General features: G+C 38.7%; 7 protein-coding genes, 1 long non-coding RNA gene and 1 other non-coding gene across 9 annotated transcripts; 4 read left to right on the top strand and 5 right to left on the bottom strand.

Annotated features, from left to right (window-relative positions):
- Nucleotides 1-16,367: 16,367 nt before the first annotated feature.
- Nucleotides 16,368-17,350, bottom strand: LOC112167209 (chitinase 2). The gene has a single exon (XM_024304184.2). The coding sequence runs from the start codon at nucleotides 17,295-17,297 to the stop codon at nucleotides 16,386-16,388; it is 912 nt and encodes a 303-aa protein (XP_024159952.1). The 5' UTR covers nucleotides 17,298-17,350; the 3' UTR covers nucleotides 16,368-16,385.
- Nucleotides 17,351-19,137: 1,787 nt separating this feature from the next.
- Nucleotides 19,138-20,799, top strand: LOC112163899 (putative pentatricopeptide repeat-containing protein At1g12700, mitochondrial). The gene is made up of 4 exons (XM_024300162.2): nucleotides 19,138-19,366; nucleotides 19,419-19,784; nucleotides 19,908-20,195; nucleotides 20,744-20,799. The coding sequence occupies exons 1-4, from the start codon at nucleotides 19,138-19,140 to the stop codon at nucleotides 20,797-20,799; spliced, it is 939 nt and encodes a 312-aa protein (XP_024155930.2).
- A 429-nt stretch (nucleotides 20,800-21,228) lies between these two features.
- On the bottom strand, nucleotides 21,229-22,916 carry LOC112202577 (chitinase 2). The gene has a single exon (XM_024343576.2). It carries the CDS (start codon nucleotides 22,750-22,752, stop codon nucleotides 21,841-21,843), a length of 912 nt encoding a protein of 303 aa, XP_024199344.1. The 5' UTR covers nucleotides 22,753-22,916; the 3' UTR covers nucleotides 21,229-21,840.
- Nucleotides 22,917-38,271: 15,355 nt separating this feature from the next.
- On the bottom strand, nucleotides 38,272-39,463 carry LOC112202575 (chitinase 2). The gene has a single exon (XM_024343575.2). It carries the CDS (start codon nucleotides 39,300-39,302, stop codon nucleotides 38,382-38,384), a length of 921 nt encoding a protein of 306 aa, XP_024199343.1. The 5' UTR covers nucleotides 39,303-39,463; the 3' UTR covers nucleotides 38,272-38,381.
- A 341-nt stretch (nucleotides 39,464-39,804) lies between these two features.
- TRNAM-CAU lies at nucleotides 39,805-39,876 on the top strand. Its single transcript has one exon. It is a non-coding gene; the product is annotated as a tRNA-Met (tRNA).
- Nucleotides 39,877-45,890: 6,014 nt separating this feature from the next.
- On the top strand, nucleotides 45,891-52,219 carry LOC112165595 (kinesin-like protein KIN-5D). Its single transcript, XM_024302168.2, has 23 exons — nucleotides 45,891-46,145; nucleotides 46,303-46,577; nucleotides 46,699-46,828; nucleotides 47,053-47,208; nucleotides 47,303-47,779; nucleotides 47,916-48,013; nucleotides 48,110-48,266; nucleotides 48,361-48,430; nucleotides 48,524-48,600; nucleotides 48,687-48,740; nucleotides 48,829-48,909; nucleotides 48,990-49,101; nucleotides 49,385-49,471; nucleotides 49,547-49,722; nucleotides 49,828-49,989; nucleotides 50,068-50,175; nucleotides 50,285-50,443; nucleotides 50,572-50,655; nucleotides 50,770-50,975; nucleotides 51,075-51,176; nucleotides 51,260-51,369; nucleotides 51,464-51,615; nucleotides 51,706-52,219. The coding sequence occupies exons 2-23, from the start codon at nucleotides 46,402-46,404 to the stop codon at nucleotides 51,928-51,930; spliced, it is 3,159 nt and encodes a 1,052-aa protein (XP_024157936.1). The 5' UTR covers nucleotides 45,891-46,145; nucleotides 46,303-46,401; the 3' UTR covers nucleotides 51,931-52,219.
- Nucleotides 52,220-53,087: 868 nt separating this feature from the next.
- LOC112165594 (DNA topoisomerase 6 subunit A) lies at nucleotides 53,088-53,972 on the bottom strand. The gene has a single exon (XM_040505940.1). The coding sequence runs from the start codon at nucleotides 53,970-53,972 to the stop codon at nucleotides 53,088-53,090; it is 885 nt and encodes a 294-aa protein (XP_040361874.1).
- A 3,225-nt stretch (nucleotides 53,973-57,197) lies between these two features.
- On the bottom strand, nucleotides 57,198-60,208 carry LOC121048830. Its single transcript, XR_005799648.1, has 2 exons — nucleotides 60,041-60,208; nucleotides 57,198-57,943 (listed from the first exon to the last, which is right to left on the bottom strand). It is a non-coding gene; the product is annotated as an uncharacterized LOC121048830 (long non-coding RNA).
- Nucleotides 60,209-60,425: 217 nt separating this feature from the next.
- Nucleotides 60,426-62,526, top strand: LOC112165593 (nucleosome assembly protein 1;3). Its single transcript, XM_024302165.2, has 11 exons — nucleotides 60,426-60,454; nucleotides 60,573-60,607; nucleotides 60,795-60,833; nucleotides 60,911-60,991; nucleotides 61,118-61,192; nucleotides 61,289-61,363; nucleotides 61,446-61,633; nucleotides 61,717-61,876; nucleotides 61,977-62,020; nucleotides 62,173-62,268; nucleotides 62,382-62,526. The coding sequence occupies exons 1-10, from the start codon at nucleotides 60,436-60,438 to the stop codon at nucleotides 62,255-62,257; spliced, it is 801 nt and encodes a 266-aa protein (XP_024157933.2). The 5' UTR covers nucleotides 60,426-60,435; the 3' UTR covers nucleotides 62,258-62,268; nucleotides 62,382-62,526.
- Nucleotides 62,527-64,023: the final 1,497 nt, after the last annotated feature.

Below are 64,023 nucleotides of genomic sequence, written 5' to 3'. Positions count from 1 at the left end.
TAAGCTCTATCTTTCCAATAACTTTCTTGCATCCTAAGAGCATCTAAGACAGAAGACTTCACTACAATCTCATCCTCAAACTTTTGATCAGTCATGCCATGGGCCGCAATATCTTGTTGTATGCTGAGTAAAATTATCACAAGCAGCAACGACTTTTTGATGGACATTATCGAAGACCACTTTGTTTCCAATCACGCAAATAGCGTTTTAGAGCCTTTAATTTTTGCAAGCTAGGGAAATTTTGAAGAACAGTACATGAACTTAAGGTCATTCTGAATTAAGGTGGCCAACGTTTATATAACCCAACATAAATACATGGTCTTTGAAACCCGACCCACCTTCCATACATGCCGTCACTAACACCATTAACTCTATATTTTTATTCATTTTTTAAAAGATGTTTTAGTATTTTTTGCTCTCTCTCTCTCTCACAGAGTCACAAGTAATTTGAATTTTGTATTTTCAAGCATCCACATATAGTTTCGGAGAATCTATTGCTGCTCTATCATTGTATTTGGTCTATCATCTCAATTTCTCAAATGTACGTGTTGAGTTTAAGCATATTAAGAGCTAGCTTTGATGTAATGGAAACTGGCTTCCATTGTGAGGCATTATCAATTTATTGGACATCTTGATCTTAACTTGTCAAGGGGCTGCACATTAGTCTTCGAAAATACATATTCATCTCATTAGAAGAACCTCTTATCCAACAACCAAAATGTGGCAAAATTAGCAGCTTCGAATCACAAACATATGAAAGCAAAATCAGTGACAGAAACTAGAAATTCACACCAGAAAAAAAAAATTCACAACAAAATCTGAAATGCACACCAAAAATCAAAAATTCACACCAGAGCTCACACACATATCTTGTGCTATAAACCCAGAATCCTCTCTTCTCCAAATCCCCAAATCCCACTCTCTCTCTCTCTCTCTCTCTCTCTCTCTCTCTCCCTCTCTCTCTCCCTCTCTCCTCTCTCTCTCTCCCTCTCTCTCTCTCTCTCTCTCTCCCCCCCCCTCTCTCTCTCTCTCTCTCTCTCTCTCTCTCTCTCTCTCTCTCTCTCTCTCTCCCTCTCTCTCTCTCACATCTGAGAAGACCCACATCCAAGAAGACTTGTCCGCGGCGCTGTTCGGGGACTCAAGTTTGCCGGCGCCGGTGAGCTTCGGAAGGTTAGAATGAGCAGAGCTTTGAGCTCGGGGGGCGAGGTGGGTTGGAGGTACTCGAACACTATAGGGGATGTTGATGCCACCGATGATCAGAAGGTATCCAGGCTCTAATCGGTGGTCGAAGTTGCAGTGTTCTTCAATATGTATAGAAGGTGGGTCGGGTTTTAAAGCCCATGTACTTATGTTGGGTTATATAAATGTTGGCCACCTTAATTCGGAGTGGCCATATGTTCATGTACTATTCTTAAAAATTTCCCTTTTTGCAAAGTAACAAACATTGGACAATCACAAAATTGAATAGAATGCTAGCATTAGACACTACTGCATGAAAATTTGAATGCTACAACCACATAGACTGAAACCTGAAAGGGTTAGGATGACTTGGGGAAAGTTTTGAAGCTAAGAAAATCAATGGAGAATGATCAGAAACAACACAAGGAAGTGCAATGCAATTAGTAAAAGGCCAAGCTTTAAACCAAGCAGTATCACAAAGAGATGTATCCAAACAAAGCTCTACATGTCCACTAGTGCTCCAACCATTTGACCAAGTAAAATATAAACCCGAAGTATCTAAATGAACAAAATCACAAGTATTTCACATACTTTGAAAATCTGCACAAGAGAGATAAGAAGGATCGAGATGGGCCTCCTGATTTCTCGTGAGCTCCTAACACAGCGTTGAAGTCACCAATTACAATACATGGAGCAACCATTTGTGGATGAAGAGCATTAAGATCTTGCTATAAATCCCTGCGTTTGATATAAGAGGTAGAAGCATATACAAAAGAAAATTGAATGGGCTCATTATCAATAGAAACCTGAATAGTCGTTTGTTGATATGAGTTGGAAATAATGTCGGATTAGGAATATGAAGGCCCTTCAACAACCAAAAATTTGGAAGTGTCCCGGCCACGATCATTAGTTGCAACAAGATCCAAATTCAAAGAAGACCAAGATACTGCTGAAATTGAGTTGAATTCACCTTTGGCTCAACAATACAAACAAAATCTGGTTTGTGAATATGACAAATATTAGAAAGCTTGGATTGGGATTTATTCTTTCCCACTCCATTAATATTCCAATAAAGAACCTTCATTGATTGTGCTTTTTTTTTTCCTGTCCCGCTTCGGATAAGGAGCTTAACGAGCTAAACCTTGAGTAGCTTGTCGTCTTTGTTTCTTCTGTTGAGACTTAGAGAGAATCGGTGTGAAACCATTGTCTGTACCTCCATTAACCCCACGAATAGTAATTAATGAGAGACATCCTTGGCTAAAGTGGCAACATGTTTGAACCCAAGTGGAGCATGACCTGTACATAACTCTACTTGGATCAAATATTCCTCTTCTACCATATCATGCCAACTCTGACCACTATGTGGAGAAAGGGGTTTGGATGACTGGGCACTATTGTAAGCCGTTTGCTCCATATTGGAGCTTGGCGCAGAGTAATGCCTCACATCTTCATCACTTATCTCATCATCACTCTCAACATCATCATCCTCATTAGTATTATGAACCTTAGGGTCCTCCAGAGTAGTTGTACCAATATCTTGAGTAGATGCTTTAGAATTATTATCAATCATTGCATCAATTTCCTTGTTTACAAGGATGGAAAATTTATTCTCATTGATAAAAGAGTCTTACTACCTCCACAACTTCCAGCCTTCTCTATGACTATGGGTTCATCAATGACCAAATCCACAATACGATCAAGTTCAACGACCTCATTGAGAGCATCTTCTGTAAATTTAGTAATATGTTCGTGGTTTGCTACCTTAGAGGAGTTTTGAACTTGAGGATTAGTGTCTAGGTGTTGAGAATATATACATCCCACATGGGAAAAATGGGACCTTGCCTATAGGTTTATAATGGTTTGGGCCACTCCATCCATTGCCAATTGGTTTTGGATGTGAACCCTAGATTACTTTTTCATGATATCAGAGCGGGTTATCCCACGTGTGCATGCCTCACGGCCATACGGGTTCCACGTCACCCAAAGTTGTCCACGTGTATGACTTGAAAATTCGCCACATGTGCGGGGGCGTGTTGAGAATATATACATCCCACATGGGAAAAATGGGACCTTGCCTAAGGGTTTATAAGGATTTGGGCCACTCCATCCATTGATAATTGGCTGCCAATTGGTTTTGGATGTGAACCCCAGATTACTTTATCACTAGGTTTTGCACAAAAACCTTGTTTACAACTGCCTTGGGACGATGCTCTTGACTTACAATGCAAGAAGGCTTCTCATTAATCTTCAAGTGTCTGCAGTGATCAGCCATGTGACCCACCCTCCTATAGTGAGTACACATATTCTCATAGTCTACTTCAATTGGAAAGCAATGAGTTTCCCGCTCAACCATCAAAGAAGATGGTAATTCACTTGCAAGATCAACATCTACCAAGACTCGAGCAAAATACCATAATTGTCATTCCTTTGTGGCTTTATCAATTTGCAATGGAGTTCCCACGCCCCGGGCGATCTCCATAAGATCTTGTTGGTGCCAATAATCTTGGCTTAGACCATAAAACCTAACCCAATTTGAGCGTGAGTTTGCAGATGGGTATAACTTGAAATAAAATCCGGTTTCCACTGAGTTAGACAAAAAAATCCATTAGGAAGAGTACAAGTACCTCCACCCCAGATCCTACGTAGATCCTCTTCTGTGGCAAAATGAATGTCAAAGTAGCTTTTAATTACCGAGAGGCACTAGACGCCATGACTCTGAAGGCTGCTAGAGAGCAGCTAGCAATCCTTTTAGGGCATCAGCCTTAAGAGGTTTAAAACCCTTACGTAGAAGTAGATGACTAATAATATTGGTTTTGAAATGCTTCAATTGCTCATGATATAAGGATTCATTATTGATCTTAACATAAATCTTATCTCCGCGAACAATAGGAGATGGTAGTTGACTGAGAGATATAGCAGACTCGGTTGTGTTGGAAACGACAGATGCAAAAGGGTGTGATTTAGGGGCTAGTGGAGGGGGCGGTGAGGCCGTGTCTAGGCCTCCCATGAATGCCTAGGGACCAGTAGCCATCCCAGAGCTCGTCGATGGCATCACAGCCCTAGGAAACCCTGGAATGGCGAAAGTTTTTGCTCTGGGTTTTCTCCGTCAATTTTGATTAAATCCCTTCTCCGTTAGGTATAATTTAATCTATGAACAACTTAAGGTATATTTATAATGATAAAGGGATAAATCAGACCCTTGCATTTGTAGATATTCGTCAATGTCACGATCATTTACGAAACCGAAGTCTCAATGTTTTGCTTTCTGTCTCCCTGATGTAGGATGAGATTCTACCTAGTTTCAAGAAGGAATATAAAAAAGAATCAAGTGTTGTAATATTAAGAAGAACTATGTGAAGATTGAAAATTGATCTTCAAATAGGCTTCTTAATGGTGGAATTGCTCGTAAATGGTTCTTTAGGATATATCAGGTTTCTTGAGCGAAAACTCGATTTGGACTTCAAATACAGATTGGTGTAACTTCAGCAACATTGTTTAATTTAGGCAAGTTTGGTAGTCTTCTAGAATCTAGGATATTATTTCCAATTTAATTTAGGTTTCCTTGTCTTAGTGCACAAGGAATAGATATATACTTTGCTTATTTAGCTAGAAAGTTCTGTTATGATTAGGACTTAGATGCCTATTTAAGCACCGGTCATTCTTTGTATTAGATATAAGTTTTATCATACTAATTTTAATAAAATCAGAGAATTTTCTCTACTTTCACTAGTTTTTACAGGTATCTATCCTTCTAGGGTTTTGACGCTTGTCTACTCTCTTTTATCTCGTGATCGGCGCTGCGTCAACTCCCACTTGAAAAACAATGTCAATGAATAGGTGCATAGGTGCATGTATAATTACATGCTAGGTATTGTAATTTTCAGGCTAAGAACCCTAATTGCCGAAAAGCAGTGTTAATGAAGGTGTATTGGTGCTTTTAATTTGTTCATACAAAAAACAAACTAAAAACACCAATCAAACATGAAAGAAGCATTTTCCATACATGTGGTTTCATTACCCTACTACTTGCTGCTAGTGGTGCAGGACTTTCTTGTTGATTCCGTGCACTAGTTTGTCTGCCTCTACCTCTTCTGCTAACTCTACCTCCTCGTGCACCATATTGACATACAAACTTTTCCAAAGACTGCACTCAGTAAGTTCTCAATTTCCCCAAATTGAAACCTAGACTTCCAACATCTTTTAGAGATTTGGTATATGTTGGAGCACCCAATAGATTTCTTAACTATCTTTGTTTTGCTGGGTTTTCAACTTCTATTTGAATCTCTCATTGATATGCTCCGGGTAAAAAGGTAAGAAGAATTCATTTTTGTTGACGGTTGCGTTAAGTCAAATGAAATTGAAGACATCGTATTGGAAGTGAGGGTTTAGAGAAAGCTTGATTCAAAAATACAAAGTGTTCTCAAGTGCATAGCACATGTTAATTTTTATTTTTTATTATTAATTTTTTTTAAGAATAAGCACATGTTAATGTTTGAACAGAAAAATTAATAGGAATTAGCTAATCTGACCAATAGGTAGCAAATTGGCTAATTTGGGAATCCTAGGATAGCAAATTAGCATAAATAAATCCTAAGGTAGCAAATTGACATCATGATAAAAGTTAGGAGAGCAGATTGACAATTTAACCTAGCCTAAAAGCACAACTACTGGCACGCTTTACTATTAGACTAATCACATATTAACATTAAATAAACATATTAAACATTGAATCTTATTTCACACTTCTCTTTCTTCCGTCCATTTTCTCTATTGATCAGGATCTTCACTTTTTTTAGGAGATTTTAGACAATTACATAAACTCTACACAATTGAGCAAATATTATCAGAAATTTTTCCCAGTAAACATATGCCTTAATAACTTAGTTCTCCATTCCAAAAGTCAAGCCTGATATTATTCCATGGGAAGTAATAGGTATGTTTGACCTAAGCCGACATTATAGTTGGTGGCCTTGTGCTACACACAGAAGCACTTTTAACCGCAAACTCCGTCGAGTTTCCACATCAATGTCATTTCCAATTATTAACCCACACCTCGATCACTACTAATGTCCCAGTCCTAAATTTAGTGGCAACTTGACCCTTACGAAAAGAGAGAACAAAGCGAACGTCAAGATAAGGCAGCATGTCAAAGCATTATGGTCGTTTTCACAATAAAAGATAGATGAACAATGAGCGACGTCGACGACGGGTAGTCGAAGTAATCAGGTAGCTCTACATATTGGATTACTGTCTTGGACTTTGTTGGCCTAGCTTGCTTGCCTTGCTTGAAAATAAGGTTCAACTCGGAGACGTAGTTAGTTGGTTAGGTCTCTAATCATGGGGTGTCATCAAAGGGGAGCTGACTAGATATGGAGTTGGGACATGCACCGCCCAAAAAGAACCAACTTGGCATTGTCACTTTAGCTTTAATTTGCTTGTGTGACATTTGATTCATCTGTCACTTTGGCTTTGCTTGGCATCTGTCACTTTGGCAATGACAAGCCCCTGGACTTGAGATTTTGAAGTTTGAGGCAAAAAATAAAAATGGGCCTACATTTTTTATAAAAAAAATATTTACAAAATAAAATAAAAATTGAAAATGTTGTAAATGATAATGACTATTTATGCAATAAGTATTGCTTAATGTATGCGATTGACAGACTCGTAATGCATGCGATTGACATACTTGTAATGTGCAATTGATTAGTATAGCTATTATGTATTGCCTTTTGTATACATAATGTAAAACCCTATATAAACCTCATGGTGAGATGAATACAATACAATACAATTTTCCAATTCTCTACAACACGTTATCAGCATGATACTCTAATCCAAGCCCTAGCCAGAAAAAAAAAAACCCTAACACCCGAAATTTCTTTCACCAAAAACTGCCGCAAGCTCCTAGCCCTTGCTAGCCATACCGTGCGCTGCTCCTGCAGCCCTTGAGCACCCGTGTGCCTCTTACTGCCCCTGCAGCATTGTTGCACGTCTGCTGCCCCTACAACACAGTAGCACACTCGTTCCTGAGCAGATCAGCCTGTTTTCACGCCCCGAAATGTCTTGATCGGGACCTCAGATCAAAATTTTTCCTTCATCAAAGTTGTTCGTCTCTACCTCTTCTATTTGACCTCCAAATTTCAGTCCTATTGGAGTCTTTTTGAGATCTGTACACCATTAGAAGTGGGAGCTGTTCAGAAGTGAATCTGCTCCGAATTTCAACAAGTAAGTTTTAAAGATTAAAGTTCCTGCTTTCTTGTCTTTTAAATTCCTTTATTTTCTGCAGGATTTTCAATATACGAACATAGGTTCGATTATTTAATAAAGCGGAATTGTGGGGATTCACGCTTAACGAACTAAGAGTGTTCATAATGCTCGGACTAAGAGCGTCCGTAAGCATCAAATTGCGACCATATTAAAACATTATTATTTGGTCTAATCCAAAAGAGATTCTTGGAAATTGTTTTCTTAGTAGCATAGCTCAGAAATCTTATTATTTAAGTTTTCGTGGAAGTTTAGCTCCGAAACTAATATATCTTCTCTTCTTATTTTCAGGATGTCGAATGAACCTAGACTCGACTTTCCTATGCTTGACTCAACAGGCTCGGATTACCACAGTTAGGTAACTGATGTTGAACCACCTCACTTCAAAGGGAATATTATCCATAATCCAGGCACCTAACCCGGATCGTGTGTTCGTGCGAACACCTACAAAACATGCTCAAGCAGTTATCATGATGCGACGCCATATGGACAAGGCACTTAGATTGGAGTATATGTCAATCAAGGATGCAAGAGAGCTATGGGTAGCACTAGAAGAGCGCTTTGGCAATGTCCAAGATTCCCTTCTCCCTGACTTGAAGGTTCAATGGAACAATCTGCGCTTTGCTGATTTCAAGTCTGTTGCTTAATATAATTCAGAAGCTCTTCGCCTACAGTCCATGTTGAGATTTTGTGGACAACCTGTCACAGAGCAAGAACTAATTGAGAAAACTCTCTCCACTTTCCCCATTTCAGCCATTGTGGTATCAAAGCAATACCGCACTAAAGTCAATGCTGGACGGATCACGAGGTTTCATCAGCTTATCAATCTCATATCTATAGCTGAGAAACATGATAACATACTCGTGAGGAATTATAATTCAAGGCCCATTGGAACTAAGAGCGTTCATGAGGCGAATTATAATGCACCCAAAAGAGGGCGCAAGGAGCGGAACCCTAAGAATAAGGGATATGAGGGACGTATGGGTCCATATAACCGCCCTAACAAGGAAGGAAATAGCAGGTTTGGTGCGAAACACGTGGTGGCAATGCCATACGTGGGAGAGGTGGTCGTGGTGGTGGCGCCATGGCTCGTGGTGGAGGCGCCATGGGTCGTGGTGGTGGCACCAACCCTCCTAGGGAATGCCCACAACGTGCACCTCAATTAAAGGGAGGCAACCACAATGACATCTGTCATCGATGTGGATCAAGTGAGCATTGGTTCAAGCAATGCAAGGCAAGCGAGCAACTAGCTTCAAGATACAGGGCATACAGGGACCTGAGGGAGCAAGAAGTGTACCTTGCAGAAGAACAAGAAGAAGATGGTGGAGATGTCAATCTCACCATAGAGGACTTCAAAGCTGAAGATGAAGTGCACAAGGATGCTGCAGACTTTGATTAGAATAGTCCTTTTATTTTCCAAGAATTTTTGTAATGGCTATATGCCTTAGTCAATAAATGACAATTGTATTAAACTCTTTCTTATGTGGTGCACCCAATGAAATATGATGTCTAGGAAAGTCATTGAGATTAATGGTACTTAAGAGAACCTCGCTCCACCAACATCTCTCTACTACTGGTCATATTTGATTGGAGTTACCAAATGGATAGAGTGACTACAATGTGTCTTATTTTGATTTTATTTTGGATTAGACTTTTTGGGACCTTTGATGTAATCATTGGCTATCTTTATTAATAAAGTGTCATATTATTATTCGATGTTAAGGACATATTTTAATTCTGAACTTTATTATTTTTCAGTATGTTTCCTGGAGAGTTGGACTGCCTTGTTGATAGTGGCACCACACATACTATATTGCGACATAGGCAACTATTTCTATGGATGACGCCTAGTCGATCTTCTGTGACTACGATGGCTGGACCATCACAATTGATTCATGGTCGAGGACCAGCTCAATTTATGTTGCCAAATGACACAAGTATTAATGTCACCGAAGCTCTATATGCTCCTAGGGCTGGAAGGACCGTATTGAGTTTTAAAGATATTAGAGCCAATGCTTTTCATGTGGAAACACATTGTGAGAATGGACAAGAGTTTCTTTGCATCACCTCTAATGACTACGGACATAAACGAGTATTAGAGAAACTTATGTGTCGATCTAGTAGGTTGTATGCAACCATTATTCGAATTATTGAATCCAACCATGTCATGAGAGATGACTTATGGGATTCTGACACATATAGGCTTTGGCATGACCGTTTGGGACACCCAGGTCGTGATATGATGATCCGTATATTAAAGACTTCACACGGACATCCATTTTTCAAAACGAAAAAAAGTCAGAACCAAAATTCGGTCCAAGGTAGGGCTGGCGCCGCCTACCCCCTGGGCCCCAAAAGTGGTATTGACGCCACCAATACCTCCTTGGTTCCTTTTTCTACTTCTAAAGTCAATTGTGACTTCGAGGCTTAACCGGATACTTCCTTGGTTGCTTCTAAAGCCCATCTTTCGTTTTGCAAAGCTTGCTCTTTAGTAAAATTAGGATCGAGACCATCCTATGCAAAGGACACTAAAGAAAATATTCTATTCTTACAAAGAATCCAAGGTGATATTTGTGGACCTATTCAACCAATTTGTGGAGCATTTAGATAATTTATGGTGTTGGTTGATGCATCGACACGATGGTCACATGTCATGCTATTGTCCACAAGAAATGCTGCATTTGCTAAACTCCTAGCACAAATCATTAAATTAAGGGCTCACCACCCTGATCATCCCATTAAGTCAATTCATCTTGACAATGCTGGAGAGTTTACATCAAAAACGTTTGATGACTATTGCATGTCCATTGGGATTGAGGTTGAACACCCTATTCCTCATGTTCACACCCAAAATGGTCTTGCAGAAGCTGCCATTAAAAGACTTCAAATGGTCGCTAGAGCATTGGTTATGCATACCAATCTCCCTGTTTCTGCTTTGGGCTATGCAATATTGCATGCAGCTGTGCTTATTCATCTGAGGCCTACTGCCACTCAACCCTTTTCTGCATCCCAGATGGTTACTGGATATGAGCCTGATGTCTCACATTTACGCATATTTGGGTGTACAGTTTATGCGCCAATTGCGCTGCCACAGAGCACCAAAATGGGTCCTCAAAGACGATTAGACATTTATGTTGGATTTGACTCTCCAACCATTATCCGCTACTTAGAACCATTGACAGGCGATCTATTTACCGCTAGATTTGAGGATTGTCACTTTGATGAGACAGTCTTCCCGTCGTTAGGGGGAGATAGGAACAATAATGTTCAACAGGAACGACAGGAATTGTCGTGGTCTGTCCCCACTTTGTCTCATCTTGATCCCTGAACCGCACAGTCTGAAATTGAAGTGCGGAGAATTCTCGATCTTCATAACGTAGCAGACTCGATCTATGCCTGATGCGTTTTCTGATATCGCTAAAGTGACAAGATCGCATATACCTGCTGTAAATGTGCCTTCAAGGATTGATGTCCCTAAAAATCATGGACATGGCGCCACCTCTAGGGGTATTGGGCATGGCGCCTCCACCACTAATAGTGATGGCAATGTGGCTCAGGCCGGGCTCCCAGCAAGGAAACGTGAGAGGCCCAAAGGTTCGATGGATTCTTGCCCGAGAAAGAAAGCGAATTTGGCACAGAAAGATCCATTAATCATCGACATAAATAACCTGTCTCATGAAGATATTCCAGATTATAGTTATGTCCAAGAGACATCATTGGGGAACACTCCAATGTTAGAACCAATTCCAGGGAATAAGGAGATTTCCATGAATTACACTAGTGTACATGAGACGTTGAATCAAGATTCTATTATCCTTGATGATGTGTTTGCATATTCTATTGCCCAAGGAATTATAGAACACGATGATATCGAACCTCGCTCCGTTGAGGAATGTCAACGAAGAGCAGACTGGCCTAAATGAAAAGATGCAATCCAGGTTGAATTTGATTCACTAACAAAGAGACAGGTATTTGGGCCTATAATGCTGACACCACCAAGTATAAAGCCTGTTGGCCATAAATGGGTCTTTGTTAGAAAGCGTAATGAGAAAAATGAGGTTGTTAGATACAAAGCCCGCCTTATGGCGCAAGGTTTCTCACAACGCCCTGGAATCGACTACGAGGAGATATATTCTCCCGCAATGGACGTTATAACGTTCCGCTACCTTGTCAGTTTGGTAGTTTCCGAAAAACTTGACATGCAGCTTATGGATGTGGTTACAACATATCTCTATGGGGATCTAGATTTAGAGATATATATGAAGTTTCCAGATAGACTTCAATTACCCAAGTCAAGTGGCTCTAAACCACGGAGCGCGTTTTCAATAAGATTGAGACGCTCACTATATGGATTGAAACAATCCGGACGGATGTGGTATGACCGTCTAAATGACTACTTGATTAGGAAGGGATATGTCAACAATGAAATATGCCCATGCGTGTTTATAAAGAGGACAAGTTCCAGATTTGCAATTGTAGCAGTTTATGTCGATGACATGAACCTAATTGGAACTCTAGATGAGTTAAAGGAAACTGCTAAGTACTTGAAATCCGAATTTGAGATGAAAAATCTTGGGAAAACACAGTTTTGCCTCGGACTAGAACTCGAGCACCGTAGTGATGGGATTATGATCCATCAGTCAGCATATACTCAAAAATTATTAAGGCGCTTTAATGAAGATAAAGCAAAGCTAGTGAGTACTCCCATGATCGGTCGTAGTCTTGAGCCTAAAAAAGATCTGTTTCGTCCAAGGAATGAGGACGAAGACTTATTAGAGGCTGAAGTGCCCTATCTAAGTGCAATAGGCGCATTATTGTACTTAGCTCAATGCACAAGACCGGACATCTCATTCGCAGTGAACTTGTTAGCTCGACACAGTTCTGCGCCAACACACCGCCATTAGATTAGCATAAACACAATCTTTCAATACTTGAGAGGTACGATTGATATGGGCTTGTTTTATCCCTACATAGAGAAAAGAAATAATGGAAGTGTGGGATCGGACTCCACAAGGTAAAACACCACCTTCCGTGCTCCTCCTCCTTTCCATCAAAATGACAACGATGTCTTGATGGGTTTAGCTGATGCAGGGTATCTCTCTGACCTTCACAAAGGTTGCTCCCAAACGGGTTATGTCTTTACCATGGGAAGCACTGCGATATCTTAGAGGTCTGCAAAGCAGACCCTTGCTGCTACTCTCTCAAATCATGTAGAGATTATCGCTCTACATGAAGCCGTGCGAGAATGCATATGGCTAAGGTCTGTAGTTAGACACATTCGAGGAACTTGTGGTTTGAAGTCTATCACAGATGAACCTACATGCATTTATGAAGATAATGCAGCTTGTATTGAGCAAATGAAGTTAGGTTTCATCAAGGGCGACAACACCAAGCATATATCGCCTATGTTCTTTTACAATCAGCAACAACAAACACTTGTAAATATTGAAGTGAATCAAATCCGTTCAGAGGATAATGTAGCGGACTTGTTTACCAAGTCGTTACCTAAATCCACCTTCGAGAAACATGTGAAGGACATCGGATTAAGAAAGTTATTCGAAATCCCATAATTGTAGAAATCAGGGGGAGACCTTGACATCAGGGGGAGGTATGATGTCTACATGTTCGATCTGGAAGAGTGAAGGACATGTTGTGCTCTTTTTGCCCTTCGACCAGAGTTTTTGTCTCACAGAGTTTTTGTTACCTGGCAAGGTTTTTAGTGAGGCAACGATCAAAACGTCATCACCGAGTTTGAGCGGCACAAGGGGGAGTGTGGAAGGATGTCGACTATTCCACATTCACGTGCGTTGTGCTCTTTTTCTCCTTCGACCAAGGTTGTTTTTTCCCGCAGGGTTTTTATTACTTGGCAAGGTTTTTAACGAGGCAACACTATTGACATGGAATATCCAAGGGGGAGTGTTGTAAATGATAATGACTATTCATGCAATAAGTATTTCTGAATGTATGCGATTGACAGACTCGTAATGTATGTGATTGACAGACTCATAATGTATGCGATTGACAGACTCGTAATGCATGCGATTGACATACTTGTAATGTGCGATTGATTAGTATAGCTATTATGTATTACCTTTTGTATACATAATGTAACCCTATATAAACATCATGGTGAGATGAATACAATACAATACAATTTTCCAATTCTCTACAGCAGATTTGAATTTCTGAAGAAGAAACTTCCAAGTATCACAAGGAAATTTGAAGTTGCTACACCCTTGACAACCTTAGATGTATTGCAAGTCACTTATCCCTCTGTATCCCTGGAAGTATGATTTTAATTTTTTTGCCTATAGTTGTTGGTTGTTGTGGAAAGAGAGAAATGAGATGTTTCATGGTGGAGCAGTAGAGATTATCCTTTATTGGGCTGTAAACTACCTAAGAGTTGCTGACGCAGTTGGAAAGATCACCTAGGTATACAAGCAATAAACCTAAAACAAAGGTTCTGGAATCCACCAGAGATATAAGAGAAAATTCTCAATTTGATTGATAAAAGATAAAAGAGCAGGGCTTTACTGCATGGCTATAGGATGGCATAGATAAAAGAGAAAATTCTCAATTTGATTGATAAAAGATAAAAGAGCAGGGCTTTACTGCATGGCTACAAGATCGGTGTCAGAGCTTTCAAATTGTATATCTCATGATTTCTCCATAATAAACTCTTCTAAGTTCTACCTAGATGAATGGAATTTCAATAATCTGAATACAAAAAAACACGTATTATATAGATATACTAGTACATTTCTCAAAACTAGCCAACATAAATTTAGCAGTAGCATTCTATAGAAATGGTTGTTCCATTGCTATTGAAGAGTACTAGCTTGGTTTGTGAGTCTACAATCAAGATAGAACACTGTGAGCTTCTAGCAATACTGTGCAGTATGGAATCTTACACACACACACACACAGAGATTATGTCTATGTGGAAGTGCTAAGGATTTCCATCAGTTTTGTTCATGGAGATCTTTGTCTTGGCAGGAATAGAAAATGACAATTGAGGTAAATCTGACAATTCTCTCTTTGTGAAGCGGGAAATCTCTATCAGGTATTAATACTAATACTGACTTGTTGCCACATATATTGGTTATTGCAGATAAACTCTTAAAAAAAAAAAAAAAAAAGGAGTCACCAGTAGAATCTTCTTCCTGCTTCTTTTTTATAAAATATTATATATATATATATATATATATTTTTTTTTTTTTTAACCTTACTTGGGTAGAACTATAGAGGGGAATCAGTATTCATACAGGAGTAGGTTGATTAAAGAATCTTCAATTTCAAGTACTGCCTACAGTTGAAAAAAATTCTTCAAACTATATTACCACAAACTAGTGACTGCACAAGTCAATTTAAATTCATACTTTGATTGAGAACAGTACATCTAACATCAGTCATAAAAATTAATTACAGTCCCACCTATACCTTAGTCTTCTGTACTGCCAGAGACCAACATCAGCATAACATACTTTTCATAAAAATGTCTCACTAATAAATCATAATTAAGATTGGCTTCCTTTCCTCATGGCCATAGTGATTACTGGGGCTACCTATACCAATTATAATAAACTGATACTGATAGGAGTTTTTTGTGTGTTCCACAAATGCATATCAATCTAGACAGATAGTCTTTTTTTTTTTCTTTTTTTTTTTGAAAGGAGACGGATAGTCTCTTTATGAAAAGAGAACTGAAAAATGTCACTGGATAGAGAACTGGGATTGATTATCCATCTAGAGCTTATTGCTAAGCTTGACAACATGCTTCACCCTTCAAAAATTTAAGGAGCTACTGAGCAGATTCTTTAGGAATGCGCTTGAGATTGTTTTTGTAATCGACGTAGTAAAGCCCAAATATTGGAATATAGCTATCCAACCACTCGAAATCATCAAACAGAGTCCAGCAGAAATATCATTTGACATTCACACCATTCTTTATTGCCATGTTAAGCCTGTACAAATGCCGAAGAATCCTTTCAACTCTACAAGGACCCTTTAGTGGTTTGTCAAACCCACGTTATCGTTCTTTGCCCCAGAAATTCCATTTTCAGTAATGTAGATTTTAGAACTTCTGTATTTTTGCCTCATGAACTCCAATAGATTTTGCAGACCTTTGGGATAAGTGTAGATGTAATTCATTCCTTCAGCCTTTGGACCAATATATAGGGATTCCATCTACATTTTCGACCAATGCTAAAGCGGAAGCATTGGTATACCAATTGGATTGGTTTCTCTGAACTTGCTGGGTAGTTTTTACCATATCTTGTGGAATAATAATATTAGTGTTAAAAATTATGTTGATGGATAAACTGTGGGAGAAGAATGAGGTGTGAGCTAGGCAGGACGAAAATGTGTTTAGCTCAATTAATTAAAAGTTAGGATCCTAAAAGTTAATTGGGTTATTAATAAAATGTAGACCTCCAATTAATGCATAACTGCCAGTATATATATAATTCTCTTAATGTGTGATTGACTGAAATTGATGCCATACCTTTCAATATCATTTAAGAAGAATAGTGAACAAGCCATAGCATATTTAGGGAATTATGTTCCATTCACCGGGTGGTTGCAGAAAAGAATCTGTGATCACCATTTTTGGTTTGTACTGGGAAAATTTCACAGCTCACAGTTGGTAACCAGATTATGATCTGTTTTTCTTTGATGGTTGTGTTATATATATATGAAGAGAATATTTCAAGCCTTGAACAATTTGAAACAGAACTGAATGCTTAAAGTGCATGCTTAATTATAGTTAAACATAACATAGTATTAATAAACATTTAGCACACATGTATAGATGATACTCTGAAATATGTATAACTACTGGATAAAAGTACATGATACTAATACAATACTCTGGAATATCTCAATTCCAGGTCCTGAATCTTAATCATCTACATAGCAGCAGGAGTAGCGTGACTGTGTCAATGCTAGTGTGGAATTGCCAAAAGAGCTTGGGATTGCTTTTCATAGCGGAAACCATTTTTCTTGGAATCATCAGCAGACCAAATAAAGATACCATTAAGGTTTTGTTCACTCTTGAGCCTATGGCAGGCAGTGAAGAACCCATTTTCAGGGGACAATCCACCACTCCCATCGGTGCTAAAGCTCGCCAAGACCTTCCCGCCATTGTAATTTGAGCTTTGCTTCTTGAAATAATTGATGAACTGAGACACAGTGGTGCTCTGATCATATGCATAGAACTGGAAATTCACATAGTCTATCAACTGGCCGTAGTTCTTCCACAAGGCTAAGTAGTGGCTCTGAACGTCATCGTCATCAAAAGGAGCAATGGAAGCAAACTTGATGACACCTTTGTCCTTGAGGGTTTTTATAAGCCTTCCGATGCACTCGGAAAAGGTGTTGGGGTCAGATTTAAAGTGCTCGTAATCAATATCAATCCCATCTAGATTGTACTGCTGGATGATACTTGTGAGTGAAGAAACAGCATTAGAAACCCATGAATCAACTGAGGAAGGGTTGAAGTAACAAGAGCCACTATTGACACTGTCCCCTCCTAAGCTTAAGCCAACTTTCACATTTGAATGGGCATTCTTGATGTCTGAAACTTGAGAGGCGCCGAGGTTGTCGGTGTCCCAAAAGACGTTGAAATTTCCATTGGTGGGTGAAGAACCTGAGGTGTCGTAGTCGATAGCAAAGGAGAGAAGGAAGTGGAACTCAACATTTGGGTTAATAGGGACATCAGAAAACTTGACATTGTTGAATTCAGCTCCTATGTATTCTCTGAAGATATCTGAGTTTGATGGGGCTGCTTGGTTTGAAGTGATGAGGGCTTGAATGAATACGAGACTGATCATAAGCTTCAGCTTTGGAACTGCCATTGCTGCTGATCGAGTACGTAGTTGCTACTTGCTAGTAGATAGGAGTGAAGTGAACATATATTGTAAGCTGCTCCAATTATATACTGTCTGTGAAGTGTACTCAATGTGAATATGCACATTTGGGGTTATGTGGAGATAAGCTAATTGATCTGGTTGTTTTCACAAAGCAGTTGCTGTACGTTGTGTTTATGCAGAACTTTGTATTGGACTATTGGCAGAGTAGCAAAAGACAAATTTGAGGTAATCCTATTTACATTATGTTTAATCTAAGTGGCGGGCATTCAAAACCAAAAAACCGAGATTGTACACGTTTCATACCGAACCAAGGCGGTATGGGACTACGGGCGCAATCTGGTTTATATAACTGTATGGGAGATTTCAGCCATGTCTTTATCATTTACTTATAAAACTATTACGTGGTTTTAATTGCAGCCTAGAATGAAAATGATATTGAACCGATTGAGATCAGATTTGGCACGATTTCTGAGTTGAAAAGTCGCAAAATCGTATTGTTTCATACCAACTAAAATTTTTAGTTTTAGGAGCGATTTCAATGACCCATGGGTACCAATCTACACCACATGTATCATATATTTTGATATTTTTGAATTTATTTAATTAGTTTAATCAAATCTACGCCACAAGTATCAACAAGTTTATTTTATTTTAATAATCTATCGGCTCATTAAGTTCGGGTTCGAAGTCACAATGAGTGTAGAATTGGTCGATCAAAGGCAGGTCAGGAGAACTCTGGGTGGCGAGTTAGTGTAGTGTTGACAAAGTTGTGAGTTAGGCATTCACTGCTCCTGCACATGTTGTCTCTGCCTTTTAGTTGATGTGCAAGTTTTGAGTCTGTACTTAAGTCGGGGTTTTTTTGACTTCATTAGTCAGTCATTATGGAGTTCTAGTATGAAGTCCTGCGGCCATTTCTGTGTAAGAGATGTTGCCCAAACTAATTGTAACTAGTTCATTATTAAGGAAGTTTCTTCTTGAACAAAAAAAAAAGTTCGGATCCGTTTAATTTTTCGTTGGTTAAGTTTTGTACAATCCGTTGATTTTTTATTTCAGACCTGCACCAAAAACTCAACAGGTAAGCATGCTCTAAGGGGTGATGATAGGCTAGTTTAGTTGTTTTTGTTTGTTTGTTTTTGTCTAAGGCTAGTTTAGTTGAGCTGCTATGTGAGTGTGTGTTAGATTTTTAAAGAAGAACTGAAGAAAAGAAAAAAGAAGAAGTGGGGCATGGACATTTGGGTACTGACGAGTATATCTGTCTTTCTATTTCAGACTTGAGAATGATACGGAGCACTGCTTCTTCTTGCTATGGCAAGTTGGCAACAGAGGTCTTCACTCTTCCTACTCTTGTTTTTTTCTTCACTATTAACTTAGCCTCGTTTCATTCGCGACCCTCAAAGCCCATCAATCCTAGAATCACTACCCAACTAGAGCAGCATTTTAGAGACCCACCCATACCCAAAGTCTCAAATGTTAAGGATGCCTTCAAGCTGTTCGATGAAATGCTTCAAAGGCGCCCTCTTCCTTCCATCGTCCGTTTCAATCAAATGTTGGGTCAACTCGTGAAAATGAAGCACTGTTTCGAAGTTATTGGTTTGTATAAGCAAATGGGTTTGAGGAGAGAATCCATCCTGATATTTATATTATATTCTAAATATCATCATTAACTGCTCTTGTCATTTGAACCAAATGGGGTTTGGTTTATCTGTCTTTGGTCACTTCTTCAAATGTGGATTCGAACCAAATGTCACCACCCTCAATACTCTCATCAAGGGCTTTCTTAATTATTGCGGGTAGAGTTGCTGAAGCAACAGCAATTTTCAGAAGAATGGTGGAGGGAGAGTATTGTAAGCCCGATGTGGTCACCTTCAACACAGTAAGAAAGGGCTTGTGTATCAAGGGCAACAATAATGGAGCTCTTCAATTGCGTAGGAAGATGGAGCTATCTCCAGACTGTAAGCCTGATGTAGTTTCTTATAACACCATCATTGACAGCCTCTGTAAGGATGCGCAAATTGTTGATGCTATGAACCTCTTCTCTGAAATGCTCAGTAAGGGTATTACCACAGACGTCGTTACCTATACCTCTTTAATTCATGGAGTTTGCAGATTTAGGCCAGTGCAAACAAGCTACGAGGTTGTTGAATGAAATGGTTAGTAACAAGATCTTTCCAGATGTGCACACCTACACCGTCTTGGTAGATACACTTTGTAAGGAGGGGATGGCAGTGGAAGCAAAAGGCGTGATTGAAATGATGGTTGAAAGAGATCTTGAGCCTGATGCAGTTACATACAGTGCACTTATGGATGGATACTGTTTGAGAGGCCACATGGGAGAGAGGCAAGAGAAGGTCTTCAATCTAATGGTTAGCAAGGGCTCAATGGTCAATGCTTATAGTTATAACATATTGATAAACGGGTATTGTAGGCATAAAAAGATTGAAAATGCCGCGACTCTTTTTCAGGAAATGTCTTGTAAGGGACTGGTGCCAGATACCATTATTTATACCACTCTTATAGATGGTTTTTGCTAAGTGGGGAGAATACAAGATGCCAGAAAGTTGTTCTCTAGGATGCAAGGTTGTGGCCAACTTCCAGATGTTCAAACTTATGCTGTTTTACTGGATGGCTTATGCAAAAACCAACAACTTGATATGGCTATAGAATTGTTTAGAGAAATGGGAGACAAGAAGGTGGTGCCAAATATTGTAGTTTACAATATTCTTATTGAAGGTCTGTGCATAGCTGGGAAACTTGAATCTGCTAGAGACCTCTTCTTCAGTTTATCATCAAAGGGACTTCCACCTCAGGTTATAACGTATAACATAATGATTGGTGGACTTTGTGATGGAGGCCTAATTGTTGAAGCAGAAACATTGCTTGGAGGTATGGAAGAAAAAGGTGTTCTCCAAACGATTGTACGTATAATACAATTATCCGAGGGTTTATCAATAACAATGAGATACCAAGAGCTATCAGACTCAATTCAACAAATGGTGGAGAGGGGGATTATCTGCAGATGCATCAACTATGGAATTGATTGTTGATCTATTGTCTAGAGATAATGTAGATCCTACTTTGTTGGCTTTCTTTAAACAAATCATTATGAAGTTATTTAGAATCTAACAGAACTTTTACAGTATCATAAGAAAATTCAAAATTGTTGAATCTTGTTCTCATCTGTTGCAAAAAATGCTGCATCTTTGAATACCTTGGATGCATAAGTGCTATTTATTTATCCATCAATTTACAGTATCACTATTCTATTACAATGGAAGTCTCATTGCTTTAGAAAATAAAAGGAAATGGTACTAGTACCCTAGCCTGGAATTCAAATCCACAGCCTGAACTTGAAGCATATACATAAGAAAGCAGGGAATTGTATGTGTACAATACTAATGTGGAATTACTAATGCTTTTGTTTTCTGTCGTAGGCTTTCTGGTGAAGGTATTCTGGATTTTTTGTAGGCTTCTCAGTGTTGTGTTTTGAGGAAATAAAGGTTTGGTTTTCCCTTTTTCTTTTGTGTGTGGTGATGTTCTCAAGTGTTGTACTATCTGTGATGCTGATCACAACACTATAATGTGCATCTATGATTTCCCTGAAGGAGGTAAAGGTAGAGATTATCCTTTAGAGAGCTGTAAACTACCCAAGAATTGCCTAGTGAAAACGCCAAGCCTGGAAACTTGACTGCAGAAGTAGTGAAACCTTCTCCTGAACTTAATACTGATGGAGCTTTAGATGTCAAAGCAGTATGTAGATGTAATTCATTCCTTCAGCCTTAAGACCAATAGGGATTCCATCTACATTTTCGACCAATGCAAAAGCAGAAGCATTATTGGTATAGTGGATTGGTTTCTCTGGACTTGCTGGGTCGTTTTTACCATATCTTATGGAATAATAATATTAGTGTTGAAAATTATGGTGCTGGATGAAATGTGAGAGAAGAATGAGGTGTGAGCTAGGCAGGAGGGAAATGGGTTTTAGCTCAACTAATTGAAGTTAATTGGGTTATTAATGAAATTTAGACCTTCCAATTAGTACATAACTGGCCAGCATTATAATTCTCTCAATGTGTGATTGAATGAAGCTGCTGCCATACCTTTCAATGTAATTTAAGAAGAATAGTAAACAAGCCATAGCATAAGCAAAGAATTGGGTTGTATTCACCAAGTGATCGCAAAAAGGAATCTGTGATCACCGTTTTCTGATTATACCGGGCGTCTGGTACAACTTCGTAGCTCCCAGTTGGTGATCAAATTATTTGTTTCCCTTTGATGGTTGTGTTAAATATGAAGAGAATATTTCAAGCCTTGAACAAGCTGAAACAGAACTGAATGCTTAAAGTGCATGCTTATAGTTAAACATAACGTAGTATTCATAAACATTTAGCACAAATGTATAGAAGATATAACTACTGGATAAAAGTACATGCATAGTACTAATACAATATCTTGGAACGTCTCAATTCCAGGTCCTGAATCTTAATCATCTACATAGCAGCAGGTGTAGTGTGACTGTGTGTGCACAATGCTAGTGTGGAATTGCCAAAAGAGCTTGGGATTGTTTTTCATAGCGGAAACCATTTTTCTTGGAATCATCAGCAGACCAAACAAAGATACCATGAAGGTTTTGTTCACTCTTGAGCCTATGGCAGGCGGTGAAGAACCCATTTTCAGGGGACAATCCACCACTCCCATCGGTGCTAAAGCTCGCCAAGACCTTCCCGCCATTGTAATTTGAGCTTTGCTTCTTGAAATAATTGATGAACTGAGACACAGTGGTGCTCTGATCATATGCATAGAACTGGAAATTCACATAGTCTATCAACTGGCCATAGTTCTTCCATAAGGCCAAGTAGTGGCTCTGAACGTCATCGTCATCAAAAGGAGCAATGGAAGCAAACTTGATGACACCATTGTTCTTGAGGGTTTTTATAAGCCTTCCGATGCACTCGGAAAAGGTGTTGGGATCGGATTTAAAGTGCTCGTAATCAATGTCAATCCCATCTAGATTGTACTTCTGGATGATACTTGTGAGTGAAGAAACAGCATTAGAAACCCATGAATCAACTGAGGCAGGTTTGAAGTAACAAGAGCCACTATTGACACTGTCCCCTCCTAAGCTTAAGCCAACTTTCACATTTGAATGGGCATTCTTGATGTCTGAAACTTGAGAGGCGCCGAGGTTGCCAGTGTCCCAAAAGACGTTGAAATTTCCATTGGTGGGTGAAGAACCTGAGGTGTCATAGTCGATGGCAAAGGAGAGAAGGAAGTGGAACTCAACATTTGGGTTAATGGGGACATCAGAAAACTTGACATTGTTGAATTCAGCTCCTATGTATTCTCTGAAAATATCCGAGTTTGATGGGGCTGCTTGGTTTGAAGTGATGAGGGCTTGAATGAATACAAGGCTGATCATAAGCTTCAGCTTTGGAACTGCCATTGCTGCTGATCGAGTAGTTGCTGGTAGATAGGAGTGAAGTGAACACTGTAAGCTGCTCCAATTATATACTGTGAAGTGCACTCGATGTGAATATGCACATTTGGGGTTACGTGGAGAGAAGCTAATTGATTTGGTTGTTTTCACAAAGCAGTTGCTGTACGTTGTGTTTATGCAGAACTTTGTATTGGCAGTGTAGCAGAAGACATATTTGAGGTAATCATATTCACATTAGCAGAGTAACAATTACGTACCTTTCCCACCTTAAGGGGTGGGCATTCAAAACCACAAAACCGAAATTGTACACGTTTCATACGGAACCAAGGCGGTATGTGACTATGGGGGCAATCTGGTTTATATGTATAGAACCAAATGATTTAGAATGACACGATTTCTAAATTGTAAAGTGGCAACATGGTTCATACCGACTAAAAGTTTTAATTTTGGGAGTAGTATATTTCAGCTTCAAACCGATCCTTCTAATACCGTGATTACCAATCTACACAGCATGTATGTACTTTCAATATATTTAATTAGTTAATCAAAATTTACTAGGATAGTATTTCTCTCAACCTAGTCTTCTACGGCACCCTAGCCTCTTGCTATCGCTTCCTCCTCTCCATGGCCACCATAGATGCCGTCACAGTAAGCTTTGGTGCTCCTCTTGCTCTCACAGCAGGTGGTAGCAGCCCAGATCTGGGAAAGATTGGCGGTGGTCCTGTGTGCAGGTGCTCCCAATCTTTTCTACTTGGTAAACCTTTGATCGAGGATGACAATGATGTGCCTCTTGTCACTCTGAAGAAGAAGACGGGTAGACCGCCGGAAGTAAGAACAAGAACCAACGACCCAGTAACTGCAATTGGAGGTTCTGTTTCTAGCCCTAGAGATAAGGGCAAAGGATTCCTGGTCTCTTGCCTACCACTTGAAATTGGGTCTTCAATTACTTTCTTCTTAGTTTACTCTAGTTGTACACCAATTGAGGTCTCTAGGTGACTAGATTTACTTTTCAAAGAGGGGTTAGTAGTGAGAACTTGATTTCTTGTTGTTTAGGCTCAATAAATGAACGTATGTGTTAACAATGAGAGTCACCTGTCTTTTGCTTGGCGGCTTGTGTCATTTAGTTTTTTTGGTATGAGACAGCATCTGATGTACGTGCCTTCTAGCCATGGATAAGTAATGAAATTATCTATTTTCTCAAAAAAAAAATTAGTTAATCAAAATTTACGCCGAAGCATCAATTTAATTTCATTTTAATAACTTACCAGCTCATTCAGTTCTGTTTCGATTAATTTTCAGTCAACTAAATTTGGTATAATTCATCGATTTTTGATTTCAAAGAGGTCACCCTTAACAGATAGCTCTTTAGTGAGTATATTTTAAATTTTAAAGGAAAAAAAAAATTGGTAGGTCTCAAGAAAAAAAAAATGTGTTGAAGGATGTCGACATCATGTGTGCCTCTGCAAACTAGGGTTTAGTCATAGAGTTGTAATAGGAGAAGGTTTTAGATTTCCTAGTTATGTTCGGATTCTATTACCTTTTATGTACTCTGTAATTCTCTATATAAATGACTCCTATTATCAATAATAAGACACAATTCTCTCTGCAATTTCATTTTTACTACAACACATTATCAGCACGAGCTCTAACCCTAGCCCTAAAGAAAAAACAAAAAAAAACAAAACCCTAAAAACTGCCGCAAGCCCTAGCCCGTGCTAGCCTCCTACGCGCCTGCTCCCAATGCTGCAGCCCTGCCCATGCAGCCTAAGTCCTGCGCTACCCCTGTAGCTTTCCTGCGCACCCATGTGCCCGTCTGCCTCCTGCGCGCTGCTGCTGCTGTTTGCCGCACACTGCTACATGTTGCTGCTGCTGTGCACTACTGTTGCCACTGTTGCCCCGCGCACTTGCTGCTGCCACTAGCTGCTGCTGCTGCCAATTGTTGTTGCTGCCTTAACACGCCTGCTCCAACATGCGCGTGTTCTCAAGCCCCGAATCATCAAGTAAGTTTTTGTGATTAAAGTTCCTGCTTTCTTGTCTTTTAAATTCCTTTATTTGCTACAGGATTTGAAATAAACGAACATGGGTTCGATTATTTAATAAGCGGAATTGTGGGGATTCTCGCTAAACGAACTAAGAGTGTTCGTAATCAATGAACTAAGAGTGTTCATAATAAACGAACTAAGAGCGTTCGTAATCAATGGACTAAGAGTGTTCATAATATTCGGACTAAGAGCGTCCGCAAGTATCAAATTGTGACCATATTAAACATCATTGTTTGGTCTAATCCAAATATTCTTGGAAATTGATTTCTTGGTAGCATAGCTCAGAAATCTTATTATTTTAGTTTTCATGGAAGTTTAGCTCCGAAACTAATATATTTTCTCTTCTTATTTTTCAGGATGTCGAATGAACCAAGGCTCGACTTTCCCATGCTTGACTCAACAGGCTCGGATTACCATAGCTGGGTAACCGATGTTGAGAATCACCTCACTTCAAAGGGAATATTACCCATAATCCAGGCACCTAACCCGGATCTTGTGTTCATACAAACACCTACAAAGCATGCTCAAGCAGTTATCTTGATACAACGTCATATGGACAAAGCACTTAGATTGGAGTACATGTCGATCAAAGATGCAAGAGAGCTATGGGTAGTGCTAGAAGAGCGCTTTGGCAATGTCCAAGATTCTCTCCTCCCTGACTTAAAGGTTAAATGGAACAATCTGCGCTTCGCCGACTTCAAGTCCGTTGCTGAATATAATTCAGAAACTCTTCGCCTACAATCCATATTGAAATTTTGTGGACAACCTGTCATAAAGCAAGAGCTAATTGAGAAAACTCTCTCCACCGAGGTCAATGCTGGACGGATCACGAGGTTTCATCAGCATATCAATGTTATGTTTGTAGCTGAGAAACATGATAACATACTCGGGAGGAATTGTAATTCAAGGCCCATTGGAACTAAGAGCATTCATGAGGCGAATTATAATGCACCCAAAGGAGGGCGCAAGGAGCGGAACCCTAAGAATAAGGGACTTATGGGTCCATATAACCGCCCTGACAAGAAAGGAAACCGCAAGTTTGGTGCCGATACACGTGATGGTAATGCCACACATGGGAGAGGTGGTCATGGTATCCCTGGCCATGGTGGTGGCGCCATGGGTCGTGGTGGTGGCGCCAACCCTCCTAGGGAACGTCCACAACGTGCATCTCAATTGAAGGGAGGCAACCACAATGATGTGTGTCATCGATGTGGATCAAGTGAGCATTGGTTCAAGCAATGCAAAGCAAGCGAGCAACTAGCTGCAAGATACAGGGTATATAGGGACCTGAGAGAGCAAGAGGTTTACCTTGCAGAAGAAGAAGATGGTGAAGATGTCAATCTCACCATAGAGGACTTCAAAGCTGAAGATGAAGTGCACAAGGATGCCGCAGACTTTGATTAGAATAGTCCTTTTTATTTTTCCAAGAACTTATGTAATGGCAATATGCCTTAGTCAATAAATGACAATTGTATTAACTCTTTCTCATGTGGCGCAGCCAATAAAGTATGATGTCTAGTAAAGCAATTGAGAATAGTTAGGGGTGGGTTCGGTTCGGTACTGGACATTCAAGACCAATACCATCTACCGTACCAGACACTCTTGGTACACAAAATAGGCTACCATTACCGGCCACAAAAGTCGGTATACCAACTTCTCGGTATCGGTTGGTATCGGTTGGTTGGGCCTCCAACCGAGTTTAAGATTGGGCCAGCTTTCAGCTATGGCCCAACTGAAATTGTAAAGGCTCAAACCTGTCAGCAATTTCCAAACAAAGGCCCAACCATAAGCAAAAAAACTGTCATACATAACTTCAGTTCATCAGTTCAGTTCATCTCATCAATCATTCATCACTTCATAGTTCATACAAATTATAATTCAATAATTCACAGTTCATCTCATCAATTCACAGTTCAATAATTCATCTCATCAATTCACAGTTCATCTCATCAATTCACAGTTCATGAAACCATGAAACCCAGAATAAAGTGGTAAAGAAACTAAGAAACTAAGAAAGAGTCCCAACTCACAGGTTTAGAACTCACATATACAAGTAAAAAATCAAGATTCCACTTCAAAGAGACTGATTCCACTTGAGATTAAGTGATTAACTGCAGCAAGATGCAAAAAAGTAAAACCATTACAATTTTAGAGATTACTCAGTCTAGAATCCAAAGATTAACCAAAGAGAAAACTCAAATCTACCAAAAATTGATACGAGAGAGAAAACTCACCGGCCGTAGGCCATGAATCGAATGAGTTGATACGAGATTTCTGGGTTTGAAGATTTGAATCGAATCGAGAGGCGAAGAGTTCTGGGTTAGAATCGAATCGAACTTCAGCCGTAGGCCATGAATCTCTGATTAGATACCAGATTTTCTGGGTTTGAAGCTTTGAATCGAATCGAACTTCAAGCCGTCGATGCCTCGAATCGAATCGAATCGAAGAGTTCTGGGTTTGAAGCTTTGAATCGAATCGAACTTCAAGCCTTCGAGGCCTCGAATGAAATAGAAGAGTTCTGGGTTTGAATCGAATTGAGAGGCGGAGAGGGTTTGAGTGATTGAGTCTGAGAGAAAGGGCTCGGTTCGAGCCTCAAGCCTTCGAGGCCTCGAGGGGCTGAGGGAAAGAGTGGCTGAGCAGTCTGGGACTCTGGTCTCTGGGTGGAGTGGTGGGCAGTAGACTAGTAGTCGTATTACCCCTTCAGGGTTTGGAGAGTTTGAGTCTAATCAACGGTTATAATTTAATATGAAATAAAACTATTAATAATCAATGGTTTAGATCTATAGATATAAAATATATTTAATTATATAAATAATATATATAATATACGGTACGGTACGGTATACCGTATTTATCTTCAAATCAGTACCAGTACCGTACCAATATGTTCCTCTCGGTTCGGCACTACCGTACCAATACTTCGGTAGCCGACATTTTCGGTAACCAACATTTTTGGTTCGGTTGGTACTCGGTTGGCTGGTTTGTCTCGGGAGGATTTGCCAGCCCTAAGAATAGTGGTACCTAAGAGAGCCTCGGTCCACCAACATCTCTCTCTACTTTCCTGGTCATATTTGATTGGAGTTACCAAATGGATAGAGTTACTACAATTTGTCTAAGTTTGATTTTTTATTATTATTTTGGATTAGACTTTGGAAACTTTGATGTAATCATTGGTTATTTTTATTAATAAAGTATCGTATTATTATTCAATGTTATGGACATGTTTAAATTCCGAACTTTATTATTTTCAGTATGTTTCCTGGAGAGTTAGAATACCTTGTGGATAGTGGCACCACACATACTATATTGCGACATAGGCAACTATTTCTATGGATGACGCCTAGTCGATCTTCAGTGACTACGATGGCTGGACCATCACAATTGATTCATGGTCGAGGACCAGCTCAATTTATGTTGTCAAATGGCACAAGTATTAATGTCACCGAAGCTCTATATGCTCCTAGGGCTGGAAGAACCCTATTGAGTTTTAAAGATATATATAAGAGCCAATGGTTTTCATGTGGAAACACATTGTGAGAATGGACAAGAGTTCTTTTGCATTACCTCTAATGACTACGGACGTAAATGAGTATTAGAGAAACTTATGCGTTGCTCTAATGGATTGTATGCAACCACTATTCGAGTCATTGAATCCAACCATGTCATGAGAGATGACTTATGGGATTCTGACACATATAGGCTTTGGCATGACCATTTGGGACATTCAGGTCATGATATGATGATCCGCATACTAAAGACTTCACACGGACATCCATTTTTCAAAACGAAAAAAAGTCAAGCCCAAAATTCAGTCCAAAGAAAGGCACAGACGCCACATGGAGCCGTCCCTATGCAAAACCGGCCGTTATTGGCTGGAGCCGCCTACCCCCTGCGGCCCCATGTTGGTTTTGATGCCAACACTACTTCCTTGACCCTAGTTTCTGCTTCTAAAGCTTATCTTTCATTTTGCAAAGCCTGCTCTTTAGCAAAGTTAGGATCTAAACCATCCTATGCAAAGGACACTAAAGAAAATATCTCATTCTTACAAAGAATCCAAGGTGATATTTGTGGACCTATCCAACCAACTTGCGGACCATTTAGATATTTTATGGTGTTGGTTGATGCATCGATACGCTGGTCACATGTCATGCTTTTGTCCACAAGAAATGCTGCATGGCCATTAAAAGACTTCAAATGGTCGCTAGAGCATTGGTTATGCGCACCAATCTTCCTGTTTCTGCTTGGAGCTATGCAATATTGCATGCAGCTGTGCTTATTCGTCTGAGACATACTGCCACTCAACCTTTTTCTGCGTCCCAAATGGTTACTAGATATGAGCCTGACGTCTCACACTTAAGCATATATGGGTGTGTAGTTTATGTGCCAATTGCGCCGCCATAGAGCAACAAAGTGGGTCCTTAAAGACGATTAGGCATTTATGTTAGATATGACTCTCCAACCATTATCCGCTACTTAGAACCCTTGGCAGGCGATCTATTTACCGCTAGATTTGTGGATTGTCACTTTGATGAGACAGTCCTCCCGTTGTTAGGGGGAGATAATAACAATAATGTTCAACAGGAACGACAGGAATTATCTTGGTCTGTCCCCACTTTGTCTCATCTTGATCCCCGAACCGCACAGTCCAAAATTGAAGTGAGGAGAATTCTCGATCTTCAGAACGTAGCAGACTTTATGCCTGATGCGTTTTCTGATATCGCTAAAGTGACAAGATCACACATACCTACTGCAAACGTGACTGCAAGGATTGATGTCCCTAAAAATCATGGACATGGCGCCACCCCCACGAATGGTGATGGCAATGTGGCTCAAGCCGGGCTCCCAGCAAGGAAACGTGGGAGGCCCAAAGGTTCGATAGATTCTCGCCCAAGAAAGAAAGCGAGTTTGGCACAAAAAGATGCACTAATCATCGACATAAATAACCCGTCTCATGAAGATATTCCGGATTATGATTATGTCCAAGAGACATCATTGGGGGACGCTCCAATGTTATAACCAATTCCATAGAATAGAGAGATCTCCATGAATTACACTAGTGTACATGAGACGTTGAATCGACATTCTATTATCCTTGATGATGTGTTTGCATATTCTATCGCTCAAAGAATTATAGAACACGATGATATCGAACCTCGCTCCGTTGAAGAATGTCAACGAAGAGCAGATTGGCCTAAATGGAAAGATGTGATCCAGGTTGAATTGGATTCACTAATAAAGAAACAGGTATTTGGGCCTATAACGCTGACACCCCCAAGTATAAAGCCTGTTGGCCATAAATGGATCTTTGTTAGAAAGCGTAATGAGAAAAATGAAGTTGTTAGATACAAAGCCCGCCTTGTGGCGCAAGGTTTCTCACAACGCCCTGGAATCGACTATGAGGAGACATATTCTTCCGTAATAGACATTATAACGTTCCGCTACATTGTCAGTTTGGGAGTTTCCAAAAAACTTGACATGCAGCTTATGGATGTGGTTACAGCATATCTCTATGGGGATCTAGATTCATATATATATATATATATATATATATATATATAAAGGTTCCAGATGGACTTCAATTACCCAAATCAAGTGGCTCTTAACCACGGAGTGCGTTTTCAATAAGATTAAGACGCTTACTATATGGATTAAAACAATCCGGACGGATGTGGTATAACCGTCTAAGTGACTACTTGATTGGGAAGGGATATGTGAACAATGAAATATGTCCATACATGTTTATTAAAAGGATAAGTTCCGTATTTGCAATCGTAGCAGTTTATGTCGACAACATGAACCTAATTGGAACTCTAGATGAGTTAAAGGAAACTGCTAAGTACTTGAAATCCGAATTTGAGATGAAAGATCTTGGGAAAACACGGTTTTGTCTCGGAGTAGAACTCGAGCACCGTAGTGATGGGATTATGATCCATTAGTCAGCATATACTCAAAAATTACTAAGGTGCTTTAATGAAGATAAAGCAAAGCCTGTGAGTACTCCCATAATCGGCCTTAGTCTTGAGCCCAGAAAAGATCTATTTCGTCCAAGGGATGAGGACGAGGACTTATTAGAGGCTGAAGTACCATATATAAGTGCAATAGGCACATTATTGTACTTAGCTCAATGCACAAGACCGAACATCTCGTTCGCAGTGAACTTGTTAGCTTAACATAGCTCTGCGCCAACACACTGCCATTGGATTGGTGGTATAAAGACAATCTTTCGATACTTGAGAGGTACTACTGATATGGGCTTGTTTTATCCCTACAGAGAGAAAAGAAATGACGGAAGTATGGGATCGAACCCCACAAGGCAAAATGCCACCTTCCGTGATGTAGACGCCGGCACCGCCTTCCATGGTGGCCGACGTCCTCCTCCTCCCCTCCATCAAAATGAAAACGATGTCTTGATGGGTTTTACTGATGCAGGGTATCTCTCTAACCCTCACAAAAGTCGCTCACAAACGGGTTATGTCTTTACCATGGGAAGCACTACGATATCTTGGAGGTCTACAAAGCAGACCCTTGTTGCTACTTCCTCAAATCATGCAGAGATTATCGCTCTACATGAAGCCGTGCGAGAATGCATATGGCTAAGGTCTGTGATTAGACACATTCGAGGAACTTGTGGTTTGAAGTCTACCACAGATGAACCTACATGCATTTATGAAGATAATGCAGCTTGTATTGAGCAAATGAAGTTAGGTTTCATCAAGGGCGACAACACCAAGCATATATCGCCTAAGTTCTTTTACAATCAGCAACAACAAACACTTCTTAATATGTAAGTGAATCAAATCCGATCTGAGGATAATGTAGCGGACTTATTTACTAAGTCGTTACCTAAATCCACCTTCAAGAAGCATGTGAAGAGCATCGGTTTAAGAAAGTTATATGAATTCTCATGATTGTATCAATCAGGGGGAGATATTGACATCAGGGGGAGGTATGATGTCTACATGTTTGATCTTGAAGAGTGAAGGATGTATTGTGCTCTTTTTGTCCTTCGACCAAGGTTATTTTTGTCCCACAGAGTTTTTGTTACCTAAGGTTTTTAGTGAGGCAACGATCAATCACCAAGTTTGAGCGGCACAAGGGGGAGTGTTGAAGGATCTCAACATCATGTGTGCCTCTTCAAACTAGGGTTTAGTCTTAGAGATTTCCTAGTTATGTTCGGATTCTATTACCTTTTATGTACTTTGTAATTTCGTATATAAAATGGCTCCTATTATTAATAATAAGACACAAAACGCACAATCAAGAGAAAAAAAACCCTAGGAGAGTTTTTCTCTCAACCCTAGTTGTCTACGGCCTCCTTGCCTCCTTCACCTATTGCTTCGTCCCTTTCTCTTCCCGCCTACGTTTCTCCTTTGACTATGGCCTCCATTGATGCAGTAACAGCGAGCTTCGCTGCCTCGCTTGCTCTTGCTGATGGGGGTCGTGCCCCAGATCTGGGGAAGATTGGTGGAGGTCCTGTTCGCAAGTCCTCCCAATTTTTTCTCCTTAGCAAGCCTTTGACACGAAAACCTATCGACCCAAAGGCATTCATGTCTCACTTCAATCGCACCTGGCTGGTGGATAAGGAGTTTCGGATCCAAGAACGGGCTGGTGATCTTTTCTTGTTCTCCTTTGCTTCTGCACGTGATCGTAACAAAATTCTTCGGGGGGGGGGGGGGAGTATGGTGTTTTGATTGTGCCCCTGTCTGCTTTGAAGAATATGATGGCGTTAAGCCATTGCATGAGATTCCTTTTAAGCATCTTCGAATCTGGGCTAAAGTTGCTGGTATACCTCCTCTGTATGAAGAACTCGAGAATCTCATGTTGATTGGCAATCTGTTGGGTGGATTCTTGGACTATGACAAGAAGGAGTTTAAGAAGGGGGTGAATAGGGTTTTGTTCACCCATGACACATCCAAACCGATCCTGCTTAAAAGGAGAGTCTTTCTTGATACCGGAGTTGAACCTGTGTTACAATTCCAGTTCGAGCATCTGCGGGGGAGATGTTCTCAGTGTGGTTTGGTCACACATGCCGGAATTGCTTGTGAGGAGCCAACTGCAGTCAACCCTACTTCTAGGGTTCTTCACTTTCCAGGAGTGTCGACCTCAGGGAATTCTTTTGCCTTTTCTACCAAGAGCAAGGGAGACCTTCTCTATCCTTCCCCAGTCATTCCAAAGAAGAAGAGACCTGCTTTTCGCCGAGTGGAGCGTCTGAGCTCTGATCCTCCTTCTCCCCTTGATCCGGTTCCAACTGAAATCAGTCCTTCTGCGGGCAGTCATTTGGAGCACAGGTTGGAGAGTACTGGGGCCTCAGGTGAGGAACTTGTTATGGACGTTTCTTGTGATCTTGTTGTCCCTACAGGTATGCAGAAGACACAGATTGATCTGGTTTCCAAGAAACGGGAACGGAGCGGTGCTAACCATCCTTCTCCCAAGAAGTTCAAAACAATCTTGGGTGGCAAGATTCCTACACTGCAGGCGGAGGAACTTGGCCTCATTGACGAGGATGGTGACCTTACTTTGGTCACTCTGAAAAAAAGGTCTGGTAGGCCTCTTGGAAGCAAGAATAAAGCTCAGGGGGTCAATAAGCAGCTTGGTGGTACTCCTCTGAAGATCACTTATCCTACTAGCAATGGAATAGTTCCCAGCCTTAGCGACAAGGGCAAAGGAAAGATTTAGTCTTTCCAGATTTCTCTGCCTATTACTAGAAGTTTTAATCTTCTACTACTTGCATCTTAGTTTCTCTAGTTGTACATCAATTGAGGTCTCTAGGCGACTAGGTTACTAGCAAACGGAAGTTGGTAGGGAGGATTTTCTTTCTTGTGGTTAGGCTCCATAAGTGAGCGAATGTGTTAACAGTGAAGGTCACCTGTCCTTTATCTGATAGCTTAGACCATTTATGATTTTGGTGTAAGACAGTATTGGATGTACGAGCCTTCCGGCCATGGATAAATTGAATGAAGTTATCTCTTTTCTCAAAAAAAAAAATAATAATAATAAGACACAATTCTCTCTGCAATTCTATTTTTACTACAACATAGTGGGCTTTTTAGCGACCAAACACACAAAAGATTTGGGTATTCACGAGTATGTGTCTCTATCTCAAACTTCATTACGCTACGGAGCACTGCTTCTTGTTGCTATAGCTACAGCTGCAGAGGTATGCCCAATCTTCACTCTTCTACTCCTGTTGTTTTCTCCAATAATAATAGCTTAGCCTCGTTTCATTGGCAACCCTCAAAACCCATGAAATCTAGAAACACTGGCCGACTAGAGAAGCATTTGAGGGACCCAGAAATATCCAAATCAGTGAGTAATCTCAAGGATGCCTTGAAGGTGTTCGATGAAATGCTTCAAAGGCGTCCTCTGCCTTCGGTTATCCGTTTCAATCAAATGCTGGGTCAACTAACTCGTGAAATTGAAGCATTATTCGGATGTCATTGCTTTGTATGATCAAATGCGAGTGTTGCGAATTGCCCCTATTCATTATACTCTAAATATCATCATCAACTGCTACTGTCATTTGAACCATATGGGGTTTGGTTTATCTGTCTTGGGACGATTCTTCAAATCTGGTCTTGAACCAGATGCCGCCACCTTCACCACTTTGATCAATGGCTTCCTTCTCCGGAATAGAGTTGCCGAGGCTACGCAAATTTTCAGAAAAATGGTGGACGGAGGAGGTACTTGTAATCCCACTGTGGTTACTTTTGGCACACTAATAAAGGGCTTGTGCATCAAGGGCAGCAATTCAACTTCTCAGGAAGATGGAACGATCTCCAGATTGTAAGCCCAACTTAGTTGTCTATAGCACCATCATTGACAGTCTTTGTAAGGACACGTTAATCGCTGATGCATTTAACCTCTTGTCAGAAATGAGGAGCAAGGGTATTGCCCCAAACGTCATTACCTATACCTCCTTGATTCATGGAGTTTGCAGATTAGGCCAGTGGAAACAAGCTACGAGTTTGTTGAATGAAATGGTCGGTAAAAAGATCTTTCCAGATGTGCACACCTTCACCGTCTTGGTAGATACACTCTGTAAGGAGGGGATGGTCTTGTAAAGACGTCATTGAAATGATGATGGAAAGAGACATTGAACCTGATACAATTACATACAGTGCACTTATGGATGGATACTGTTTGAGAGGAGAGATGGACCAGGCAAGGGAGGTCTTTGATCTAATGCCTAGCAAGGGCTCAATGGTGAATGCTCATAGTTATAACATATTGATAAACGGATATTGTAAGCACAAATATATCGATGAGGCTGTGATGCTATTTGAGGCAATGTCTCGTAAGGGATTGTTTCCAGATACTGTTACATATAACACACTTATGGATGGTTTTTGCAAAATGGAGGGTAAGAGGTGCAAAGAAGTTGTTCTCAGAGATGCAAGGTTGTGGCCAACTTCCAGATATCCAAACTTATGCCGTTTTGCTGGATGGCTTATGTAAAAACCAACAACTTGATATGGCTATAGAATTGTTTAGAGAAATGGGAGACAAGAAGGTGGAGCCCAAATATTGTAGTTTACAATATTCTTATTGAAGGTTTGTGCATAGCTGGAAAACTTGAGTCTGCTAGACACCTCTTCTTCAGTTTATCATCAAAGGGACTTCCACCTCAGGTGAGAACATATAACATAATGATTAGTGGACTTTGTGCTCGGGGCCTAATTGGTGAAGCAGAAACATTGCTTGGAGGTATGGAGTAGGGATGGCATTAAAACCCACGGGTACGGGTACCCGCGGGTAATTATTCCCTTTGGGTATTTGTTAATGGGTAATACCCATAGTTTATGGATATGGGTATGGGTATGGGTAATTACAAAATACCCGTATAAAAATGGGTGGGGTATGGGTATACCCGTGGGTACCCAAATTTTACCCAAATACCCATATAAAATTGTAGACCACACCCAAAATTTTTTTTTAAATTGAGAACTATTATTTTTCAACCAACATACGGACATTTTTATAATTTTCTTATTCTAAAAAAGAAAAAAAAACAGAAAACCTATACGGGGTGTTGCGATGACTTTGTGTGGTCTCGGATGAGGATCTGACCGTTGGATCATCGTATAATTGTGAAAAGTTGGTTCAAAAGGCGATCTATCAGGATCCGACCGTTGGATCATCGTATAATTTTGAGAGGACGATCCTAAGGGCGATTCGTGAGGATCTGACCGTTGGATCATGGTATAATTGTAAAAAGATGATTCAAAAGGTGACCCGTGAGGATCCGACCGTTGGATCTTTATATAATTTTGAGAGGATGATCTTAAGGGCGATCCGTGAGAATCCGACCGTTGGATCAACGTATAATTGTGAAAAGACGATTCCAAAAGGCGATCCGTGAAAATCCGACCGTTGGATCATGGTATAATTGTGAAAAGACGATTCCAAAAGGCGATCAGTGAGAATCCGACCGTTGGATCATGGTATAATTGTGAAAAGACGATTCCAAAAGGCGATCCGTGAGAATCGCACCGTTGGATCATGGTATAATTGTGAAAAGACGATTTCAAAAGGCGATCCGTGAGAATCGCACCGTTGGATCATCGTATAATTGTGAAAAGACGATTCCAAAAGGCGATCCGTGAGAATCCGACCGTTGGATCATCGTATAATTGTGAAAAGACGATTCCAAAAGGCGATCCGTGAGAATCCGACCGTTGGATCATCATATAATTGTGAAAAGACGATTCTAAAAGGCGATCCGTGAGGGTGGTTCATTTACGATCCGAAATTTATTATTTAGAAATATTAAGATTAAAGAAAAACAATAAGGTAGTAATAAATATTGGTCAAAAAAAAAAATAGTAGCAAGTATTAAAAAAAAAAAAAAAAAAACTGCCTATATTAAAAATGGGTAAATGGGTGGGTAAACGAAGTCGCTCATGCTCTTGCAAAGTTCTCTTTAATGGAGTAGGGCTTTATTCATTGCTTGAGGAAGGGACTCAGAGCTTTCAAATTGTGTATCTCATGATTTCTCTGCAATAAACCCTTCTACTTCTAGATGAATGAAATTTCAACAATCTGATTACAAAAATAACACAGGCATTGTATGGATACACTAGTACATTTCTCAAAAAGAACCAACATACATTTAGCAATAGTAGTCTTCTATAGAAATGCAAGTTCCATTGCTACTGGATAGTACTAGCTTAGTTTGTGTGTCTATGATCATTTGATCAACAACACTGTGACCTTCTAGTAATGCTGTGCGGTATGGAATATGATATATGAATATACAGATTATGTCTATGTAGAAATTCTAAGGGGTTACCTTAAGTTTTATTCATGGATATCTTTGTCTCGGCAGGAAAAGAAAATGACAATTGAAGTTGCTATAGTCCATTTAATAATATCAGGTGGTCATGCAGTCTCTGTTTTCTTCTTCAATCAGACAATTCTTTCTCTATGTGAAGCGGAAAATCTCTCAGGTACTAATACTATTACTGACTTGTTGCCACATATATTGGTTGCATCAGATAAACTCTTACAATGTTGTATCAGATAAATTAAAAAATAAATAAAGGAAAATTGTAGTCAATCTCTGTATTATTTTCAAACTCAAAAATGTCAGTGCATCTAAAACTGGGATTGATTATCCATATAGAGCTTATTGCTAAGCTTGACAACATGCTTCACCCTTTATAAATTCTTTTAGGAATGTGCTTGGGATTGTCTTTGTAATCAATGTAGTCCTGGAATATAGCCCTCCAACCACTCGAAATAATCAAACAGAATCCGGTGGAAATATCCTTTTGACATTCACTTATACTTTATCTTCATGTTGATCCTGTACAAATGCCGAACAAATACTTTCAATTTCATGTGGATCCTTTAGAGGTTTGTCAAGTCCATGTTGAAAATATGGTTATGGACGAACCTTTGTGAGAGAGAATGAGGTGTGAGCTAGGCAGGAGGGTAACGTGTTTTAGATCAATTAATTAAAAGATACTGGTGGTTATTAATGAAATTTAGACCTTCCAATTAATATATAACTGGCCAGTATTATAATTCTCTCAATGTGTGATTGGATGAAACTGCTGCCATACCTTTTAATGTAATTTAAGAAGCAGTAAACAAGCCATAGCATATTTAAGGAATCAGGTTGTAATGGTTGTATTCAGCAAGTGATTGCAGAAAAGAATCCGTGATCACCATTTTCTGATGGTAAATGCTAAAACTTCATAGCTCACAGTTGGTGACCGAATTATCTGTTTCTCTTTGATGGTTGTGTACTTGTGTTATATATGAAAAGAATATTTCAAGCGTTGAACACTTTTTTTTTTTTTTTGATTTGTCAATCACACGGTGTTATATATGAAAAGAATATTTCAAGCGTTGAACACTTTGAAATGCTTAAAGTAAATGCTTATAGTTAAACTTAACATAGTATAAATAAACATTTAGCACACATGTATAGATGATACTCTGAAATATGTATAACTACTAGATAAAAGTACATGCATGGTATTAATACAATACCCTGGAACGTCTCAATCCCAGGTCCTGAATCTTAATCATCTACAGAGCAGCAAGGGTAGTGTGACTCTGTGTGTACACTGTAAAATCACTACAATGCTAGTGTGGAGTTGCTAATAGAGCTTGGGATTGCTTTTCATAGCGGAAACCATTTTTCTTGGAATCATCAGCAGACCAAACAAAGATACCATTAAGGTTTTGTTCACTCTTGAGCCTATGGCAGGCAGTGAAGAACCCATTTTCAGGGGACAATCCACCACTCCCATCGGTGCTAAAGCTCGCCAAGACCTTCCCGCCATTGTAATTTGAGCTTTGCTTCTTGAAATAATTGATGAACTGAGACACAGTGGTGCTCTGATCATATGCATAGAACTGGAAATTCACGTAGTCTATCAACTGGCCGTAGTTCTTCCACAAGGCCAAGTAGTGGCTCTGAACGTCATCGTCATCAAAAGGAGCAATGGAAGCAAACTTGATGACACCTTTGTCCTTGAGGGTTTTTATAAGCCTTCCGATGCACTCGGAAAAGGTGTTGGGGTCAGATTTAAAGTGCTCGTAATCAATATCAATCCCATCTAGATTGTACTGCTGGATGATACTTGTGAGTGAAGAAACAGCATTAGAAACCCATGAATCAACTGAGGAAGGGTTGAAGTAACAAGAGCCACTATTGACACTGTCCCCTCCTAAGCTTAAGCCAACTTTCACATTTGAATGGTCATTTTTAATGGCGGAAACTTGAGAGGCGCCGAGGTTGTCAGTGTCCCAAAAGACGTTGAAATTTCCATTTGTGGGTGAAGAACCAGAAGTGTCATAGTCGATGGCAAAGGAGAGAAGGAAGTGGAACTCAACATTTGGGTTAATGGGGACATCAGAAAACTTGACATTGTTGAATTCAGCTCCTATATATTCTCGGAAGATATCTGAGTTTTCTGGAGCTGCTTGGATCGATGTGTGGGATATGATGAGGGCTTGAATGAACACAAGGGTGATGATAAGCTTAAGCTTTGGAAGTGCCATTGCTGCTGAGTTTACTATATTTGTGTGGCTTAGTAGATATGTGTGAAGTGAACATTGTAAGCTGCTCTACTTATAGTATAGTGTAAAGTGTGAAGGGTAGTCGATGTGAATATGCATATCTGTGGAATAACCTAATTGATCTGGTTGTGTGCAAAGCAGTAGTTGTACGTTGTGTTCATGTAGATCTTTGTCTTGGCGGAGTAGCAGATGACAAAATAGTAGTCTCTTCTATAATGTAATTTTCAGTGGTCACACTTGTATTATGCAGATCATAATTGAAAAAGGGCTGAAATCTAGTCTGATTTTTTTTTTTTTTTTTTGGAAATAACCTAGTCAGAACTCAGAAGTTAGAACTAAACAAATACTGAAAAGAAATTTGGGCTTTTAGATTCATAGTTCTCTCAATCCAACTATAGAAGTTACACTAACTTGGCCCACAACTTTTGCTAAGGTGGTGATATTTGGATAGTTAAATATTTTATAATCGATTATATTCTCAACAATCAGAGTGGCGCAGCGGAAGCGTGGTGGGCCCATAACCCACAGGTCCCAGGATCGAAACCTGGCTCTGATAGAGAGTAGCTTCTCTTCCCACTCATTATCTTTTTAGCTCAATGAAGTTGCAGAGCTCCTTTTTACACATGCCCTTCTGCAAAGTTTATGGGAGGAGAATAAAGTGGTATGCAATGCAGTTCCCCTCTTTTTCTCTTTCTCTTTTCTTTGTTAGAAAACTATTTTGCATGTTAGAATCTAACTTAATGTGTTTAAAATGATTTTTGATTTTGCCCTTCTATATTGTATACTTAATCATGTTTCTCTCTTTACTGAAATTGAACTCGGGCTGTATGAGTGTGACCACATAATTACTAGGTAACATGGACATAATGATGGGAATTTTGCTGTGATGTGCAAAAGCATAGGCTAAGATAAAATCATGGGACCTCATCTTTTTTTATCTTAGAAGCAATAATATTAGAGCTGACCCACTATTTTTCCTTTCATGTTTTGTTGCATTTTATATTTTTATATCACCAATAGTGTGTGGTACGTATTAAACATGTCATATCACTTCCTTTAACAGATGGACCAAATGGTATATATGCATATGAATGTGTCAGAGTTATTAGCATATGATCCTTTTCTAGGGGCTTTTCTAGGCTTAATTACTGAAAGTTGGTGCATGCATTTGAAACTAGGGTACTGTATTCTGTATATTTCACTATTTCTAGACCATCATTTTGGGAACTTTGGCAAGAAAATTTTGTGATTTTTGTCAAATGTCTGGTTAGGTACCCTTTATGAAGAAAAAGAAGAAAACATCTTGTTAACTAGGTTGTACGCTATTTTAGAATGACGACAATTTTATTTTCAATTTAACATCATTATAAAGATTTTTTTTTTTTAATTGAAAGAGATCAATTTGATTTTATAATTCAACAAGCAGTACCAAATGACACACCCCTATAGAGTCGTCAATAAAGAGTCATCCTTTAGGACTTTCAGAGAACCTATTCTAACCAAATAGAAAACTCCACAATCCATAGTACACCTACCTTTTAGGAAAGAGAAAAATGCATCATCAGTGCTTCAACTCTTTTGCACCGGCCAAGTTGATACTCAGACTCTTAGTGCTACCAATGTGATACCTGAACCCATATTTCCCTAACAATGAGATACTTCTGTCAGATTTTGCTGACGGCTCCGTTAGATGTATGACGTGGCAAGCATGTGGGCCCCAAAAATGCCATGAAATGACTTAAATGACCCCAGATTTTTTTTTTTTGTACAATTTTCTCTCTCCTCTTCTTCTTCTTCTTCCTCGTCTTCTTCCTTTGTTAAGTTGTTGCTGCGATCTCAATCTTCCCAGAAAGAAAATTCAGACTGCCCCCAAAAACAAGCAAAATCTGACGGAAGTATCTCATCGATAGCGAAATATGGGTTCATGTATCACATTGGTAGCACTGAGAGTCTGGGTATCAACTTGGCCGGTGCACAAGAGTTGAGGCACTGATGATGCATTTTTCTCTTTAGGAAATTCATGCACCATTATTCTAAAAAAACCTAAGTACTTAGAAGTTGGTTTAAATAAATATTTCAACCAAGCACTAGATTTTGCGACCCAAATTAAAAATAAAAATTACTAGTAGTCATAGAGCGGTCATGATAAAATAAGTTTATATTAATACTACATTGTTCCACTAATTTAAACACAATTAAAATACTACAATATATATTTAAAATAAATTAAAAATATCGCACAATTAATTCATAAGTCATGGAATTGTTGGACCTAAAGGTTCATATATGTAGACAACTAATTTTTGAATTTGGAGAATTTACTCTGAGCAAAAATTAATTGGTTTACTTTCTCTTCATGTACTGTGTTTTCAATTCTCTAATCTTAACCTTACCATCTGCAATTGATAGGTGAAAGTGCTATAGTTTGAGACACTTCTATTCCTTTAGCCTTTTAGCGCTTTTAGGGCTTCATCGACACCATAAACTTTTTCCTGTATCAGTTGATTACACATATTTCACTCTTTAATTTATGGTAAAATTTCATCGAGCTAAGTTTTTTTTTCTTTCCTTCCCCCCATTGCAACCAACATTATTTGCTTCATACATTATTGCTGATGGACGCTGAACTTTTTTATAAAAGAATATATTCATATAATTTAATCGCTTACGAAATTTCATTTTTCATTTTTGTCTTTTCTCCTTATTCATCATATAGACGTAAGATATGCGATATTAATATCACCACCCCAAACCATCAAACATGTGGGACTAGGTAGCATTATTCGGGACTCAAAGTACCATGACCTGCAAACCTGCAAGTCAATGCAACAGTTTCCTCAACACCTTTACTCCTCGACTAGTTGTGGTTGAAGCAGGGGAGGCAACGGGGCATGATTTTCCTTTGGAATAGTGGAAAGAATCAAAATCATAGTAGTAAACGTGTCAGTAGAGAGTGAGAGCAGTAAAGTAAAGCCCACTCAGCATAGAGATGGAGATGGAGATGGAGATGGAGTGCGACCCAAGTAAACAGTCCCACTGACCTATCCACCTTGAGAGTCTGTAACAGTGGCTGTGCAGTAGAGCAAAGCAAATTAGAAAAAGAAAGGAAGAAGAAGAAGACTGAAGATGGGGGCAATCCAATAGGGTTAAGCTCACATGGGGTAGCGTGCAGGTCCGAGATGAATGACATCTGCCTTACTTTGTTTTGTTTATTAGGGTGAGATTTGTTGAGCAATCCATTCATTCATTTTAGGTGAAGAAGTTAACACGTGATTTGGATACAAAGCATAGCTGGCTAAAGAGAGAACGTGAAAGTACACCGGATTTGGTTGACGATCCATTTTGAGATTACAGCAGGTATAGATCTGTTAATACCTTCACTTCCATTAATTAGTTGACCAACTCCATGCCATTCTTATAGTCGGATAGTGCCAGCACTAGCATATTATAATAAGCAGTTGATTTACATTCATGTAACGCTAGATTAATGTATTTTAAAATTAATTAAATAAATGAATCCTTCACTTTAAGGGGAAAAAAAAAAGTATATCGATCAATATTACTATTCATTAATACGTCTACAACCGATAGTTTTTTTTATGTATGCATGCGTGAACAATTGTTATCAAATCAGGCTTGCGACTCAACTATTTACAAGATTCACTCATGCTAATGATTGATGGTTCATCAACATTTGATTAGCATTTGTACATGACTCATTAATTAATGTTGTTGTTCTTCATAGTAAAAATCTAAGTCAATCTATATATGAACAGCAAAAATGCATTGTAACATTGGTTAATTTAAGTACAAGCTTTTCCAATTCTGTTTTTGTTATTAGTGAACTTGTTGACGGTTTTTAATCCGCAAATGTTAAAAAGTGTTTATGTTTATTAAAAAAAGAAAGAAAATTGTTTGTGTATGTCTTACTTTCGTGAAAAATAAAACTATATATTCATAGATTTGAGATTTCTTAAAAAAATAAATAAATAATAGTATCAACATGGAAAATACAACAAGAGAATCTGTATAGGTTCTGTATTAATAACTTGTACATGCATTAAAAAAGAAAAAAATCCCTCATAATTCCAAAGTGGCATTCTAGCTAGTACAATATTCCATGAAAGGAATGAATAATCACTACTGCACCAACCAATGGTCACCCTTTGGGTGACAACCCAACTATCCTACTACAAACAATGATCCAATTAAGTTCGTATACTTTCTCTACTTAGAAAATGAAGCTTTAAACATACATAGTACATTATGGGAAATGAAATTAATTAGAAATGGAATGTTTTTAAGTATAATTTTGACATCACAACTTGTGTTCACAAGGCAATGTGTTTAGGCACCAACACCATGTGCCTATCTCAACATCACTCTTTATCACGTGGGGCAACTTTGCCACCACATATCAACCCACTCTTGTCTTCCCCTTTTCTCCATCCGTTCATCATCCTCTCCATTTTTTTTATTTTTCCAACCTTGCCCCTCTGTTTTGACGTTTTAACCAACTCGCCCCACTTCGCTAGTCACTGTCTTGGTGACTAGTGGAGCTGCTGCTTCTTCTTCTTCTTCTTGTGATTCAGGATCTCACCTTTAAACAAATCCACGAATTGCTTAATGTATTGTTGAATTGAACTATTGGTAAAGGAATTGACAAAAAAAATTGAGGCTTATGGTATGCACTTTTGTCCACATTAATAAAGTCTAGAATCATAATTTGGTTTCCAACTATTTTGTTATTTTTATGCGAAATACATTTTTTTTTATTGATATTGAAGAAAAAAGTAGTAGAATTGATACTTAAAATATAAAGGGCAGATATTTTTACCTTATATTTAACTACTAATCTTTGTATAAGAGTAAATGGGGAAGGGGCACTTGAGAACTAACTTCCGATACAAAGGTAAAATAGTATGGGGAGTGAAATCCACACTTCTCATTTTACAATTCACACTCATCATTTCTTTTTTTGGTATGAATTTATATAAAAGATTAATTTAAGTTATTAAAAATAAAATTTAAGTTACCAAAAAAAAGAAACATGGAGTATGGATTTCATTTCTCAACAGTTTTAAGCACTAAACCTCACAGGTAAGAGTTTTTTTAACCACCAAACTAAAACTTTGATAACTAACCACGTGGTGTGGGTGTTGGTCGAGCTGCCTAGTCTGGAACCCCCAGGTCTAGAGTTCGAATCCCAACTCCATCCCGTGGCCAGCAGATTTGAGGGACCTGAGTTAGTTAAAACACTCAATGGTTCGTGCGTCTGTGGTGCAGTGATTAGTCTGGCTATGCTGGGATACATTGCATGGGTGTGTGTGTTGGTTCTATTGACGTCTTCCACTCAAAAAAAAAAAAAAACTTTGATAACTAGATGAATTAAAAAGTGATAAATCATAATAAATTAAATTAAATGCTCCATGAAAAATGTTGGGAGTGAGAAATTTATTAGTCTTCATATGCATAATTCTACCAAATATAAATGGGTATTGTATTGTATGTCTCATGGTAATATGTACATTCGAGTCTTTCTAATGAAGATTTTAGCATATAGACTATGTAAGAACTTTTACATAAATGGTTATAAATTTTAATTGATGCTTTAAAATTTGAACATATAAGTCATCCAATTGTTTATTTAAACTTTTTTATCATGTCTTTATTTGAAAAATGCCCCCCATATAAAATATACCAGATATACCATCAAAAGCTTGTTTACCCAAATACATGTTTGGCAAATATACAATTATGTGGCAAAATAGGAAAAATATTATAAAGTTTATCATCTTTCTCATTTACTCTGTTAACTTCAATAAAGCTTCATGTATCAAACTTTAAACTTTCTATTTAAAAAAATGTAAATTCATCTAAATCATATTGAACTTCCACATTTTTACCAAATTACTTATTAATCAAGTCACCACCACCTATCTCTGATGTCTCCATAAAGCTGGGAGCAACTTTCTTATAGATACAATTTACACTTTTCAAAATTTTAAAAATCAAGTTCAAACTTTCTCGTCTTCTCTTGTTGGGAAGCACAACAAACCCAAACAAATTATGTAGAGACCTCGTGACAAATATTTGAATGGCCCAAATTTTTTAATTCCTTCAGTGGACCCCACCTCAGGTCCTTACCCAAAAAACCCACTCTTCCTTTCCTTATTTTAAATGCACACATTAATTGAAAAATAGATACTTATATCAAGACTCAAGTAGAAAACAGGTTTAATAAATAAATAGGAGGAGGAGGGGCATTTCCGTAATACCTGGTCGAGCCAGGGCCATAAATTCAAACGTTTCAAAATATTTTGAATAAGAAAAGAGATCAAAGTCGGGTGAGCCCTCTTTGTCGATTTTATAACGGTCGGAAATTACTATCCTCATCTCTCTCTCCCAGCAAGAACAAACGGATCTTTCTGTCTGACGGCGTCAAACTGCCGTCCCCTTTACAAATTCAAACGCTCCGTAACGTAACGTCTCTCTAAGAATTGTTCCAATATAAATATCAGTATTAATTAAACTAATTAATTTAATCTCATTTTTCCGCTCTTAAATCCAAATCCAAACCCCCCATAGTCCTCTTCTTGTTTCTCACACCTCGCTCTCTCTCTCTCTCTCTCTCAGCTCCTTCTCTGTGATTAAAATAAAGCCATTTTCCATTCACACTCAGACACAGTGCTCAGTCTCTTCTTCTCTTTCTCTCTCTAGAACTACTTTCTCTCTCTAGAAATCGCAATCGGCGACATTGCTTCAAGAATCTCTCACACATCGCAATCGTGCTCGCAGGCCGGTCGGCCCTCCGATTTGATCGCAGTAAGTTTCATTTTTTATTTTTTACTTCTTCTTCTTCTTCTTCTTCTTCTTCTTCGTTTTTGACGCTTCGGTTTTTGATTCTCTACATTTCGGTTTCGATCGCTGCTCCATCTGTGAATCTCTGTAGAGTTTTTGTTTTTGTGTCTTGGTTTTACAGTGCGTGTGTGAATTCGTAGTTGCATTGTGATCGTTTGTTTCGGTTTGAATCAGAGCTGCGTTGACTGATTCAAATTTGCGGTTAGGGATTCCGGGAGGTATGGAGTCGCAGCAGAGAAGAGGAGGAGGAGGAGGAGGACTGGTGTCTCTGTCGCCGTCGCAGACGCCGCGGTCGAGCGACAAGTCGGCGAGAGATCTGCGATCGGCGGATTCGAATTCGACGAACAGGCATGAGAAAGAGAAGGGCGTCAATGTGCAGGTTCTTGTGCGTTGCAGGTGAGTCAGGAGTCCGAGTTGATTGAGTCGTTGTTTTGGAGGAGTCATGAATTGAATGAGGTGTTGTGTTGTTGTTTGTTGGAGTTATGAGCTCATGAGTTGAATTTGCAATTTTGTGCAGGCCTCTGAGTGAAGATGAAAGTAGGGTACATACGCCGGTTGTGATTTCTTGCAATGAGAATAGAAGGGAAGTGGCTGCAGTTCAGAGTATTGCTAACAAGCAGATTGATAGAACCTTTGCCTTCGACAAGGTTCGTGTATTAGAAATTAACAAGAGTGAAACTGCTTGGTATGAATTAGTGTTGCTCTTAGGGTCTCTCTTGGCTTATGAGAACCATGGGTTTTTGTGTTGTTCCTAACGATACAAGATTTAAGCTCTTGTAAAAAAGATGCAAAATTTAAATTCCGGTAATGCTACTTTTCGTTTCTATTTTTGCCATGGGAAATGACAAGAAAATTGGATAATGTTGGTTAGGTCTTTGGTCCAGCATCAGAACAGAAGGAATTGTATGATCAGGCGGTGTCTCCTATTGTGAACGAAGTACTTGAGGGGTATAACTGCACTATCTTTGCGTATGGTCAGACAGGGACGGGAAAGACGTACACAATGGAAGGAGGAGCAAGAAAGAAGGTTCCGTGTTTTTGACTTTTATTAGGCATTAAACTATATGTTCTGCTCTGAATTTTTCTGCATCACCTGCTGATCGAGTTTTGTGAATTTGTAGAATGGGGAGTTTCCAAGTGATGCTGGTGTTATCCCAAGAGCTGTGAAACAAATTTTTGACATATTAGAAGCTCAGGTTGCTGAGTATAGCATGAAAGTCACTTTTTTAGAGCTGTATAATGAGGAGATAACTGATCTGTTGGCTTTAGAGGAGAGCACAAAGTTTATAGATGACAAAACTAAGAAACCGATAGCTCTCATGGAAGATGGAAAAGGCGGTGTTTTTGTGAGAGGCTTGGAAGAAGAGATCGTGTGCACAGCAAATGAAATTTATAAAATCTTGGAGAAAGGATCTGCAAAAAGGCGTACAGCTGAGACTCTTCTCAACAAGCAAAGTAGTCGTTCACACTCTATATTTTCAATCACAATCCACATTAAGGAATGTACTCCAGAGGGTGAAGAAATGATCAAGTGTGGGAAGCTGAATCTTGTTGACCTTGCTGGTTCAGAGAACATTTCTCGCTCTGGTGCAAGAGATGTAAGGCTTAGAAACAGTGTATTATAAACCTTGCAGTGCATTAGGACAAAGCAAAGGAAAAAGAATATGCAAGGCTTATATGATTGTCAGATAGGGCAAGAAGTTTCATCTAATTGATAGAACTTTCCACTTGCAGGGCAGAGCAAGGGAAGCTGGAGAGATAAATAAAAGCTTGCTTACTCTTGGTCGTGTCATAAATGCTCTAGTTGAGCACTCTGGTCATATTCCATATAGGTACTATTTTTATATTTTCAACAACTGCCTCAGGTTTTGACTGTATTTGCAAGCCCCAGAGAGTAGGTTAATTACTATGACATTGTTAAATATCAGGGATAGTAAACTAACAAGATTATTGAGGGACTCCTTAGGAGGGAAAACCAAGACATGCATAATAGCTACCATATCACCCTCCATCCATTGTTTGGAAGAAACACTCAGCACCTTGGACTATGCACACCGTGCCAAGAATATAAAGAATAAACCAGAGGTCAGAAGGCAACTCTCCTGTTCTCACAAATTGTAAAGTTGGATTGTCTATTGTTGTTGTCTTTCTAATGCTTTCTTGTTGCTTATTGTTATAGGTTAATCAAAAGATGATGAAATCAGCTTTGATCAAGGATTTATATACTGAAATTGACCGTCTCAAGCAAGGTTTTTAACTCATTACATCATTGATTGCTCTCTCTCTCTCTCTCTCTCTAAGATTTTCTTAGTGGGTATGACATGTTACTTATGCTCATTCAGAGGTATATGCTGCAAGAGAGAAGAATGGTATCTATATACCACGGGATCGGTATCTTCATGAAGAAGCCGAGAAGAAGGTCTGGTTCTTGCCATAAATATAATTAAATGGTGGAATACTTCTTCTTCTCCCTGACCTAACTGTTCTTTTCCTTTTTAACCCTAGGCAATGGCGGAAAAGATAGAGCGCATGGAACTTGAATCTGAATCCAAGGACAAGGTATATTTAGGTTGCATTCCTTTGCTTAAATTTCAGATTGTTGTGACTCAGGAAGTAATACATTAAATATGGTGTGACCTAAGAGCAGGTATCATTGGAGCTTCAGGAACTTTACAATTCTCAGCAACTTTTGACTGCAGAATTGACTGATAAACTTGAAAAAACTGAGGTAAGATATCAACTTATAGAGTATCTACTCGTTCTTTGCGCATCCTAGGTAAAATTCAAATGTATAACATTGTTTTGCAGAAAAAGCTCGAGGAAACTGAACATTCATTGGATGATCTTGAGGAAAAACATCGGCAGGCAAATGCGACCATTAAAGAGAAGGAATTTCTGATATCCAATCTCCTCAAATCGGGTAAGAACATATTCGGACCTTCTAAATGTTCCGACCAGATTTTGATAATTACCCTTTCAACTTCTCTTGCTCTGTGTTTCTTAAGTCAGAATAGTATGTATAGACCAATATTTGATCCAATTTGGATCAAAGGGCTATTGTACTTTAATTCTACACCTGCACTTACTCTTGTTTATATGTGTTTTAAATTTCATGAGGTCTAGATGTTACACTGAAGTGCATCGGTAATTCGGTATGGTTGGATAATAACTATCTTACTAAACAATAACTTGTTAACTTTCAGAGAAATCACTTGTTGAGCGTGCATTTGAGCTTCGAGCAGAGCTAGAGAATGCTGCATCAGATGTGTCCAATTTATTTTCCAAAATTGGTATGCATCATCATTTGGGATATATTTCTTCTGGAAATTTCTGGTATTTCTTGCTGATCATGGCTTGTTATCCAGAGCGCAAGGATAAAATTGAAGATGGGAATCGGATACTGGTCCAGAAATTCCAGTCACAGCTAACTCAACAGCTTGAAATCTTGCATAAGACAGTGGCAGTTGCAGTGACACAACAGGAGCAGCAGTTGAAGGATATGGAAGAAGATATGCAGTCATTTGTATCCACAAAGGCAGAGGTAAGATCTAGACATGAACTTAATTTGTCTTTGTATGCATTCCTGATATCTGATTGTGTCAGTCTACTCTAACCCAACTTAATTTTCTGGGTATACTTTTTGAAGGCTACCGAAGAACTTCGAGGAAGACTAGGAAAGCTGAAAAAAATGTATGGTTCTGGTATCAAGACACTGGATGGTATAGCAGTGGACCTTGAAGGAAATTCTCAGTCAACTTTTTGTCATCTAAATTCTGAAGTTTCTAACCACTCTTCTGCAGTGGAGGATGTAAGTATTAAGTTACTATATTTTAGCTTTCAGTTTTTTGCTTCCAATTTCTGTATTTGACTTTGTTTATATGATCAGCTCTTCAAAGGAATTGCTTCAGAAGCTGATGAATTACTTAATGATCTTCAAAGTAATCTTCACAAGCAAGAGGAGAAGCTAAGCGCACATGCACAACAACAGCGTGAGGTTCGTAGTGCATTGTTCCTTTCCTTCATGGTTCAGTTACTATGTTTTCTGAAAATCAAGTCAAATTTCTCTTTTCTGGAGTAAAAATTGGGTCTCTGATTGATAACAGGCTCATGCCAGAGCAGTGGAAATGGCACGGTCAGTTTCTAAAGTTACTGTGGACTTCTTCAAGACTCTAGACATGCATGCATCCAGTTTAAGCCAAATTGTGGAAGAAGCACAAACTGTCAATGATAAGAAACTGTCTGAGCTTGAAGAAAAGTTTGAGGTGATTGGCTAGTGATAGCAACTTTTCTAACTGATGTTCTCATTGATAGTAGCCTTATTAGTATTGTTTAATTTTTTTGTTTTTTGTTTTTTGCACTCTAAATTTTTCATTCTTATATATATATGTAGGAGTGTGCTGCTAATGAAGAAAGGCAGTTGCTAGAAAAAGTGGCAGAGCTGCTGGCAAGTTCAAATGCTAGGAAGAAAAGACTGGTATGTCTTGTTCTCAAGTTTGCAGTGATTTCCTCATGCCTGGTTCCTGGGGTTTACTCCAGTAACAACATTTTATTTAGCTTCGCATTAATAACATTCTGCATCTATATTTAGGTCCAAACAGCAGTTAATGACCTTCGGGAGAGTGCAACTAGCAGAACCAACAAGCTACAGCAAGAAATGTCAACCATGCAAGATTCTACTTCTTCTATCAAAGCAAAATGGACAATTCACATGGAAAAGACAGAATCTCATTACCTGGAAGATACATCTGCTGTGGAATGTGGAAAGAAAGACATGGAGGAGGTTCTTCAGAATTGGTACATATACTGATATAAGGATTTAAACTTTGGTCTTGGCATGGTGCTGCTATTTGATTTTTTCTAGTTTAGTGACTAATACCAAGCCAAATTGTGCAGTTTGAACAAGGCAAAAATGGGTGAACAACAATGGAAGAATGCTCAAGAGTCCTTGCTAAGTCTAGAAAAGAAAAATGTTGCTTCTGTGGACTCCATTGTTAGGTATGATAATATGCTTTGCTTATTCCTTATAATACTGCAGGTTTCAATTGTAAATTATTCATTTCTCTTTTCTATGTAACTAGGAGGGGAACGGAAGCCAATCAAGTTCTACGGGAAAGGTTTTCCTCTGCTGTTTCGGCTGCACTTGAAGATGTAGATGTTGCAGACAAAGATCTCCTTTCTTCTATTGACCGTCAGTACCAGTTTCACATATCAATTTCACATTTGTCTTCATAGTTATAATGGGGGGTTCCATATCAACTGATTAAACTAATTCTTGCATGCAGATTCATTACAACTTGACCATGATGCTTGTGGAAACCTAAACTCAACTATCGGTCCCTGTTGCGGGGATTTGAGGGAACTTAAGGGAGGCCACTACCATAATATTGTCGAAATCACTGAGAATGCAGGAAAATTTCTACTGGAGGAATATGTGGTAAGGCTGTTTACAGTGGTTTTTCGGATTGTGTTAACAACAATGTGGCTTGTTCTAAGCATGTCTTGTAATCTGCATATCAATAAATAGGTGGATGAACCATCGTGTTCCACACCGCGAAAGAGGTCATTCAATCTTCCTAGCATTGCATCCATTGAAGAACTTCGGACTCCTGCTTTTGAGGACTTGTTGAGATCATTCTGGGATGGAAGATCGGCAAAGCAGGCAAATGGAGACGCAAAACATCTTGCAGGGGCTTATGAGGGTGCACAATCCTTAAGAGATTCCAGACTTCCTCTCACTGCTATTAACTGAAGAGTGGAAGATGAAGATTAGTAGTCAGAAAACAGAGTGTGTACATAATATATCAATATTTGGCGTATATATATGTACTCTTTAGTTGCTCGGCTACGCTGCCTTATTCATTCATTAATTGTTTCTTGAAAGAAAAGAAGAACGAAACACTATGCGGATGGAGAAATCTATAGTAGGCGTCTTGGGGAAACTTCAAAACATCAGTTCATTGAATTTCCTCGCTTTGTAACAAACTGAGCAATTGGATTTTATTTTATTGATGAGGAGTTTTTTGAGTGTTTTGGATGCTTCTTTACCAACATATATCTTGTATTATATTGCTTGTTGCACCTCAAAAAAAAAAAAAAAAATTATTGAAGGACATCCTTAGGGATCCTAATTGATGAGTTCAATTACAAAACTAGCACTCCTTGATCTGCATGTTCCTTGTCTTCAAATCTCAAGGCGTCTACTGACTTGTGTGTGCTGTAACCTAGAGTTGTAGACATGGTTCCAAGTGCTCTGTTCACTCGTGGGAGGTGTACTTGGTGCTCTTGTTTGTTCTAGTTGTGTCTTACAGTGTAAAAGAGGCACTAGATCTAGTGGCCGACTTCTTGTTGCAAGTTGGGTTTTTATCTCAAGTGTTTACTTGGTTTGAAGTTTGAACATCGGAAGGGAAAAAAAAAAAATCCACCATATAAATATGTAAAAACAAAAGTTCACCACTAGAATCTGGCCTATGGCCTTACATCATAAGGGAAAAAAAAAAATGTTACCTAAGCTTTCCTATCCTCGTAAGCTTGCAAGTCTATGAAAAATTAAAATTGCCCTTTTTTCATGATATCACCCATCACCTTGTACAACTTGTACAGCAAGTAATCAGATAGACCATAGAGCGGCCCGAAATTATTTAGAGCTAAAATGCCTGCCTTTTCTTTGTGCATGATCATGTGGTCCAGCTGGTTCACCAGCATCTCATCACTTGTTACAAACTCCTTCTTCAACAATTTTCTTGCTTTTCTCAGGTCATCGCAACTCAACTTCTCGGATGGTATTTTAAGTGTGGTTAAGTCGGTTGGCCAGACACCCAGCCAATGTACCAATGGGTTAGCCAAATTTTCACTATCAAATGCCATACTTTCTGAGCCATATTTAAAGACTGCATAAATTTCGATGCCTCATGGATCAGAATCTGAGAGGAGAAATATTGGAATCTCGAATGTGTCCATTATATACTTTGCGAATTCTCTAAGTGCTAGATCAGACATGCCTTTTCCGGTCATGATTATACACTTATAATCATTATGAAAGTTGTCCCCCGTCAATCTTTGATAAGCAGATACACTTTCCACTACTAACACGAACCTTGCACCATTGTTCTTCATATCACTAACAGAACTTATATAAGGCGGAACGACTTGTCCAACCCTGACCCTATTATCTGGACCAAATTCACTGTTACAATCGACCGATCTTCCGTCTAGCTTGAAAGTAAAAGGACCTATGACAAAGCCTCTATCTCCTGCAATGACATTGAGGCTGGTACGAGTGCAACCTACTTCACAACTGAGTTGATTAACGGCTTTGTTAGACCTAGATTGCTTGCGGAAAAGTTTGGGAGCCGTGTAAAAGATATCACGGAGGGTGCGGGACTTCTTGTGCTCACATATATCTTTAACAACATTTAGAACACGACCATAGGCTTCTTTTGTAGCTTTTTGCGGCTTGTAAAGTTTTTTGCCGTCTTTTAGAAGTAAACGTTGGGCACCGTCATCGAACATTTTGTTGGAGGCTGATTGATCAACCAACTCAAAGGAACAATCATCTTCAATACGTTTCTTCTCCTCCCTAATTTTCTCCAATACTTCTTCGCGAGACATATCTTTGACCTTCATGCATTTATTGGAGGGAGAAGGCAAGGTGCGGTTAGACTTCCGGTACCATGCAAGGAACTCCATTGTTCTATTGTGAAACTCCTTCTTATCCGGTGTGACCCAAGAAGGAATTTTGTATAGGATTTTACCATGGGAGCTTGAGGAGCTCTGGTTGTTGCTGTTGGCCATTAGTTGGGACTATTCTCAATCGAATTTTGTTTTGTTGTAAGTTGAGAGAAGTTCTATTCCTTTATATAGGAGTAGAACTAGTATCTTAACAATTTAGGAATAGTAAATCGGGAGATTGTTTAAAAAACTTGCCAGATTTTGATTTCTCCATTCTATTAAGGAAAATTATATCAACTGCATTGATTGAGAAATTTTAAGTAGGGCAGATGTGTCACGTGGCTAGTACGCCAAGCCAATCATATATATTTATTGTATTATGAAACTACCCATGTTTTATTAAATTAAATTACCAAAAGATTTCCCACTACCCCCTGCATGGGCCATGATTGGCTAGGCGTTTCAATCATGTGGTACATCTGCCTTACATAAAATTCTCATATTAGGGAAAAACAAAAATCAGTTATCCCTTCTAGAGTTGGGAGAATGATTAATTATTCCTAGTGATAATTAATGAGATGATCTCTAATGGCACCTAACTTGGCAAGGAATCAATCGCGCCGTACGAATGGCGGGAAGAAAAGAAAGGGAATGTCACTTGGCAAGAAATAAAGTAATATGACTCGTGCGAAGAAATTAGTGAACACTTTGCAGTTAGTTTTAGTTGCAGGCTGTTGTAACTGAGGTTACTTTCTCATAATGACACTCTCAGCTGTGCCGGTCTCTATTGCACTTGTTCCACCATGCTTGCTCTGTTAAGTCAGGCTTTTATTTTTTTATTTTTTCCCTTTCTCGTCAAAGCACCTTGTATGTGATGTTTACAATAGATGGCTAATTAGTTTGCTTGAGGTCAAACAATAATTGCTTAGCTTAATTTAGCTGTTAGTGCATCAAGGAAAAAAAAAGAGAATATTATTGTTGAATCCTTCCAAGAAAAAACAAAAAGAACGTGAAAGCCGCAGGAAAAAAAAAAAAAAAAATCGAATGGAATGTTGAAGCTTATCAAGGAATAAAAAAGTATTGGACGGATGAAATTACCTATCCGACTTGGGGTTGATGAGTTTTTTACATGTTCATTATCTTTTAAATACTTTCCTAATTGTTTGATCTTCAGAATGGGGCCCCAACTTCTGTCCCAGCTGCTCCTTAATTGTACGTAGGAAATATTGAAATTACCTAGCTAGTCCTAATTGGAGTATGTTTCTAATCCTAGTAGGGTTAGGGTGATCTAAGTGAAAATAAAAACTGTCCTAGTTTGGTTCATTGTATTGGCTATAAAAAACTCCAACATGTAGAATTCTGCTCATTGAGGTATTTAGATTCCCACAAATTCCTAAACCCTAATCCAAACGACACCAGTAAGCTTGCAACGCACCAATGGGTAGTGGGCACTCGCTTCTCTCTGCATTTTCCCCTGCCATGGATTTGCCTTCTTCAGATATAGTGACTGAAGACCACCATACCAAAAGAAAAGAGAAACGAAGGAGGACTGACGACGTCAACAAAGAAAGAAAGAGACAGAGAACGTCGACGGTCGACCACCTGACTGAAGAGAAGAAGATTAAAAGGACTGAAGGAAGTAATGACGCCCACCCGATGAAACGAAAAGATAAAAGAACAAGAATGCCTGACGACGACCTGAAAAAGGAAAATAAGAGACAAAGAACCAAAGAGAAAAGGTTTGATCAGGTTCACACAGCCATCAAGCGCCTCATGTCCGCCGTCGACGGTGGTAGTAGGCCTGAAGATCTTGTAAGGTTGACCGATGGCAACCCTGAGGTGGTGGAGATCAATGAGCCCAAGTGCGTTGAGTATTTGAACAAGATACATGACCAAATTGTTCAGCTAAAACAGAATAGTATCAAAAAAAGAAAAGCAAACTGGTCCGGGCTTCCCACTGAGCTTCTAGAGTCCATCTTGAAAAAGCTTGTACCTTCTGAATTTGACATCCTTGGCTTTAGACATATCCTATATTTTAAAGCCGTTTGTCATTCCTGGAGAACCGCTGCAAAATCTTGTAGCTCTTACGTTCCGTTGCCTCGAACTCCGTGTCTCTTGCATCATGAAAACAACTCCTCCCTCTTTGATCCCATAGGAAAGAAGGTGCACAAGATCAGGAACATCTGTGACTTTTTTTCTGAAGCCACCTGGGTCGGTTCATCATATGGGTGGATTGTCATGTTTTACCAAGACGAAGATTTGAAAGAATCAATGGCACATGTTTTTAACCCGATTTCAAGAGCCAGCATTCCGATCCCAGGCACAAAGACCCTTCCTAACTACAACCTTGGAGACCAAATTTCTAAAGCTATTGTTTCGTCTAATCCGTCTAGCTACAACCTTGGAGATCAAATTCCTAAAGGTATTGTTTCGTCCAATCAATCTAGCAACAAGAACTATTTTGTGGTAGTGGAATATGATGGAAATCTAGCATACTATAAGCTTGGAGACGGAGACAAATCATGGAGAAAGTTGGGTGATAATAAGGGTTACAATCCGAAATGTATTATGTTTCACGATGACCAATTAATTGCACTGTCCCAGAGGTTAACTGAGATTTGGAACTTCAAGGAATACCCTCCTCAACAACCTCGGCGTATTGAAGACTCTCCTCCCTACAGATGGGTTGAAGATACCAATTTGGTTGAAGATACTTATTTGGTGGAGTCACTGACGGGTGATATTTTACGTGTGGGAAGAAGTATGCAAAAAGGTAGGGATATGACTTCACAGTTTTTTGTGGAAAAGTTAAACTTAGCAGAAGGAACATGGGAAACTGTGCAAAATTTAGGCGACCAGAGTTTATACCTGTTTCGTGAACATTTAATGTCATTGCCGAACCCATGTTTCTTAGGATGTGAGAAAAACTCAATCTACTTCACAACAACAAAAAACGAATATGGAATATACAACCTTGATGAAGCTATAGAAAGTAGGAAAGGTTCATTTTGTGAAAATGTAAATTTTAATGCTTCTCGTAAACCCTTATGGATTGTTCCTAATCCATGGTGAAGTGTTTGGAAGATCCGTTGGTTGTACACTTTATCCAAGTATTATTATTAAGAGGAAATCTTTCTGATTTTGATTGCTTTGACTCTGATGAAATCTATCCAAGTATAATTAAAAGGACATGGGTTCGATTTATTTATTTATCTTTTCACTGCGTTGGGTTCATAACATATAACTGGATAGTTGACCAGCTGCCTTTTTTTTTTTACTCAAAGTTATACGTAATAGAGTTACGATAGCTAAGAAAGGCTGGCCGCAAATGTTATCAAAATTTATACATATCACAAACAACATATTCTTAATATTGCTGTCAAAGGCCTTATTTAAAGAAAATTGTTAAAATCAGTATCGCGCCAAATCAAATGTATGTAACAACAAAGTATATGAGGTTTTGACCCCATTACAAAATAATAGAGCAGTACAACTCATGAAGGCTGAATCCCCAAAGCTCAATGGTAACAATTGAAGGAAGCCAAGAGGTTTACCTTCATCTTCTAGGGAAGAAACTTCCTGCTGTCTCTGCTACAGGCATTTCAACTACATTGGACAATGCAATGGACTGTGAAAAGTCATTCCAATCTGAAGCCAGTGGTGCAGTCTTGTTAACTGAAATGTTGCGGTACTACAGATGGTGCAGGTTGTCCTTTAACAACGCGTAACTTCGAAAAGAGAAAAAAAAGCTGGAAAATTGGGTCAAATACAAAAAATATGATATTTGAAAGACACAATACTGGCTAACAGGTTCCGTACATAATATAGAAGCATAGGTCAGCTTTGGGGGCTCTCCAATAGGTTCCTCAACAAATGAAGCCATGCCAGGTGTTCCTGTACAAAATTCACTGCATGCACTACTTTGAAATTAACCGTTAAGACAGTTCTGTAGCAGGATCCTCCATGACATTCTCATGTTCGACAACCTGCTGCAACTGTTGCTCTGCATAGCCATAGTTGTCAACTGGACCATTTCCATTAACATCAGGCACCAGTCTCTAGAATGAATTCTCCACTCATCATATAATTAGCCACTGCAAAAGCATGAATTCCATAAAATGATCAGTAACTAAATTTTACAGATGTTAAAATGAAAGCTCACCTACTCATCAGATATCAAGTTGCTAAGAACTCCGGGAAAAAAAATGTCATTTTAACCAAAAATAGCTTAAAAGAGACCAAATGAAAAAGGCACCGAGGGCTTTTTCTTATGAGACCATAATCAAGTATGAACATGATTTCAACTCAAGTTGCTATCACTACATAATTACTGAACATAACAGAGGACTTTCCATTGCTGATTATAGAATTGATCTCATTTGAACCATTGTAAGCTTAATCTAAAAAGAATCCCTTTGCAAAGAATTATAGCTTCATCTGTATTTCCAAAACGGTATGAACTGAAAACCAGATAAGGCAAAGAAACTGAACGAATGATGAGTCCTCTTAGTCAAGTCAGTAGTGAAATCTACAGAGACAGTCTATTATGACATTAGCTTGTAGTAGCAGTTGCCTCTAGCAAGAAGAAACTGATAGGGTACCCCACAGTGGCAGCTGATATGGATCACAATGCACTCCCCAACCTTCTCCACACTAACAGATCCAAATTTTCCATGGTTTAGGGTTCAAATATTATAGGGTTTTCCATGAGATTGATCAGAAAGAGCATATGATTTATACAGCTCTCGGAAAGTCATTGTTATCAATATAAGAATCTGAAGCCCTGATGATATATGCATAACATGTAAAAGGGCATGTATATGCATAATATGTAAAAGGGTATATGCAGAAACACACTTTTCACTGAAAACTGAGAGATATTAAGATACTAATATGATAAAACGGGTTGAACCTGCATTTTCATTTATTCAGTAAGAGTTCGTACTAAAATAAGGCAAGGTAGATGCTGCTACATATAAGTCAACATGCAGAAAAAATGGAGAAATACATTGAATTCAGTGTATTATAAATTCACTGCAAATGTAAGTCAACATGCAGAAAAATTCATCAAGCAGCCAGCCATAGAGCTTAGCCATAAAGTTTTGGATTATTTACCGTAACTGGACGATTTCCTGTGTTTCCCAATCATGTTTGTAATTGAAATCAGGCCAATTAAACCATTGTAGAAAATGTTGGAGAAGTGGAGAAACCAAGTATTTCTTAATAGATGATTCGCTACAAAAGGATCCTATTGCTATCAAAACAGGAGAGTTTTACATGTAGTGTAATAAAATAAATCATCTATAATTCAATGTGATATTTATATAAGAAGTTCGAGTTTATTTCAAAAGAAATGGCCAAAAAATGAATTGAAGGTACCTGTGGCATGTCAATTGCATATCTGATTTTATCAGATGTAATTCAGAGGGGTTCAAAAGGAAGAACCGTTCCACGCTGGCCGGTAAGAATGACTAACGCATCGTCTAGTCTTTCATTAGCTGCACCTGCATTGATACACCATGGCAATTACATATACTTTCAACTCCATAATGTAGAATGAAAGAATAAAGAAGCATTCTAACTCAGCAAAAAATGTATATAGCATTACAGAAACAAGAAATCAACTCAGAATATTACTGAAAGGGATTTTAAAAAATGTAGAATAATATAAGGGTTGGTTAAGATCATTCATTCTATCAGATTAACTGCTGACCATAAAATCTCTATTTGTCCTTGGCTTAACATGCGCATTGCATGATCATTCTGGTCTCTGGCTACGTACCTCATGGTTTGCGCGCGCGCGCGTGCACACACACACACACAATATATATATATATATATATATATATATAATGGTTGAGATGTGAAAATATGATCGAAAAGTGGGTCAAAACTGGAAATCCGTACCTTTTTGCTTAGGTGCGGATATCCGCACCTGAGCAGCAAAGTTATACACACACACGCAGATGCACATAGTTTATATAGCTCACATATCTTGGGAATTTTTAATTATGCAAGCATTTCATAGATATTATGATAGCTTCTTAAGTAACAAAGAATGTACATACTTATCGTAACCTTTATTCCATGCCACAATAAAAACATTTCTTGTTAATTCCAAATCCAATCAACAAATAACCAACCAGGGAATCATTAATAACATTATTCAGAATCGAATTCGATACCAGTACCTTAGTGACTGCAGTGTTTTCAAGACCTTGAACATGCTCATCAGTAAGTTCAGTATTGATAATCTGATCCTCTTGTTGTTGTTGTTGTTTAATTTTCCGGTAATTTTCCCCAACTTGTTCATCATCATCTTCAAGCATGACTTGTTTAAACCACAGTGTCATCTCTCTGAACCGGATAATAGAGAAGAGAGTATATTGGGCCGGATAATAACAGTCAAAAGAGAAACTTGTTGACCACGGTGCAAGCCCGATTGTGATCCAATTAGTCAATCGGGTGTTTGTCTCCAGACCTCAAACCCCAACACCAACACATACACATTGTTGTCTTAATGACTGAGCCGCGCAAAAGCAAGAGAAAAATTGTTCATGTTTCACACAAGGCTGTCCAGACCCAGATGGAAATCGACAACTTGGGTATTAATTGTAATGTTTTATGTTCTGCAATTCCCAAACACATTTCTTAGTGAGCATGCATTCTGTTAACTTTTGTTTGTTTTAATTTCCTCTCTCTCTCTCTCTCTCTCTCTACAAGGTTTGAACATGAAGGATACTACTCCTGCGGAAAAGGTGACTAGTTTCAATTTTACAGCAGAAATAGGAAATAATTTTTTTCTTTCTTTTTTTGTACAGTAATTTAGTATTTTGTATAAACGTTATAAAAGAAGCGTATTATGAAAATCATGATAAAAATAACCGCTCTTATATTCTTGTTGGTCAATTTTCGAGTTTGCTAATTTTGGGAATTCCTTTCCAGACATTCAGAGAATTGCAGGAAGATTTGAGAAAGATTCATGTGGGTTTGATTTTTATCGTGAGTTTTTCATGCATCTCCTTTTGGGTATAAAGTAGATGATCAAATTCATATTGCAGGCCAAGATTGTGGTGCAGGAAGAGATCTTTGTGAAGGAGAGAGCTAAATGGGAAGCTGAAAACAGGCGTCACTACAACAAGGTATGCAGATCATTGAGTAGTAAATCAGTGTTTCAGAATGAATTCAATGAAAGATTAATGTGCTGTAACATGTATGAGATAGATAGTATAATCCAAAGTATGACTTAACACATTCATGTTCTGCAGAATGAGTTTTTTATCAACAGATGTCGTTGGGATGCAAAATATAAGAAACGACACTTTCAGTGTGTATATGAAGATGTAAGTTGGATTGTGTCTCTCGTAATTCAACTGTCCAGTTTTTGAATTAACTTGAATGTTTTGTTGATATGCCATCTGTTTAACGTGACTGTGCAGAGAAGGAAGGCTGTTAAAGATGTCCCTTGCTTTTGGGTTACGGCAATGTATGCTAACAAGATAATTCGTAAGGAGGTTGGCAATTTTTAACCAAATCCTATACTTTGCTTTTGATTTTTAAGTTTTTAATTAATGGTAGACGTATGTGATCTAATAGATTGCAAAGCACGATGAAGATGCTCTCGAATTCCTGAAGGATATCAAGTCATGTAGGACAGATGATCTAAAAGGATTCCAGCTGGAATTCATGTTTGATTCTTCCAATCCTTATTTCAAAAATGAGGTCCTCACCAAAAAGTATGAGCTGAAGGATGGAGGAGAGTGTACATTCTTGATGGCAGTTGGGTAATTTAAGTTCCTGATGTTTTACTAATTTTTGCTATCAGTGTTTTGTTTTCTTTTCTCAAGGTTGGGTTAACTTGTTGTAGGACGGAAATCAAATGGTATCCTGGCAAAACCTTGACAGAAAGTATTGAGAAAATGACCATTGGATCTGAGGTTGTTCAAGTAGTCCAAACATGTCAAAGTTTCTTCAACTTCTTTGCTACGAAGACTCATCGGACTTCTCTTTGTTTGGATGAAGATGCTGTAAGTTTTGATTCGTATATGGTACTTAGGTTGTTCAGTTTAGTTAATAATGATGTTGAGCTAGCTTTCCTAATATCTTTTAATGGATGCATGGTGTCAGGATAAACTCGAAGGCAATATTATTCCCCTGGATTATGCAATCGCGTATGTAATAAATGAATTCTTTTGATCAGATGTGTAATCCCCGTAGTAAATTGAAAAAGTTCTTGAAATGCCTTTCAGTTACTGATGATGCATTGGAGTATGCATCTCTTTTTACTGTTTAGTGAATGACGTGTTGCTGTTGTGATCTGTAGTGTCATACTTAGAGATGATATCATTCCACACGCAATATCGTGGTTTAATTATGATGAAGAAGGTGCTATGGATGAAGAAGATTAGACAAGAAAAAGGTATACATTTTTTAACTAATCTGTTGTCGTTCATTGTGGTTCTCATGTTGTTTGGATTTATATCGCAGACCATTGCTGATACGCTTTCTTGATGATTTCTCTGGGTTTTGCAGTTGTAGAGGGTTCTAGAGGAGAGATAGAGATAGAGTTGAGCGCTTCATTATTGTGTAACCTATGTCTATTACTACATTTTATTTGATCTCCCTTAAATTCCTGTTGATCAATATCATATTTAGTTGTTTTCTGAGACATATTTCTGTTAATGTGCGACTCATTGAGCTGATGCTAGATTAAGACCAGATATTTATGACTTGATCAAAGGGTTTTGGCTTAAAAAGCATTTTATGTAACATAACCAGAACAGCAACATATGCTGCTATTATTAGACTACTCAGTTTTGTTTATGATCATTGGGGTGGCTTTGTCATCACTTTATGTACTCTTCTGTATTACTGAAGATAACAAGTACATCAGTGCTAGAAGAATTCACAAATGTATCAACAAAGGGACTTAAGAACCTCCCTTGCATGTAGCCTTATTATGTCCTGGCACCTTGCAGTTTGAGAAAAACACTTCCTTCTTGCGCCACACTCTCTGTTTTCTTCTGTTTTTCTTTATCATGGCTTTGTGGCTTGGAGATGGAAGGAGGAAGTATATTCTTAGCCTCTGATCACTATGCAAAGGCTTGAAAGGCACCGCCACAGGGGTTCTGGATTCCAAGTTAGTTGAAAGAACGTTGTCAACTTTATAGTATCTTGGACAAAAATCATACACATATTCCTAACTGTGCAGTTGAAGACAGCAATAACATGGCAGCAAGTTAGCCCAGTCCATTTCCAATCGGAACTACACTCCCTTTTGTTGAGATCCACAACATTAATGGAATCATTATGAACCTCAGAAAGAGTATCAGTTGATTAATAATACTTTAAGGCGACTTGCTTGTAGCATTTTTTCTTGCAGCTTTTCTTCCTTCGATGGAGTAAGTTCTGTAGACCAAGTGCTTGAATCAGTTCGACGAGTATTTATCAATTCCATCAGTTAGAGCTTGACACTCCTATAGGATCTTCCGTATTATGGGCAATGCTCGCATTTCCTCTATCCAGTTGGCGTATGTCTCTGCAACATCGACAGTAATATGACTGTAGTGGTCACCTTTGAAAAATACATTTGTCCAACACTCGTTCAATTTGGAGGACCCAGTCATAAGCTTGTGATGAAACCCCTGTTTAATTTATAGCAAATTACCACTAACTACACTTTTTATCCAATATTTACCATTAACAGACCCTTTTTTTTATATTTCCCTTGCGGTACTGTTCATGACCCATGCACAAGGCCCATATCCCGTGCGGCCATTTTCCTACCAATTTTTTGAATTGTTCTGTTAATGAGAAATTACAAAAATAACCTCGACTGATTTCTAATGGTAGCACTGACCCTCAGTAGTGTACTGACCCTCAGTAGCACTCAACAATAAATATATTTCAGAGATCGCATTACGAAAAAAGAATATCTCTACATTCCATCTTTGTTTTTCTTAGAAACAACTCATTTATTTAATAATTCCAAAAACTATTTGTACATATTACAATATGAAACTTGGACACTATCATTTATCTCTGGCTTTGCTGCTTCCGCATACAAGCAGTAGTGTACTGAGGATTAGTAGTATGTCACCCCCAGCAGTATACTAGCCCTAGTAGTATACTGAACCCCAGTAGTATACTGACCCTCAGTAGTGTACTGATCCAC

This window comes from Rosa chinensis, chromosome 5 (assembly GCF_002994745.2).
Source record: "Rosa chinensis cultivar Old Blush chromosome 5, RchiOBHm-V2, whole genome shotgun sequence".
NCBI classification, from domain to species: domain Eukaryota; kingdom Viridiplantae; phylum Streptophyta; class Magnoliopsida; order Rosales; family Rosaceae; genus Rosa; species Rosa chinensis.
Note: the sequence above shows the minus strand (reverse complement) of the source record. Positions and strands in the feature narration are given on the sequence as shown.

Excerpts from the sequence above, each read along its gene's own strand:
- LOC112165593 (XM_024302165.2), top strand. Across the intron at positions 60,992-61,117 it reads ACAGGCGTCACTACAACAAG|AATGAGTTTTTTATCAACAG; the intron begins GTATGCAGATCA and ends CATGTTCTGCAG. Across the intron at positions 61,877-61,976 it reads TTTGTTTGGATGAAGATGCT|GATAAACTCGAAGGCAATAT; the intron begins GTAAGTTTTGAT and ends GCATGGTGTCAG.
- LOC112165595 (XM_024302168.2), top strand. The coding sequence starts at position 46,402 with ATGGAGTCGCAGCAGAGAAGAGGAGGAGGAGGAGGAGGACTGGTGTCT. Across the intron at positions 48,741-48,828 it reads AATCTGAATCCAAGGACAAG|GTATCATTGGAGCTTCAGGA; the intron begins GTATATTTAGGT and ends ACCTAAGAGCAG. Across the intron at positions 51,370-51,463 it reads TCTCCTTTCTTCTATTGACC|ATTCATTACAACTTGACCAT; the intron begins GTCAGTACCAGT and ends TCTTGCATGCAG.
- LOC112163899 (XM_024300162.2), top strand. The coding sequence starts at position 19,138 with ATGGTGGAGGGAGAGTATTGTAAGCCCGATGTGGTCACCTTCAACACA. Across the intron at positions 19,785-19,907 it reads TCTTTTTCAGGAAATGTCTT|ATGTTCAAACTTATGCTGTT; the intron begins GTAAGGGACTGG and ends GCCAACTTCCAG. Across the intron at positions 20,196-20,743 it reads AGCAGAAACATTGCTTGGAG|GCTTTCTGGTGAAGGTATTC; the intron begins GTATGGAAGAAA and ends TTTCTGTCGTAG.
- LOC112202577 (XM_024343576.2), bottom strand. The coding sequence starts at position 22,752 with ATGGCAGTTCCAAAGCTGAAGCTTATGATCAGCCTTGTATTCATTCAA.
- LOC112202575 (XM_024343575.2), bottom strand. The coding sequence starts at position 39,302 with ATGGCACTTCCAAAGCTTAAGCTTATCATCACCCTTGTGTTCATTCAA.
- LOC112165594 (XM_040505940.1), bottom strand. The coding sequence starts at position 53,972 with ATGGCCAACAGCAACAACCAGAGCTCCTCAAGCTCCCATGGTAAAATC.
- LOC112167209 (XM_024304184.2), bottom strand. The coding sequence starts at position 17,297 with ATGGCAGTTCCAAAGCTGAAGCTTATGATCAGTCTCGTATTCATTCAA.